General features: G+C 34.9%; 1 protein-coding gene across 1 annotated transcript; it reads left to right on the top strand.

The window, feature by feature from the left end:
• Window positions 1-22096: 22096 nt before the first annotated feature.
• Window positions 22097-47861, top strand: LOC140452729 (uncharacterized). The gene is made up of 2 exons (XM_072547054.1): window positions 22097-22813; window positions 47757-47861. The coding sequence occupies exons 1-2, from the start codon at window positions 22097-22099 to the stop codon at window positions 47859-47861; spliced, it is 822 nt and encodes a 273-aa protein (XP_072403155.1).
• The last annotated feature ends 24228 nt before the right edge of the window (window positions 47862-72089 follow it).

Genomic DNA, 72089 nt, shown 5'->3' with positions numbered 1-72089 from the left:
GATACATTGCACAACCAAAACTTTTGTTGCTGAAGTGAAAAAAAATCTAAATGATTGCCTTAAATATAATAAAATAAACTACGAATTAATTTTAAACCAAACCCCGAAAAATCTTAGGAGCGCTCCTTCAATTTGTCTAAGACAGGCGCTTTCACAAAACTGAATATCTAATCTAATATAAATCTAATATAATCTATAGTCTAATATAAATATTTTTTTTTAAACGCATCTACCACGCAGAGGCATTAGCGTATTTAGATTAATGTTACAGTTGATAAAAATAGTGTATATACTGTGATGGGTAGCTCTTTCGGGGCGACAGACTCAGTAAAACACAGGTTTGAAATAAAAATAAATCTATTAAGTATATATATACAATAAAAACTAAAAAAAAGGAATTCTACGTTATATACTTATAAAACAAAAATAAAATGAATTCTACGTTTCCGTCTGGGTCCCGCGATGAATGAATATTCCCCGGCAAACGTCTATAAAAGAAAAGAAACTAATTAGTACTACTAATATACTCGCTTTCGCTTCAATTCAGAGAAAGCTCCGTATATGCTCGCAAACAAAATATTTAGCTGTGCAGACCCACGGCAATGTTCAATACACAATGCCGACGGGTTCCGCTTGGCTAAGGACAGAGTATGACCTCAATACGGAAAATCTCTGTCCCGGTTGGTTCTGTGCAGATCCACGGTAATGCTCAATACGCAATACCGATGGGTTCCGCTTGGTTAGGGACAGAGTATGATCCTCAATACGGAACTATCTCTGTCCAGAATGTCTCGCTGGTTCAGTACACCGGCGAGTCAGGGAGCCTAGAGCGCTAGCTGCAAGACTGTCTAATTCCGCTATTCACACGCCTTAAATAGCCGTTTGAATCCCACTATGCCTTCACGTTGTAGAAGTGGATGCGCAAATACTGACACTCCCACGGTTCGAACTGTTAAACGATCATCGCATCGTTACACCCCCTTCTCTTTGAGAAAAAAAAAAAGTAACATACCTTTTTTTTTGTGTAGATGGTGTCTACAGCCTCGTGATGCCATCTATCCCTCTCGGTATCTTTATTATGTCTTCCATGTTTGATGTTGACGAACTGAATTCTGCTTGCTAGCATTGCCACTTAAATACCGTTTGGTTGTGGTGGGGATTGGATTTCTGTAGTAACATTTCCCCCCTCCCATGGTTTTAAATCTTTTACATGCGCCGTCATCTGCTTGCGGCTACTACTATCGGCCAATTTCAGTTTTACTATTACTGGTGATATCACTGACGTTACTATGTATGGTCCTGAGTACTTCGGCGCTAGTTTGCTGGTGAAAGCTGCACTAGCCGATGATAGATGGTGTTCCTTTTTCATGACTCGATCTCCTGGATGTGGCCGCCAGTCTCTTCGTCTTAGATCGTAATATTTCTTTTGGTCCTCGAAAGCGTGTTCCATGTGCACTTTCGCCAGTTCTCTCAACGCTTCTAACTTGTTTAAGTTTTCTGCATACCCCTGTATATCTTGTCCATTTGTCGCCTCTGTTGTGTCTAATTCTCTTCCGAAATTAAGAAGCGCTGGTGAAAATCCTGTTGAATCGTGTCTTGACGAATTTATGGCGTAGCAGAATTCTGGTATGAATTTGTCCCAGTCTTTATGGTTATTCTCCACGTAAGTAGCTATCATCGTTTTCAGTACTTTGTTCATTCGTTCTACTGGATTGCATTGAGGTGAGTACGGCGGTGTTAGAATGTGATTTATGTTATAGGATTTTAGGAACGCCTTAAAATTTCCGCTTGTGAACTGCGCGCCGTTGTCCGAGATGATTTTCTTCGGGATACCGAATTGCATGACTACCTTTGATCGTAGAGTGTCGATGATTGAGTTCGTAGATGCTGCTCTTATTGGCTGAGCGACGACCCATTTGGTAAACCGGTCTTGCACGACTATTAAGAAAATGTTTCCTTTTGCAGATCTTGGGAATGGTCCCATTAAATCAACTGAGACAGTATGCCAAGGCTTTTCTACAGTGGACGGTTGCATTTTCCCGGCTGGTTGCATTTGAGACGGTTTATATTGGAGGCACTTCGTACAGGTTCTAACGTAGTCTGCAATTTGTTTAAACATCTTAGGCCAATAGTACTTTTGCGCTATTCGGCAAATTGTTTTTGCAATTCCTAAGTGGCCTGCTGTGGTCGAGTCATGATTTTCCTCCAAAATATCTTTCCTTTTATATCTTGGTACGCATAATTTCCATGGGTTATTAAACTCTGGGTCGGCTAAATTACGGCTGCTCCAAACGTGTTTATATAATTTCCCGTTTGATATTTGTAAATCCGGGAAATCGTCTGGGTTCTGGAGTACATTCCTATATAAATTATCGTACCAACTGCATGATTCCAGTTCTGATGCTAATAATTCCGACTCTGGTTCTTCGCTCTGGTTTTCTTGTGGTTGTCGTGACAAAGCATCTGCTACCTTGTTGAGGACTCCCTTTCTATATATTACCTCGAAATCGTACTGTTGCAGTTCTAAACTCCACCTGGCTAACCGACCTGACGGGTTTTTAAGGTTCTTCAGCCATTTGAGGGACTGATGGTCTGATATGACCTTAAAATTGTATCCTTCTATATACGGCCTCATTTGCTTTATCCCGTACACGATGGATAGACATTCTTTTTCCGTTGTGGAATATTTTGTCTCGGCTGGTGTGAGGGTTCGACTAGCATATGCAATTACTTTATCCTGGCCGTCGTATTTCTGTGTTAGTGCAACTCCAAGTCCACAGTTCGATGCATCTGTTTGCAGGTAAAATGTTTTCGAAAAATCGGGGCATGCTAATACTGGGGCCGATGTAAGTTTTGATTTTAGCTCTTCAAACGCGTTTTCCTGCTTATCGGTCCATTTCCATCTTATCTTCTTCTTCAGAAGCATGTTTAGCGGTCCTGCTATTGTCGAATAGTTCTCTATGAATCGGCGGTACCATGATGTTATTCCTAGGAACCGGCGGAGTTGACGTACATTTCTCGGTGCTGAAAGTCCGGTTATAGCGTTGGTTTTCTCCGGGTCAGTTTTTATTCCTTCTGCTCCAACCACATGTCCTAAGTATCTGAGTTCTGACTGGCAAAACGTGCATTTCTCGAAGTTCAGCTGTAATCTGGCTTCTTTCAGTCTTCGGAAAACTTCATGTAGGTGATTTAAATGCTCTTGGAGCGTTTTAGATATTACTACGATATCATCCAAGTAGGCAAACGCGAATTCCATATCGGGAGGTATTACCTTATCCAGTAGTCGTTGAAAAGTGGCTCCTGCGGAATGCAGTCCGAATGGGGTGGTTTTGAACTGAAAATGGCCTTTTCCGGGTACGCTGAATGCTGTCACTGGGCGGCTTGTTTCTTCTAGGGGTATTTGAAAATATCCCTGTTTCAAATCGAGGGTCGATATAAAATTTGCTTCCTTAAGTCTATCCAGAATTTCCGATATTCTGGGTAACGGATATGCGTCTTTATCTGATAGTTCGTTGACTTTTCTAAAGTCAATGCAAAATCTGTACGAGTTATCCTTTTTCCTAACTAGTACAATCGGTGAACTCCAACCACTTGTGGAGGGTTCGATGGTTCCTTCTTTTAACATCTTGTCCACTTCTTGGTTGATGATCTGTAGCATTGCGGGATTGTGCCGCCTATAAGGCTGCTTGACTGGATCGCACTTTTTCTTCAATTTTATTTCGTGTCTTATTAAGTTGGTGGGTCCTGTTATGTTCTCAAACTCCCTTAGTTCTTTTCTTAGGAACCTTTCTAACTCCGTATTTTGAGTGGAGTCTTTTAACGTGTTACAAGTCTCTTCCTGATGTTGTATGTATTGTTTGGTCGTATGTTTATCGAATTTAAGTTCGATAGAATGGTTCCTGAGGAATTCCACTCCTATTAATGCATCTTCCGTCAACCCTGGCATTACTATGAATGTTTGTCGGGTTTGTAACTTATCGATCTCGCATTCAATTGTCAACTTCTGGTTAAGCTCCATTGACGCTCCATTTGCTAGTCTTGTTCTCCCGCTGTAGCTATCTAGAGAGTCCTTGTATATCTGAGCTATTCTATCCCCGACGTAATTTTTAGTAGTTCCTGTGTCGATGAGCGCTCTGTATGTTCTTTGCCCTATTTTTAGTGATGCGAACAGTCGAATGTCATTGCTTGCTGGCTGTGTAACGGCGAAAACGAATGGAGTCGAATCTTGTTTTACAGACTGGGACGACTCCTTGTTTCTCCAGTCTGTAATTCGTTTCCCTGACGCCTGAAACAGCAGTCGCTGCTGTAAACCCCTTCTCTGCCGCAACGCGAACAAAACTTTTTCCATGGGTTTTTGCAGTTTTTACGGCTGTGACCTGGCATCTTGCATCTAAAGCATGCCGTTTTCGCATCGTACTCTGCTTGGTCCATGCGTCTCCAGTTTCCACGGCAAATCTGATTTGCTCGGGTCTTTTCGTCTTCTAGAGCTTCGTATTCTTGGGCTAAATCCTGTAATTCGGCTAAGTTTTCGAAATCCCGGCGGCGAGCATAAAGCTTATATTCTGGTAACAAATTTTTGTATATCCTTTCGAGTTCTTGGTTTTTAGAAAAAGATCCTTCTCGTCTGATTAATGTTTGAATCTCCGTGATATATCTATCTACTGGTTCGTTCTGTCTCTGTCTTCTGTTTCGGATTTCCTCTTCTAGTTGTAGCAAATATCCCCTGGGATAGAAAGCTTTTTTAAAATCTTCGCTGAAATCTGTCCATGACTTCCAATTTTTGTTATTGTTTCTGTACCATAACAAAGCGTGGTCTCCTAATAATTCAGGTAATGCTCTTAGTAGATCTTGTTTATCGATCTCGTAGGCCAAGCTTAATTCGTCTATCCTCTCTAAGAATTCTATTGCATCCGAATGTTTCTTGTCGAAGTGTGTGTTCCACTTTCGTACTTGATTTAGCAATTCCGGTTGCCCCATTTGTTTCGTTATTGTTAATTCCTGTAATTGTCTTCGGATGCCCGAAATTTCCTGGGCCAGTGTGTCGGATTCTGTTCCCTTGGAAGTTTTCTCTTTTGGGATTGTTCCTGTAGCTTCCTCGCGATTTTTAAAATAGGTTCTGAGTCGTGCTCTCAATTCGTCGACGGTTCCCTTGGGATCTAGGCCGTATTTTTCGGCCTCGCTCTGCAATTCCTCTTTGCAAAGTCGGTTTATCCACGACGTACCTGTTACTGAGTCTGTGTTTTTATCTGTCGGCATGTTATTAATTTTTGCTCGGGCGCCAGTTTGTGATGGGTAGCTCTTTCGGGGCGACAGACTCAGTAAAACACAGGTTTGAAATAAAAATAAATCTATTAAGTATATATATACAATAAAAACTAAAAAAAAAGGAATTCTACGTTATATACTTATAAAACAAAAATAAAATGAATTCTACGTTTCCGTCTGGGTCCCGCGATGAATGAATATTCCCCGGCAAACGTCTATAAAAGAAAAGAAACTAATTAGTACTACTAATATACTCGCTTTCGCTTCAATTCAGAGAAAGCTCCGTATATGCTCGCAAACAAAATATTTAGCTGTGCAGACCCACGGCAATGTTCAATACACAATGCCGACGGGTTCCGCTTGGCTAAGGACAGAGTATGACCTCAATACGGAAAATCTCTGTCCCGGTTGGTTCTGTGCAGATCCACGGTAATGCTCAATACGCAATACCGATGGGTTCCGCTTGGTTAGGGACAGAGTATGATCCTCAATACGGAACTATCTCTGTCCAGAATGTCTCGCTGGTTCAGTACACCGGCGAGTCAGGGAGCCTAGAGCGCTAGCTGCAAGACTGTCTAATTCCGCTATTCACACGCCTTAAATAGCCGTTTGAATCCCACTATGCCTTCACGTTGTAGAAGTGGATGCGCAAATACTGACACTCCCACGGTTCGAACTGTTAAACGATCATCGCATCGTTACAATACATTGGTTCATAATTAATAATAATAATATGTATGTGTATTACAATGTATGTTTTAAATTATATGAAGAAGTTGACAATCTTTAAGATAAGAAATTATTGTTTTAGTATCTGTATTTTCTTCTAGGGCAGTCTTCTGTCTTTTATTTTTGGTTTCCAAAGATGCGGATGTTTGTTGACTTCATATAGACTTGATGAAGTGTTGTTCCAAGTTTGTTGCCATTTTTGAATTATTTTTTGTAGTATAAGTTTATAGTTTAAATCGTTTTGTACCAATATGTTACTTTCTTCGGACATTAGGTTATTTGGTGCGTTTTTAGCTAGTTTATCTACAACTTCGTTACCTTCAATTCTGACATGAGAAGGTACCCATAAAAAATGAACTTGGATTTTCTTATTTGAAATGTTTTTATGTTCTTTTTTACTAAGAAGTAGAAGGGGGTTGTCACAGTATAATTAAGTCAGTGAGGAAAATGAATTTAGAGAATCTGTGATTATTATACATATTTCTTGGTTTTTGTTTTGTATTAACGATAGTGCTTTTAGAATTGCAAATAATTCAGCCGAAAAGATGGTTGTAATTGACGACAATTGGAAACTAACTGAGATGTCTTCCGAATAAATTGCTGCTCCAACACTGTCTTCATTTTTTGATGCATCGGTGTATACGCTGTAGGTATTGCCATATCTGTTTAATAGTGTACGAAACTTTTGTTTAATGACGGTTGACGATATCTCTGATTTCTTAGGTTTTTTTGATGTCGATAGCCGGAACAGATATTGTCCATGGCGCAGGGTTGTGGATTGAGGAGGTATCATAAGTTTTTAAAAATTGAAAATTTAATTTGGATAAGTATGATCGTATACGAAAGTAAAAAGGATGATCAATTTGAGGTGTTTGTTAAAATTTACTTGTAAATCGATCAGCAAAAACGTAATGCACAACTGGATTATTTTGGTTTGATGACACTGCTGCTTCTTATGTTAGGCTTAGTGGAAAATATGAATTTTACTATAACGAAATATAAACAAACCATGAAAATTTGATGATTTGAAGAAAGAAAATGTCAAATTAGGCTAGAGCAATAACTGAAACAAAAGAATCAAGTGGGAATAATGTCAGTCAACATATATTTACTCTAAAAATAACTAACAAAAGATAGACATTAAATCAGAAGTAAAAATTAAAAGAATAATATGTCACTAAAAGACTTGATTTGTAACGATTATCAAAATTTAATAAAAGTCACAAATGTCATCCGATTAATAACAACATTAAATCGTCTGTCAATAAAAAATGTGACGAACAATTGGACAACACATAGTTTGGATTTAGAAGTGGATTGGGAACAAAAGAGGAATTGTGCGCAATGGTGGTACTATTACAAAAATGCAGAGATTATAATGAAAACGTAGTCATATCTAATATAGATTTTCAAAAGTATTTGACATAGTTCAACCTGGTAAGCCATACATGCATTAAAATACATACACCTAGATACCAAGATATTAATTTACTAAAAAATCTACTAAAATCAAACAGCGGTCATGCGGGTGAAAGATAGAGAGACAAATCAAGCAGAAATTCAAAAAGGAGTCAGCCAGAGATGTGTGTTGTCAACTAATATTTTAGGAGACACTATGGGAAAGAAGTAAGGAATGGAGTGAGCATCATTAATAACATAAAATTTGCAGACTAAACCCCAATTATGACAGAAAATATAGAGGATTTACAAATTCTTATAGAAATCATTAACAGATAAAACAAAATGATAGGACTAAACTAAACAGATAAAAGTCAATGTTTACAAATAAGAAATTGAGTGTGGTTATTAGACTGAGATCGTCGAATGTTATGTATGGTCGCAACTGCTATATGGGGTAGAAGCTTGAATCCTGACAGCCAAATCTGTAAAAAAATTAAAGGCATTCGAAATGTGGCTATATAGGCGTATTCTTAAAATTCCTTGGACTGTAAAAGTCTCAAACGAAGAAGCGTTAAGACGAATTGTCTATCTGGACATCGTATCTGGGCTACAGTTCGAAACGATAAATACTCTATTCTATGCGTCATCATGCAAGGAAGAGTAGAGGGAAGAAAAGTCTTGGGAAGAAAGACAAAATCTGGCAGAGAAATATCAGAGATTGGACTAACTTCAGTGTTGAAGAAATAATATATCTAAAAAATCTAAAAGAATATCTAATATATCTATACCGGATCCTGTAAAATTTTAAATACATTAAATTAAATCTCTCGTAAATTATAAAGCCTATTCTTAGATTAAAATAACAAATTTCTTAGGATTATGATATGTAGTATTGTGATAATGTGTAGGTGTCAGTATTCTTTTAAAAGAGATTTATAGGTTGGTATATAAATTTCACGGTTATGTGTCATACGGTTTCATCTTTCATACAAACATTAAAAACCTTAAAAAGTTTCATTTTACATACAATTAGCACGTTGGCTCTGGAAATGCGCTATAAATATGCATTGTTAAAAATGGTATACATTTATATAGATTATTATATATTATATAGATTTTCCTTTGTCGTCTTCTGATTATGTATCTCAATTCGTTCCTAATTAAGCACATGTTGTCCACAAGGTACCTCTTGTATGTATGTAAAACATACATACATAACATGTAAAACATTAACCATTTATTATGGAGTTCAAAAGAGAAGCCTTTACGAAAATTTAAGTACTAATAAGACCACCGCAATCGGACGTACCCTGGGTAATGAACAATTAATTAATCGGCTAATCACCCGTTCAATATGATTTTTGTCAAATCGGCCTTTTTAGGACCAACTATTCTAATTAGGTCTATAAATATTAAGGGTGCTTAGCACAAATGTGACGTATTTCTAGTGCAGGAAACATATAGAGGGCCAAACCTAGGGTATTTGGTATTAATATGATTCCTGAAAAACACATAATAAATGTAAAAGTGCTATCTCTGCTGGCAAATAAGTAAAGAAAAACTTAAATGAGAGAGGACAAAACCAGTCAGCTGAGGGAACCTTTCAACTATGTTGAGCTTGGATCCACTATCTACCTATATAATGAACAATATTACGGTTACTGACTGAAGATCTGAGCACAAAGCTTATAAAATTTGTACCAAAAACACAACAATAATTACTGATATCCAAAGTCTGCAGACAAGCAAAGCAAAGACAAAGTTGTTACCTTGCTTAAACCTTCAAAAACTCCAACGACCACAAAAGCTATCGGTCAATATATTTATTTTGTCAGCTATATAAAATACTTCTGCACATAATCCTTAATATAATTTTACCGATAATAGAACATTAACACACCCCGTACCAGTAAATACTAGGACTTTTATTACGTAGACAATACATCTCCTGTTGCACAACCAAAAACTTTTGTTGCTGAAGTGGAAAAAAATCTAAATCATATCTTAAACACAATAAAAAAAAATAGATACAAGGTTGAATGCTCGAATAAATGAACTTTGATAAAATAAAGGCAGATATCGAGCACAGTTTTATTAATTAAATCTTGCCCAAGTACTTTCGCTCCCTAGAGCATCTTCAGGTGTATCTGAAATAAGCCAAAAAACGTTTTTTTAAAGGAAGAAATTGATTAACCGCGATAAAGACTCGAAGTTATTGGATAATAAAAGTTTTTTGTGATTAACGTTTTAGACTTACTTCGTCAATTTTGGGCTATCCAACAATAATTGCAGAATGTCATAAGTGAAGAATATCAATTTACTATCCGGATTTAATCCATAAATTAAATAATGGGATGCTATAAAATAATGATATTAGCTAAAAAAAACGGTCTAATAGTCAGTAATAAAGCATATAAATGTTCTTTAACATACAAAAGAGATGACGTAGAGAAGGGCATAACGTAACAATAAACCCATATAATTTTAAAGAATTGAAACGTTTTAGATATCGTAGATAACTTTGTAACATAAGAAATAAAAGGGAATATTCAGGTAGCTAACTGATGTATACATAACTCTTATAATACTTTTAAATTCAGAAGTCTAATACGACTCTCTTAAATCAGGATATATAAAACAGTGATTAAACCAGTGCTAATGTGTGGATATGTGACGAGAATGCTGACAAAACAATGTACGTGAAACTCAGGTATTAATTAGATCAGGATTGCTAGAAAAGCCATCAGAAGTATTTTCCGACTTACAAAGGTCCGCGTACTAACCATTAACGAACGGAAATAATGCCAAGGTCAAACACGTATATAAAGACAGCAACGTCGTACAAGAAGCTAAATCTCAATGCTAAAGTTGCGCTGGCTATATCCAAAGGCTTTATAATAACTGCATTGCCAAGTTAAATTGGGAGGATGCCCCAAGAGAAAAAATGTCATTAGGACTTCCACAAATGAAGGGGGAAGGTAACATAAGGTCAGATTTAGGAATCATGAGACTATCTACCGACCCATCATATTTATCAACACATGCCTGTTCAACTACCTGCTATCCTACCTATAGTCAATACTCATCTGTTGGGGACTATCAAATCAATTACATGTAATTAAACAAACCAGAATAAAAAAAGTTATCCCAGGAAAGGCACTTCAGAAATATTGACATAAATTTTTAAAACGTTATTTACGTGGCTTATTAAAATTTAAATTTTTAATGAAAAGTAAAAGATTAGCCATTTGTTATGGGGTTCAAAGAAGAACCTTCACGATGTTAATTTTTTGAGATATGATTGGATGTTTTCTCTTCATTGCATACTGAGACGCCCAAGTGGCATTCTTCTGTGCTAACTTCCTTCCATACCAGTTTTACAAGTTTGACATCTTGGCGTCTATGCATGTGTCCGATCTACGTTAAGCAATTTATTTTCCTAAACAATATCGTTATAAGAGCTTTCTTTATTCAGTATGTGTTCTTCTTCTATACGGATTTGTAGCGATATGATAATGAGGTTAAAACAATTTTCCTATTATTTTCCTTTCAAATATTCGTAGTTCTTCTTTATCTGTTTTAGTCATTGTCCATGATTCGCATCTATGTATTAAAATAGGTAAAAAGTTTAAATTATGATCTGTATTTCTTTAGTGGCATTATTATTAACCGTGATTATTTATCTAAAATATTTAAAGTGTTCCATATTAATGAAATTGTAGCTGTTAACTTTAATATTTTATCAAGATTTATTAAATTGGCCTCTTCTGTTGATTCGCTTGTATTTGGTTTTCATTTCGTTGATTTTAAGTAAAACGTTTTTTGTGCTCTCTTCACTTTATTGAAGATTTTTGCGGACGGGAGAGTTTCTTATGAGATCTATATCATTAGCACATGCTAGGAGTGCTTTGTGCGTTGGCCCGTTAATGGATTACATCTTAAATAGGCCTCATTTCTATTTTAGTAAGATGTTCATCAATTTTTTGAATATTTGAATCGAGAATTTATATTTTATTCGACTGTTTTATAACTCAGTGTTTCTTGGTGCATATTTTCATCTTTGGTTTTTTGTTTCCCGTATGATGAGTATAAGGATTTTGCTGGATATCCACATAGGGAACCCGGTGGTATGTACATGATATTTCCATAACCAACAATCGAAAATTTGTCTTATTGTAAAGTCATGATGATTTTACTAGGAAATATAGTGTTATTTAATAATGTGTTTAATTAAACACATATACCAAAACGCAATAGCTAGTGTTAGAGTGGGTGATCGTCAAACCCAGAAATTCCCGATACAACGTGGAGTACGCCAGAGGGACACCATATCACCGAAACTGTTCACTACGCTTTTGGAATATATATGTAAAAGGGCAAAACTGACCGACAAGGGCATAAATATGAACGGAGAAAAGCTTAGCCATCTGAGGTTTGCAGATGATATTGTACTAATAGCTGATAGGATAGATGAGGCCAAAGAACTTTTAAATCAGCTCTACCTTTCCTCGCTAGAAGGGGGATTGAAAATAAATATATCTAAAACCCAGATGATGACAAATCTTGTAGTCAGCGAAGATATATGCGTAGGAACAAGATCCATAGACCAGGTAATGGCCTTTTAAAAAAAGTCTCTTTTTTGCCTGTTTTCTCTGTATCCTGAGTAAGCTGAAGAAGCTTTGAATAAATTTCACATATTTTTAAAGATTTACACAAAGATGCTACCAGCATAACTGATTCAACTGAAGATGAAGAAACCACACACACACAATCACGCTAAGCGATCAACCCAACCTCTAGGAACATGTGTATACCATACTAAGCATGGGATCCACATGTCCGAAGATCAAACCGGTCACACTTCGCTAGTCGAAGTGGTACCTATCTGACCCCCAGGTTTTTCCACCACCCCTCCTCATCGTGTGACATACGTGAGGAGGCTTATGATCTTGAAAGTTACTAGAGTTGCCTTGGGTAATGAGACAACTTCCGTTTTTAATTATTGTGGTTATGCCACCTAACTGTAGGGGTAGCCACATCTAGGCTTTTCTCCCTAATTACTTTACTGACTCTATAGATTTAACTCTAACTGCACTTCGGGACTTGAGTCCATAAAACAAAAAAGAAAAAGTAGCGTGTGTTCCGTCCATGGAGTCGACAGCCTGAGCTGTCGACTTCATGTTCGGAAAGAGTGTGTGCTCGATCACTCAGCCGCCGATTTGGCAAAAATAAATTTTGTTCTCCTCGCCGGCTGGGTGTCCGATGTGGGTCCGGCCACTGAGCCCATGTTTGCCGCACATGACCTCAGTGCTCGGGTGTCGCGAGAGGATCAGTATCACTTGATCCGCCTTAAGGGCCTATTCCGCATCAGCGGTATATAGAAGGCCTGAAGGGTCTTCTATATGGAGAATTAAATTTTTTTTTTTTTTTTTTGTGGGGGGTCTTCCTTGGCGTTGGGACTTTAAAATGCCGGCACAATTCTTACCCTTTTATTTCTTACATGCTAAATTGTGTGGGTGTGTTGGGGTGTGCATTGCAGGGTGTATACGGCCTCCACACACCCCGGTGTATAGTGTCCTTATCTAAGTGCCTTGGCACCTGTATCCTCTTGCCAGAGTCCTAAAAGAGAAGGATTTTTTTGGTGGTTGTTTTCTGATGTCTGCATTCTTTTGTTTAGACGCCTTTGCGACCATCTCATTCTTCATTTATTAGTTTGGGACCCTATATCCGGCTATTTGCTGTTTAGGTCTTCTGTGTACCGTCCTGGTGTTTGCGTTGTAGTTTGTCAGCTCTCTCAACATGCTACTTGGGTGGTTATTTAGTCCATTGAAAAGTTCGTATGCCTTTTTGTCCATTGTGTGTAGGATCCTTGTTTGTCCTGAGTCTCTGTATAAATTTCTCAGAGGTACATATCTTGGCAGATTCAGTGCGTCTCTTATTAATTGATTTTGCGCTGTTTGTATTTTCTTCCTGTTAGTTTTACAGGTGTGTCCCCACGCAGCGGAGGCATACGAGAGGACTGGTAGGATAATGCTATTCGCCATCCTGATTTTGGTTTTGAACCTTAACTTGCTTCTTCTGCCAATTAGCGATGAGAGCTGACTTTTCAGCGCTTTGGCTCTATACGTTTGCTGATTTATGTGCTGCGTAAATGTAAGCTTTTTGTCGAGTAACACTCCTAGGTATTTGGCCTCATTTGTCCATTGTATTGGGGTGTTTCCAATTGTTAGTTCTTGATTCGGTACACTTTTTCTGTGACTAAACATTACAGCCTGTGTTTTATCTGGGTTTATGGCTATTTTCCATTTAATGCACCATCTTATGAATCTGTTGAGTGCTCTCTGCAGATGATTAGCTGCATGGTTTGGATTTCTCCAGCTAACAGCTATTGCTGTATCGTCAGCGTAAAGACTTAACAGGGATCCTGGTTCTTTTGGCGTGTCGGCCGTATAGATGGTGTACAAGTAAGGCGACAAAACAGCTCCCTGAGGCACACCCGCCTCCAGGGTCCCGACCTCGGACAGGGTTGCCCCTGTCCGAACTCTGAACCTTCTGTTGGCTAGGTATGATCCAAGGAGGCATGTCATCGCCTCGCTGTATCCCATGGTGTTCATTTTATAGATGAGTCCATCATGCCAGACCCTGTCAAATGCTTTACTGACGTCCAGAAATGCTGTTGCCGTGTACATTTTTTCGTTGTATCCTTTAGTTGTGAATTCTGTGAAACGTAGAACTTGTAGTTCGCATGAATGTTCGCTTCTGAATCCAAATTGAGCTTCTGGTATGGTGCCTAATGCTTCCGATTCTTCATTGAGTCTTTTTAATATAACTCTTTCCGCTATCTTGCTTATTGATGATAATAAGCTGATAGGTCTATAGTTTTGCGGAAAAGTGCCATCTTTCCCTGGTTTTTTGATCATAATTATATGTGCCTCCTTCCATCTGTCTGGAAAATATCTTAATTTGAGCATGTTGTTTACTATGTTCGTTATGTAGACAATAGCTTTGTTGGGTAGGTTTTTGAGTGCCCTGTTTGTGATGTTGTCGGGTCCTGGGGCTTTTTTGGCATTTGATAATTTTATCAGCTCTTTGATTTCATCGGGAGATGTGTGAGTTATACCAATTCTACCCTTTCTTCTCTTTATCCTTCTAGCTGTTCTTTCTACCTCTTCTTCGAAGTCTATGTCTTCATTGGGATTTTCGTTGTTTCTGCATGCCCTTTCTAATTCGTCCTTTAGGACTTCAGCTTTGTCTCTCTCCGTATGAACAATCCCGTTTTCTCCGTGCAAGGGAGGTATGGGTTTCTTGTCCTGTCGGAGTATTTTCGATAATTTCCAGAAGGCGGATTTGTTTGGGTCTAATTCTTGGATATAGTTGTCCCAGCTTTCGCTTCTATGTTCTCGTAGTTGTCTTTTAACTTCCCTATCTAGCTCATTTGCAATCCTTTTATCTTCTATAGTTCTAGTGCGATAGGCTCTTCTTCTTTTTCTGTTTTTTTCTTTTATTAGGTTTTGTAGTTCGGGACTTATATCTCCGAATCTTCCTTTTTGTCGGGTAGTATTTTCGGTTTTTGAGCTGGCATCGATAGCATTGTTTATTGTTATTTCTAGTTTAGCTACACTGTCTTCTAATTCTGCGATGTTGTTAATTGTTGGAATGTTACCGATGTTTTCGCTAAAAACCCTTCTGAAGTTTGACCAGTTTGTAATCTTCTTTTGGTGGGGCTGCAAATAGTTTAGTTCTATTGCACCCAGGGTCAGGACGATTAGATTGTGCGTTGAATCGCCTTCATTTAGAGATTGTATCTCGTATTGTTGACCCACGTTGTGTAGGATTGCAATGTCTAGATGTGTTGGGAGTTGTCCGTGAAAACAGGTCGGTCCTGTTGGTCCGATCACGTAGGTGTTTGGTCTGTTTTCGAGATGGCCGCAAAGTCGTCTTCCGTTGTTGTTGGTTGCTCTGTCGAACCATAGGTGAGATCTCGCATTAAGGTCTCCTATAATCACTGTGGGCTCTTCTGTATCGAGGATTAGGCTCAAGTCTTCATCGAATATCAAATCGTTTGGTCTGACATAAGCTGACACTATTTTTAGTGTTTCGTTGTTGGCCTTTAATCTGACTAGCGTGGCTTCCATTGTCACCAGTCCATCTGGTATTGGTATGTGTTCATGTTCTAAGCCTTTTTTAACTAGTATGGCTGTTCCTCCTGATATCGCTCTATGGTCAGTTCTATAGATATCGTAGCCTGGGAATTTGGTTTTCTTCCTTGCCACTAATTTGGTTTCTTGAAGGGCTACGATATCGAGCTCTAATCTGTTGATCATCTCATCCAAAAGGTTGAGTTTTTTGAAAATTCCACCGGAATTCCAGGACCCTATGCGTAGATCCTCCGTACGGTTCGCTAGCATTGTCGATTTATTTCACCGAATGCAGTCATCATCTTTGTAGCTCTGTCCATCATGGACATCATCTCCATCATTTTTTTGTTATACTCCGTGTGGAATGTAGCAATAAGAGTGGCTGCGTCATTCATTGTGGGAGCTGCTTCTTCTGGGGTTGTTTTAGCTGCTTGAGCGTAGCTAAAGCTCGTGGATGTTGTTGCTGGTTTTATTGGCCTGCTCGCCGGTTTTACGGGGGCAGGGGTCTTCTTTTTAGGAGCTTTTGAGCATCCTCTGTAGTTAGCCGTGTGCGCTTGATCGCAGTTGGCACATTTTGGAGCTGTTTCTTTACTCTTCTCGCAGTCGTTGCTGAGATGGTTTTCACCACACTTCACACATCTGGAGTCGCAGTGGCAAGCCTTAGAACTGTGGTAATATCCCTGGCAGTTAAAACACTGTAGGGTGTCCTTCGTTATTTTAAGTTCGTCTTCGAAACGAACCCTCATATAGCACAAGTTTGTAACTTTTCGTATTTTCTGTACGTCATCCTCCTTGAGGGTGATCATGAAGAAAGGCAGTATTTGTTTACCTTCTTTTTTTGAGAACATGTTGCTGACTCTTGTTACGTCAACATCTTTTTGTCTTAATTCATTTAGAATTAATTCTGTATTTGTGCTTGCAGATAGCCCTTTTAGTATTACCCTCTTTAGTTTCTCACTGTCTATTGGGTAGGCAATATACTCTACCTTCGGTGTATGTTCTTCTAGTATTTTAACTACTCCTAGGTAGTCTTCCCTGGTTTTAGTGTTTATTACTATTGATCTGCCGGATCTGGCAAATTTATTGTCGGAGAATATACCTTTTTTGGCCGCTTTTTGCAGGATCGCTTGATGTTCTGCGACCGTCTTTAGGATGATCGCAGGAGGTTTAGGTCTTCTGACGTTAACCTCTGCAGGTATCTGAGGGGCATCGTTGATTTCTTTGTCAACTTGGGTTTCTTTTTGTGTCTCCAAGTTTTTCTGGGCTTTTCTTTGCTCACTTCTTTTTTGGGTGTCTTTAGCGGCTTTAGTGAGCGCTTCGTCGTTCCTTTCTTGGATCTTTTGAGTTTGTTTTTCAACAACATTAAAAGATTTTTTAGGTTTCTCGCTACTGTTTGTTGGTTTCTCAGTAACGGTGCCTTTTTTTGCTTTTTCTTTTTTTTGGACTTTTGTCCATCCTGCATCGTTTTTCTCCGTTTCTTTTTGTTCTTTCGGCTTTACTGCGCCTCCAGACGTAGAAGGAGTGGCTTTTTCCATCTTGCGTGGAGTTTCGTCTCTAGGCTTGTGAGTTTCCCACAAGGCCTTATCCCTTTCTTTTTCGTCTTGTATTAGCTTTTCATTTCGCTCGGTCAGAGCCAATATATGGCCGACCAGTTTCTTAATTTCTTTATCCTTTTCTTGGTTCTCCTTCCTTAACTCAGTCATCTGAGTTAGGAGATCCTGGATTTGGGCCTGTGCCTGTTTTTCGCGCTGACGACTCTCTTTCTGCAGTTGTCTTATCTGCTCTGTTCATAGGTCTACCGATTTGTAAAGACCGCTTTCGTCTTTATCCTTGGATTTTTTGGACACTTCTTCTTCGTCGGAGTGTTCTGCAGTTGGCCTTTGCCTTTTTTGTTTTTTGCCTACCTCCGGCTCGGCATCGTAGACGGTGGAGATGATGTCCACCGTGGGAGCTTTCATTTCGATGTTGCTTTCATCTAGTGGGGGCGGGGCTTCGGCGCTTAATGTTACGTCCGTCTGGGCGTTCAGGTGGTCGTCCGACTGGACGTTCAGGTGGTCGTCCGACTGGACGTTCTGGGGTTCGTCCGACTGGACGTTCTGGGGTTCGTCCGACTGGGCGTCCATGGTGGTTGAGACGCTATCGTCTGTTTCCACCTCGCTGTATGCTTCTTCTTCGTTCGGGACGAACGATTCATCATCGGAGGTATCTTCGATTAACTCGGATTCAGGGGATAATTTAGATGTAAAGTTGTTATAAAGCTTAATCGCTGAAGCAACCGTAGGGGTGAGTGACTCGGGATAGTCACCTTCTTCTTTTTCTTGTGATGTCACCTGCGTGACATCACTTTTTTGGGGGGAATTTCACTCATCTTGCCGTAAGGCAGTGAACATAAATGTTCAAAACTAAAATTGGAGTTTACTACTCAGACGACTCTGTTTTTGTCTTCCCGCCAAGCCGCTGCCTGACGGTTTTCCTGGGTGTCGTCCCAGCAACCTCTCGGAAGTTCACTCCCTGATTTCTCAGGGAGGGATCCTCTTGACGTTTCACTCACCTCAGAGGCAGGGGCCGTTTCTGTCCGACTTAGATTCTAAATACTAAGCCTTACAGTGTCATCCCTGTCGACCCACTGAGATGAACCCGTATTTTTCGTAAACACGAAGCTATCAAAAGCCTCCTACGAGGAGCCTATAAAGGCAACCCCTCGAGGTTTAACTTAATGACAGCCTCGCATCCAATCTTCGCTTATTTGAAAAACAAGTGCCTGTGCCACGCACGGTGTCTTACACACCGGGAGCTGAGAAGCTCCGTTGACAACAGGTCAGTTGTCCCCACCTAAGCACACTTCGCTGACTCGCGTCCGTATCGTCCGATTGCTAGAGCCGAACTGAGAAGACTACTCAAGATGAAGAAAATGTTCTCACGACACAATTTTTAAGAGGCAAATTTATATAACATCTCCCAATAGATGTCTACATCAGGATGTCCTGTTTTGGCAAGCTTATAGTGACGCATTTCCAAATAAATCTTAACGAAAAGTCTATTAGTTAAAATCAAAGAAAGAAAATCTTTGTATAGATACAAGAAGGCTGGTAAAGGTTTTAAAATTAGCAAATATACACCAAAATCCGATAAAACAATGTATAGAAATCCCTACGACTACGACCCTACGATGGCAAAAAACTCATCACCTAAAGACGATTCGTTGTTTTCAAAAACAGATCAATGTACATACAGACTGCTGTCCATTTAAGCCCCGATTCATAGAACAACAAGGCGATTGTCTAGGTCTTGCATACCCAGGTAGATAAATTATACCTCCATATCCTGGCGTTTTTCCATTCGACATCGAAGTGGCTGCATTGCATACAATTCACTTCTTTCAGGAATATTCAGGGAAGAAATTACAGTCTAGGTGTAAAAATGTGTACATATGGTATAGTTTTATCAGAAAACGTGGTACTCATTGTAGTGAATGCAATAATAAACCAAATCCCCCATAAAAAACAATACATGGTAAAGGATTTACTAAATTTAGTGATTTGCCCGGATATCCTACAGGTATACCAATGCAAATCGATATGCTTATATGCAGGCTTATATGGACCCTTTGCAAACGAACTATTATATGCCACACTGGCCAAGATCCTGAAAGAAGTCCAGAATAAAACCAGACTTGTTATGAGTATTTTCTAGTCCGTATGATAAAGAAAAACTACTTAAAGTAGATGGTCCTCAAAAGGCTATTGACAACATTGTTAAGCTTATGTGGTAGTATCGACATCTCCAGGGATTAACAGATAGTTAGAAAAATAAAACGAAGATTTCCAAATAGAAGTTTGAAGTGTTGAAATCCAAGAAGCAATGGTAGCGAGAAAATTAGGTCAAAATGAGATAATCATCTTGGGCTATAAAATAACCTCGCCGTGGTAGAAAAGGCTAGTCATCAGTCTTGGTCCCTCTATTGTGGGATATATCCCGGGGAGCACGACCGATAAAGCTAAGTACAATCCAACTAACGTCCAGCGTCTGTGTACCGGGTGCACAAGACACTACATTTTTTTCCAAATTATCCAAACACATTTCTTTAATAAAAATCTTCATTTCTTCCTATATAATAAAACCCATCCTACAGTAGGATGAGCGCAGATGAGCCTGGATTGGTCACCGTGGCTCATCTCCGGCCATCCACCAAATTTCAAGTCAATTTTATTAATTAACACTTTTATTAATTTAGATTCTTAACATCCATACAAACGGATATGCATAGGGCAGGCGGCTATGCATAATCCTAATATACCGCCTCCCTAACCTCAAGGTGTAACACCATCGTGCCAAAGAGGTGCATTGCCCAGGGGTAATAAAGTGGGCTACAAGCGATGCCCAAGGGAGGTGGCGAACCTGAGGGGAAAACAGCCTTGGTGGGGTAAGGGCGCACTGCCCCACTGGAACGATCAGTACGACCCAACTCGTGGGAAGAAAGATGAGAAAGAAAAAGAAAAATAAAAGAGACGGAAAAGGGAACAGTGGAGATGAAGAAGAAAGTAGAAGAGGAGGAGTGAAAGAAAGGGATGAAACTCAAGGGAAGAAAAACTGGAGAAGAGAAGTGGAAGAAATTGTAGATAGAAATAAAACAAACAGAAATAGCGGGAAGGATAGGGAAGAAAGGGAAAATCAGCAAACCAAGAGAGAGGAAGAAATAAAGGGAGGAGAAAAAGAGAAAGGCGAAAACAGGCAGAAGGAAGAAAAAAATAAAATGAGGGAGGAGATTTTAAGGAAAGAAAACGAAAGAAAGGAAGACGAAGCAGCAAGCAGCTCAGACAGCAGATGCAGCTTTGACGATGAATGGAAAAAAAGGAGGTCAAGAAAAAGAAAACCAAGCAACAGGACAGAAACGTCCAGTTTAGAGGAAGAGGGGAAGCCACTGAACTACAAAACTAGATCAAAGTTGGAGCGTCTCCAGGACAGCGTAGCGGAACTCGGGAAACTTATGAGAAAGGTGCCAAATACAAGGCTATCCATAAAGAGGGAGGTCGACATCTTGAGAAATCGGATGCTCGATTATATCGAGGAAGTGGAGGAAAATAATGAAGAAGAGGCTCCAAGAAAGTCTGTATGCATGACATCCAGAGGTGTGCAGATCAACATGGAACCCTTGAAAGTTAAGAAGTTGGCGACAATGGGGGTTCAAGTGGATCTAGAGAATCCAGAAGCCATTAAACGAAGGGTAGACGCTATCACAAATAAGATGACAACATGTAAGGAAGAGAAGGAAACAATAGAATTTCTAAATGAAGACTGGCCAGAGGAGGTCTTCACTAGGACTATAGTGAAAGAAGGTAACATCTCAGAATTAACAGGACACGTGGCAGTCTTTGTCACCAACAATGACGAGGACAACAAAGCCATGGAAAAGGCCAAAGCTATGTTTCCGCAGCTACCAGGTGCTCCAGCGGAGGTGGATGAGGAGGGCGGCCTGGGAACTACGAAAGTCACGATGTCTGTTCATAAAGATGGAACGTGGATCCACAAGGAGAAGTATGGATTTAAACTTCTCCCAAACAAAAAGGAAGAACCTGTGCCGGTGAAGTTCCTGAAAACATGCAGGAAACTGGTACAGAAGATGGAGGAGCTGGGAAGAGAAAACCTATGAATCCACACACCGGCAGCACTGGGAGTTGAGACATCGAGAAAAATTATGGAATGGGCTGTAAGAGGAAGAGATGTAACGATCACGCTCCTAGGTAAAAAAACAACAAGAAGGTGGACCAATATCAACACCAAGTCCAAAGAACAAAATGGAGTCGTAATCATCAATAAAACCAAAGAAAAATCCTTTGTGGATTTAATGACAGAGGTAAAAAACAAGCTGACAGGAAGAAAGGACATTGACATTAAAAGGATCAGACAGACTAGAGACCAAGGAATATCACTGGAGTTGGTCGGAGGACGGGAAAAGGCAGAGGAAGTGAAGAAACTTTTCTCTGATAATACATGCGTGTCGAGAGCAGTGGCAAAAAGAGGCATCGTGAAGAAAAGACTCTTAATACAGGAAATCCCACCCAATACAACAAAGGAAGAGATCCAAAAGGCCACAGAGGAAGCAGCTGGAAAAGAGCGGGTCTGTGACATTATAAAAATTTGAACCTAAACACGAGGCGCAGTAAGAGGGATGATGAGTGCCGTGATCGATGTGGATGAAGATGTTGCCGAAAAGATCTTGCAAATAAAAAGAATAAAAGTAGACTACACATCCTGCCGAGTGATAAAATCAAGGTTAGAAATACCGAGATGCTTGAGATGTCTTGCCTTTGGACACAAACAATGGCACTGCAAGGGGCAGAACAGAAGAGGATGTTGCTTCCGATGTGGCAAAGAGGGTCACATAGCGCTGGAATGCAAGGAAGAAACAACCAGATTCCTCAACTGCGACGTGAATGGGCATGTGGCAAATTCAAGAATATGCCCAAAGTTCAACCGACTGGTTGAAAATAGAAATAACTGAGGACTAGTCCCAAGAGTATGAGAGTGTAAAAGAGAGCGCGAAAGAAATCCAAGGTTTAGAAATGGCAAACAAAGAAAACATGACTCGAGAGCTGAGAGTGCTCCAAACTAATGTGGGAACGGCAAGACTAGCACATGATCTTGCTGAGACTGCCGCAGTAGAAAAGAACATCGATGTGCTGGTGACGGCGGAACCAAATCCAACAGCGGTGAAAAGAAGAGGATGGTTTGTAGATACGACCGGGAGAGCTGCTGTACGAATCTACAATAGGAAACTGCGAGTGTATGAAATTAAGCCGAAAGAAGGATATGTGATTGTTCGGATGGAGGGGGTGCGACTGGTCTGCTGTTATATTTCTCCAAACGTGACGGTGGGCGAGTACGAGATGAAGATAGACGAAATCATGCAGGAAGTGGGAAACACAGGAGGAGAATACGTAGTGCTGGGAGATTTTAACGCAAAAGCAGCGGACTGGGGATCTCCCATCACCGATGCTCGCGGCAGGATACTAACTGACTGGGTGGGTGCTCTAGACCTAGTGGTTCTGAACACAGGTCTGGAACCTACGTTTGTTAGGAGAGGTACAGGTACGTACATCGACGTGACCATGGCGACACAAGAAATAGCGGCGAAAGCAGTAGGTTGGAAGGTTTTGCCAGACTACACTGGAACTGAACATCAATACATTGAGTTCTCGATAACTGGAAAGGGGACCACTAACACGGTCCGTGCATCCGGGACGTCGATGGGCAGATGCGGCGATGGGAATGACTGGAAAGTATACGAGGAACTAATTAAATGGAGAGTGAGCATAATGCAGGGTCAATCACCGACAGTGGAAAGCCTGGAGAGAGTCATTAAAGAAGCGATGGAGGGAAGCAAGATTGGTCGCCAAGATGTCAACAGGATGCCATATTGGTGGAATGCGGACATCGAGGCACTAAGAAATGTGTGTATAGCGATGAGAAGAAGGTTAACAAGAGCAAGAGGTAGAGCAGGAATCAACCCTGAGATCATCGAGGAGATCGAGGAAGAGTACCGCACAAGGAAGAGGGAACTGTACAGGAAAATCCGTACAGAAAAAAGAAGGCACTGGAAAGAGTTGTGTGAACAGCTGGATGAGGACATCTGGGGCCAGGGATACAAGATCGTCATGAAGAAGTTCCATGCGTATTCTCCTTACGAAATGCCTATGGATAAGAAGCTTGAGGTAACAAGAGAGCTCTTTCCGGACGGCAGATGTCATGGTGTATGGAGGGATGAAGGAGCTGAGCGAGCTGTACCCTTTACCATGGATGAACTTATCGAGGCATTGGGTTCACTGAAGACTCGTCGGTCCCCAGGACTAGATCAGATACCACCTGAGGCGGTGAAGGGTCTAAGACGGGTGGAACCTGCGTGGCTTCTGGAACATATGAATGCACTGCTGGAAGCACAAACTTTTCCTAAGCCTTGGAGGACATCGAGGTTAATACTGCTTCCCAAAGCTAGGGAAAAGTATCGCCCCATCTGTCTGCTTCCATGCATCAGTAAGCTGTATGAAAGGATGCTGCGAGTACGCATAGACGACATGATTGAGAGGTCAGGTGGTTTATCAAGGAGGCAATTTGGTTTTTGTAAAGGGAAAAGCACGATTGATGCAATCATGAGTGTACTCGAAGCATTGCGCAACAGAGGGGATGAACATCGCTGGGCGGCTCTGCTGTTGTTTGATGTTAAGAATGCATTCAATACGTTGCAGTGGAACGAGGTAATGAAGGCAATGGAGGAGAGAGAATGTCCTGGTTACCTGATGAATGTGGTGGCGGAGTATCTGTCCGAAAGAAGGATTATGGTGGAAAAGGGCACGATCGTGGACGTGACGGCCGGGGTACCCCAGGGATCTGTCTTGGGCCCGACGCTATGGAATCTGGCATATGACGGGGTTATGCACTGTGAATACGGAGAGGGTACAACCCCCTTCGCATTCGCGGATGACCTCGCTGTACTGGTAGTGGCTCGGGATGAGCCAGATCTCAAGTACCGGGTTAGAAACGCAGGCAGCGTCGTAAAGAAATGGATGACGCAGCACGGACTGAAACTTGCGACAGAGAAAACCGAAGCCATCATTCTGAAGGGGACAAGGAATAGGCAAAATATTGAATTAAAATGTGCGGGAGCATGTCTAACACCTAAGAAACATGTAAAGTATCTAGGAGTGACATTGCACCAGAATGGAAAATGGGGAGAGCACGTACGGGAGGTGGTCCGGAAGGCTGCGAATAGTACGGCTGCGTTGGGGAGGGTGATGCCGAACATTGGAGGACCCAAATCCGAAAGGAGGAGGGTCTTACACGGTGTTGTACAATCGATCGTCCTCTACGCGGCACCAGTCTGGAGCGAGGCCGTTGAGATAACTGCCTGTAGGAGTCTCATGACACGAGTAGACAGAACAAGTCTGTTGCGAGTGGCATGCGCCTACAGGACTGTGTCTGCGGCAGCCTTATGGACCATCACTGGATGTGTTCCGTTGCATGTTTTGGCGGTGGAAAGAAAAGAGCTGTATGAGAGAAGAGGTCCAAACCTTACTGTGGCCGAGAAAAGACAGGAAAGGGAAAGGTCAGTTGAAAGATGGCAAGAAGAATGGAACAACACGGAAGATGTGGCACAGTGGACGAAAATGCTGATCCCAAACATAAGAGATTGGGTGGACTGTGGCCACAGGTGACTGGATTATTTCCTGACGCAGGTGCTCACAGGACACGGGTGTTTTAGGGCCTACCTCTATAGGATCGGAAAGGCTGATACAGATGAATGCCTATACTGTGGATACTCGGACACTGTGACACATACGATGTTAGATTGCAGCAGATGGATAGTGGAAAGGAACAGAATGGAGAGAGAGACAGGTGTGAATTTTGTTACAGTGAGAGAAATGATTGAGAGAATGATTGAAAATAAATTAGTTTGGACTAATATACACAGCTATATCCGTGCAGTAATCAAGAAAAAGGAAGAGGAAGAAAGACTGCTAAACCAACGCTAAAGGTAAGAGTGAATGATGCTGAAAGGTGAAGCTAGAAAAGTGGGTCACACTGTGTGAGTTGGAATGCGTGAGTCAGACTGTGGGGAAGGAGGAAATGCCCATCTGGAAATAATGCCGAACTAGGAGCGATGAGTGTCTTCTACGCGCTACCTGGAACGAGACAGGGAACCTCCTTTCTGATGAATAGAGTGTGGATGTGTATGAATGGAGAATGAATGAATAAAGGTAGTGATTCGGAAGTGATGCCGGCCTTACAGCGGCCATTCCGCTTCCGGATCGCTGGATGACAGAGGAGGGTCTGGTTTAGCAGGTAGGCGTTCGGCGTAGACTCGGCGACGAGAGGGCATTTTAAAGTACCTCGGGAACTATCGCCGGGAGTACGAAGAACGAATCCTGCACTAAAGTTAGTCAGGCGGCGCCCTGGACTAAGATGTCTTTTGAAGATTCCAGACCCCCCCTCTATAAAGACGAAAAAAAAAAGGTAATGGGCTATAAATACCTAGGTCATGAGATTCGCATAGGAAAAGATAACCAAACCGTTGAGCTTCTCCATCATATAAGACTGACTTGGGCAGCCTTCGGCAAGCTGAACCATATTTTCAAATCGTCTGATATACCAATATGCCTTAAAAGAAAAACGTTTAATCAGTGTGTTTTGCCAGTGTTAACTTACGGTGCGGAAACGTTGACCATGACAAGGAGAACAGTTCAAAAGATCCGTGTGTGTCAAAGGGCGATGGAGCGTGCTATGTTGGGCATTTCACTACGAGACAAGATCCCAAATCGCCAGCTACGACAAAGAACCGGAGTGGCTGATGCAGTAGAGAGAGCAGCAACACTGAAATGGAACTGGGCAGGTCACGTGGCTCGAATGACAGATAATAGATGGACAAGCGGATACTGGAATGGAGACCAAGAGATGATGCCTACCGAAGCAGAGATGATGTCCACCAACACGTTGGACTGACGATCTAAAACGTTGTCATAGGAATTGGATGCAAGAGGCACAAGATCGAAATAGATGGAAAATTATGAGGGAGATCTATGCCCAGCAGTGGATAAGCGAAGATTAAATGATGTTAATATTAATAAAGTTCGAGCAACAATTCCTATATGCATTAACTTGGTAATGATATTTCTGCTCCCCGATACCTGGTGCAGTCCCGAAAGCAATAAAACTGCTAGACTCATGCTTCCTATTATCCAACAATTAGCCAGTCCAGGACTATACGCCTTATTTTGATACTGATATTGCTGCCCCTGATAAGTGAACAGAATATGCAAGGAAGGTTTTGGCAATTTATTAATTTTGTGTGTTAGAATAATATTTCTTCGCGAAAGTGAAGAATATCTATTTGCTATCTGGATTTAATCCATAAATTAAATATTAGAATGCTATAAAATAATGCTATTAGCAGCAAAAAAACGGTCTAATAGTCACTTAATAAAAAAATAAAATAAATGTTCTTTAACATACAAAAGAGAGGATGTAGAGTGGGACATAACGTAACGCCATACGATAAAGCCATATTATTTTGAAACATTGCAGCGTTTTAGATATCGTAGATAACGTTGTCACATAAGAAATAAAAGGGAATATTCAGGAATTGATGTATATATAACCCTTATAACACTTTTAAATCCAGAAGTCTAATACGAATCTCTAAAAGCAGGATATATAAAACAGTGATTAAACCAGTGCTAATGTGTGGATATGTGACAAGAACGTATTAATTAGATCAGGAATCAGGATTGCTAGAAAAGCCATCAGAGGTATTTTCCGACTTACAAAGGTCCGAGTACTAACCAATACGAACGGAACTAATGCCAATGTCAAACACATATATAAAGATAGCAATGTCGTACAAGAAACTCAATCTCAACTCCAACGTTCAGCTAGCTATATCCAAAGGCTCTCTCAATAACTGCATTACCAAGTTAAATTGGGAGAATGCCACGAGACGATGTCTACAAATGAAGGGTGGAGGTAACATATGATCAGATTTAGGAATAATGAGACTACCTACCGACCCATCATATTTATCAACACTTGCTATTCTACCTACAATCAATACTTCTCTGTTGGAAGCTATCAAATCAATTACTTGTAATCAAACGAACTAGGCTTAAAAAAATTATCCCAGGAAAGGCACTTCAGAAATATTGACATAAATTTTTAAAACGTCATTTACGTGGCTTAGTTTACAATAGAAATGAGGAGACAAAAAGAAGAAAAGGCAATAGAATCTTGCTGTGTTTTGACTATGCGATGACGATGATCTTTATATAACATAGAGGGAGATAGAGAGAAGAATGTCTATGTTTAATCTAGAAACCGCTGGTTTTCTCCCTTTCGAATTGGGTATGTATATGTATTACCATAGATAATAAAAGCAAGAGGACTATAATTATGAAACTTTATCTAAAAAGTAAAATCAATAAACAAATTATATATACAAAAAGATTATATAAGTAAATCCCTAATATTTACACAGACTGCTTTACAAAAAGTGAACGGATGAGCATAAAAACACAACTGTTTTAAAAACATAATATTATTAGACGAATTGTGGATTCATTTCACGCAAAATAAACCGGTTTAGTTAACATACTACAAAATAAATCAGAAGACTATGCTAAATATGATACGGCAAAAAAAAGGTAATGACTTTTACAGCTGATTGTCGTATACATATCAATATAACGCAAATATGACGATTTGTCCACAGCATATGAATATTGTCTCGTAATTTTATATGGACGGCGTAATTCATCACTTGACCAAGCGCCAAAATATGATTTTGTGATATTTGACTTTAAAGTTTTCACTCTATTAAAATTCACTATATGTTACAATTGTCGTAATTTTTTGTTTTCGAATACAGTTTTTTATGTTTCTTATAAGTGCGAAATAGTAACTTGTCCAATATTAAAGAAAAACAAAAAAAAAGTCTTTTGGTCGACTTACGATTTTCGCCACATTGTGTAATTGTGTTATACATCAGTAGACCAAGCGACATGGAGGTCGTTTGGTCTAGTGATGAGTAACTAAAATATCACTTTTAGTGAATTATTGGTAGGCCACAAGCTATTATTTCTTTTTGGGTATGACAAAAATAGTCGTTGTTTTTGAATATTTTATATTACTTAAGAAATTAATCAAAAATATAAAATCTTTTAATGTCGTCTTCTATTGTATTGTTTCTGAAAAGAGAGCAATACAAAGGTTTTGCATCATTTGGTATTAGGTGCGTTAAAGAATGTCGTTAAGCTTAGGCACAAAAAGTGGCTTGCCTGTGGGCCAAAGAGGAATCAAGTGGTTACTTACGGATTGCATTGCAACAGGCTGTCCTTTTTAAAAATCCTTGTAAAGATTTACTTCAACTTCACTAGTGTTAAGTTTTCATAAAAATAATGAGTGGTATATCCTTTCTTATTTAAATTTCTCTTGTTTTAAACCAGCCTTACTCTTTTCTGTCTGACTTACGGTTTGTAATCATCGTTTCTAACTTCTTTGTTCCAACGAATTCTTTTTTTTTTTTCATTCTGTGAACTACTAGTGGTTTCTTTTTACGAGATTTTTTGATCACGTTTATTTAATCATCAACGATATATAAACGTTGTTGAAATTTTAGGGCATTTTCAAAATCTCCAAAATCACTACCATTGGGTAAAAGCTATGACTAGGAAGGAAATAGCGTAATGTAATTTTTTCAATGGTAGGATGAGTTTCCAAAATCGTTTTCAGAATCAAAATTATTTTGATGTTGCGGTTTTGGCCGCCACAAGAGTCTGACCAAAAAATTACATGTCTTGCAGAAGTAACATTTTCTTCAATATGTTTCTTAAGACAAATGCCTACGTCCTGGGCTCCCCGACCAGCTTCACCTTCTATCCAAATATAACAATGACCTTTGTTATCCTTGGCGCTATGGATACCAAGATTGTATATACATAATTGACGCTTATACTATACAATATTTATTAGAATTCTCGGAAGGGGAAGAGTTTTTCTTTAAATCAAATCAAAAGGTTTCCACTTCTGGTTGATAGTTGCTTATCTTCATGTCTAGTTTTCTTCTAGATTGTGCATTTTCAGCTTCTTCTAATTGCACATTTTTTCTTTTTTTAACTTGTTTAATTGTTCGTTATCTGCGCAATTTTTAATTTCTAATTCGAAACAATCACATCTACTACAAGTAACTTTTTTCAACTTTTTTCTTTGAAGATTAAATCGTGTTAAAAACATTTTTTTGTAAAACGAAAATTTAACAAGGTCATTATCTGCTTCTTTAATATACAATTCATACATTTTACTTAGTGTTATGTCTTTTGTTAGGTATTCTCTTTCTGTGTTAGCTCTTCTGTAATGTGACTATTATAGAAAAATTTAAGCAATAACTGCCACTACTTCTTAATCTAAACGCCTCAACAAGTTGCCAACGTCACCATTGTTAACAACGTTTATGTACATAATATGTTGCCAAATATTCGATTTACAATCATTAAAACGCTCGCAAGAGGCGCTTGGTCTACTGATGCAAAACTAATACACGAAAATTAGTCGCTTGCTCTAGTTATGCAAAATTCAAAATCCAAAATAAAAAGAAAGGCACTTAATCTTTTTTAATATATCTGGTTATCCATTACTAACAGGTTAATGGGATTTATTACGTAGATAGTTTATGCTATTTTCCACCTTCTTCTTTAAGTTCCATCTTCTATCGAAGGCTGGAAATCACCATGGCTATACGGACTCTGTTGACTGCCGCTCTAAAAAGTTCCGCACTACTGCTTTCAAACCATTCCCTTAGGTTTTTAAGCCAGGATATTTTTGGTCTATAACTATTCTAATTATGTGTATAAATATTAAGAGTATATCTAGAGATAAAGACACTCCACTTTACATATGCACTTAACAAAATGCAGGAAGCACATAGATGGCCAATTCTATGGTATTTGGTATTAAGCTGATCGCTGAAAATTACATATTAAATGCAGGCAAAGAAGCAAAGAAAAACTTATAATGAAAGAAAACAAAACCAGTCAGCTGAGAGAACCTTTCAACGATGTTGAGCTTGGATCCGCTATCCACGTATATAATGAACAATATTACGGCTCCTGGCTGAGGATCTGAGCACAAAACTAACTCTAAAATTTGAACCAAAAATACAACAATGGCTAATATCCAAAGTCTTTAGACAAGCAAAGCAAAGACAAAGTTGTTGCCTTGCTTAAACCTGGCAAAAACTCCAACGACCACAAAAGCTATCGGCCAATATATCTATTTATTTTGTCAGCTATACAAAATACTTCTGCACATGATCCTTAATATAAATCGATAATAGAAGAAAAACTCAAATTAAAAAAAAAGTGGCTATATATGACAGGTTAAATCATATACGTCACAAATACTAAATCTTGCCCAACACAGCAAAGAGAAGTACGAAAGATATCAGGTATGAGGAGTGGTATTAGTTAATCTTAATGCCGCTTACGACACCTTAAATTATAGGGTATTTCTCCAAAATCTATGTAATATCCCCTGAGGTAATAAACTCACTTGTATTATCCGCGTATGCCTACACAACAGAAAATTTTTCGTATCACTCAATGGTAAGAATAGCAGATGGAGAACGTAGAATAACTGTCTCTTTGGGGTCCTGTAATGGCACCTACTCTGTATAACATTTACACAACTCATACCAGTAAATACTAGGACTTTTATTATGTAGAAGATACATTATCTATTGTTGCACAGCCAAAAACTTTTGTTGGTGAAGTGGAGAAAAATCTAAATCATACCTAAAAATAGATTATAACTCAATTTTAAGCCAAACCCCGAAAAAAGTCAGGTGTGCTCCTTCAATGTCCCTAACAGAGACACTTTCACAAATCTGAATATATACCTGAACCAATAGTGTCATGAAATCCTTAAACTCTGGACTTGCTATAAATAGCTTGAAGATAGTTTCTATCACACTTTGTCATTCACAGTACTTTTTTTAAAATCAAATGCCAAACTAGAACCAGAAAATAATATTCTCTGCAAACTTGTCAGCTAAAAATGTGAAGCACATCCTTCCACCCTTAAAACGTAGACGCTTGAACTCTATGCTTCTGCTGCCTAATATACCTTGATAGTATAAGTGACACCAACACATACTTAACACGTAGATTTAGTTATAAATTAGTCAGCCAAATTCAGCAAATATTAAGACTCACATCCATACATAAGCTCTATAATATCGTAGCTATCAATCCACCTAATATCCGAAGATAATTAGCTAGAGAGCAAAAGAAACAAAGTCCAGATTCGTAACATCCACTCCACGAATATCAGGCCCATTTTATGACTAAAATCAAGAAAAAAATAGCTATATCAACAAATCTGCAAGATATACAAACAAAAATAAGCTGCTCCTCGCCATCTGATCCCTCGAAAGGAACTTCCTTATGGTAGTTATCTTTCTTAAATCTGCCAGGAGGACTCTGGCCTGCAAACACCGGTTAACTTGTGTGCATGTGGGGTGGTACAAGACTTATTACACTTTCTTAGTAAACTTTACCATTCGAATCGCTCTTTTCTGAAGGGACAAGGTTTATTTATGTGAACTGAACATGTAAAGTACAGTCAGTAAGCTATTACTTATAAAGATCATTGCAAATTTGACACTAACTCCACTTATATTGATTACATATTACCCCTAAATAGGAGATAAAACATTCAGAAATATGTACTATTGGTGAAGTTGTATAATTCGTGTTAGATAAATTAATCAGTCTTCCCTTTTTTGTGCACTACTACCCATTTTAACAAAAAATATCTATTTTAGCACTTAAATATTTATTTTGAGATAACCTTCTATCCAGAATTATACAGTAGTACACAGATAAAAAAATAAAATAATAAAATAAAAGAAATAAAATAATAAAAAGCTGTATATAAGATATCATGAAACAATGGATGAAATAAAAGAAGTTCTTATTAACCGGATTCTTAAATAAAACGTATAAAGACATACTCACGTTAACAAAATACATTAGATAATTTTCGCATATGAAAAAACACATCCAACTTGGTAATGAAATCCTTTTGTATCTATAAATCTATTTTTAGAAAAGCACGTACCTACTAAAAACAGGTATTTGGTAGTACACATATCTGTTACATACTGTAATGCGTATGAATGATAACAAAAGTAAGGAGTCCATATGAACCGTTTAGAATATCCGCTGGAAATAAACGGCTTAATCCCATAGTTGCCAAACTATCACAGCTTACTTAAACCGATATACTTATGGTTCCAATATACACGGAAAAAGATCTGAACGACCCCTATACTATATACACGTGAACTAAGCGATATACATTCATGATACAGGGGTAATTAGGGGCTCCACAAAATTTTTAAAAATTATGAAACTATACATGTTGACGAATCGACAGAGCCAATATTATGGAATGGTCAAGTGAGCTCCGTATATCGGTGGCCACTTGACCATGGAGCTCACTTGAACCTGAATTTTAACACGGGCGGAGTCCACTTTATGCCGTAGATATATATATATATATATATATATATATATATATATATATATATATATATATATATATATATATATTGTTATGATGTACTGTTTGTTTGAATGATTAGCAATGAGTATTTTTAATAATATAGGGTTTTTATCGCGGTTCTCAAAGAATTAGTTTGTAAGTACTTTTTTAAATTATCTTTATTATAACTATTATGAAACTCACATATATATCTAACCTAGCCAATGTAAATTTAAAATAAACTATCTTTAAATTGATATTCTTATAAAACTAATTAAATTCTATAGACAATGTAAAATTTAAACAAACTATCTTCAAAATTGAAATTGTTATGACACTAACTAAATTATATTAACAAAATTTTGTACCTTTCTTTCACTGAATGCCTAAATGAACTGTTTTCCACTATATAGATTCTAATCACCACTGAATGTCTTCGTACTTCGGTTATCCTTGTTTTTGTGAAATTACTTTTTCCAATTATCAGCTTCTACCAATTTAAGATATATTTTTCTTCACCAGCATTTATAAACCACCAAGCAAACCAGCAACCAGCATTTATATTTATTCTTCTTTTCAATATACCAATATCCAATTATTATAAGTTGATTTATACTAATCTCCAATCATAATATAATTTTAATTCCTTCCAATATCCATCCAATATTCTTCTAATATACTTTTATAATCTTCAATAATTATTTGTGTATAATTATAAATGTGCATTAAAATATATGCATAATTTTTAATCTTCATTTAACTCACTATATTAAACAATTGGACTATTTGTAACTGATTGACTGACTCCAACTAACTTTCATATTTCTTACTAAACTTTCTGACTGACTTAACTTAAACTTTCTGACTGACTTGAATCCAAATCACCGGGTATTTATATCTTTTTGGATGTTCCAGAACCATCTGGTAAGAAATCATGTTCCATTTGTTCTATTAAATACATGTCTGAATTTTCTGGAACAAACCATTTCGCAAACAAAGCCATCTCCGGTGATCTAGAGAATTCCTTACTTATCTATCGAGAATTTTGTTGGCATTTAGGCTTTTCAGATCAGAGTATACATTTAAATCAGTAACTTATATAAATTAAACATTTTAATTTAATAAATTACACATTTTAAACAACATATTATCATTATAACCCCACTTTATATTCGTAATTATTCTTAAACGTCACTTCAGAGTATGTATATCTGGTTGCCTAGTCACATGGCTCACTTAAATATATCTACAACATCATAATTACTAAAAAAATACTTTTTATATGCTAATTTCTTAAAAATGCCCTCACATAAATATATTTTTATTAAATTCTCTAGTATATAACTTCTTAAAATAACCAAATACTTGTTATATCTAAAATTATCTAGTATATAACTTATAAATTATTTTCTTTAAACACCCATTATATCAATACCCCAAAATAATATTTAAAATAAATAATTTACTTATTATTTTTTTAAATATTCATTTTCTTATCTACATACCTTAGTAAATTAATAATTCAATTTTTTTTTATTTAAAATGTGTTCTATTAGATACATCCCTGTTCACTGTCTATGTCAAACTGTCATGTTAAATGGAAGTTTTTGTGTTTATATTTTTGTGTTAACTACATTTTACCATGGATGTTAGGATACAAATCTAGGAATTATTTCCATTCAAAAGGCTTTCATCCATATAAATTGGTAAGTTTTACACTTTATTATATTAGAAAGACATTTATAAAATCAATTTTGTATCTAACCCCAAATTATGATTTTTAGGGTACAAAATAATTTCCATATGTACAAGACTACAAGTATGATGTCAAATTGATTCACAATAATGAAATCTACCATTTATTTAACAAATCAAGTCTATTGAATAAAATGGATATATCAGTAACAGTTGTTATTATTAATGTTAAAAGTATAGAAAACATTATTCATTCTCTTCATAATACTTAAAAATGTCGTTGATATGGAACATGCCTCGTAGTCTGTTCTCTGCATCTATTAACACATAACTATTTAGTCCATTCTGATTTTCAATTCAGTATGGACCTTCAAACATTGGTTGTAATTTCTTACAACGATTTTCTTTAACATTACTTTTTCTAAGTAAACGAATTAACACTTTATCTCCCTTTTGAAATGTGATTGGTTTTTTTATTTTTCGATTTTGTCTTCTGATATATTTTTCAGCTTTCCTCCTAATTCGGTTATTCACTTTCTGCATTACTTGTTCTAACATATCCTGATTATATTCACTAATCCATTTTCTGTTTCCTATATGGCCAAACATTAAATATTCTGGTACTTCCTCTGTATTTAAATTATGTGTATTATTTAAAAATATTCTACTTGTGGTATATGTTGCTGCCACGTTTCATGTTGATCTTGGCACACTATTCTTAAATATTTTATAACTTCTTTAATATATCTTTCTGCAGGATTTGCCTGAGGATGTCTGATACTTGTAAAATGAATGTTGATTCCCTTTTTCTTACAAAATTTTATCTTCATCTAGAGAAATAAATTCAGAAGGTTTTTCATAAGAGCAATGGCCTAACTTGTAATTCAGAAAGTTTACTGAACAAAATTTTGATTATTAGAATTGTCAGATTGTATCTGACCACTTGGATCTGATGTCCTATGTCTTTCCCTACTATGACTTCTACTCACATTTTCCTGCCTTGTACTACTTCGTTCCCTGTCTTCGCAGCTTCTATTCCTTCGAACACAATTTACCTGTCTGTTATAGTTAGGTCGCTCTGTATTTCTTCTATTGTTAAAATCTTGTCTATTATTATTAGTACTGTTATTAAAATGTTGTCTATTATAATTAGTATTATTATTAAAATTTTGTCTATTATAACTAGTATTGTTATTAAAGTTCTGTCTATTTTGATTACTGTTATTATTATTAAAATTTTGTAAACTATCACCATACCTAGTATTATTGTTATATGATTGTCTATATTGTTGATTATCATTTTTATTATATTGAAAGTTATTATTGTTTTTTTTTGTTGTTATTATTATTACTTGTCATATTACCTCTTTGTATTCTTTGAATAAAATTAATAAAACTATCTATTGTTTGAATATTTTGTACAGTTACTGTTTGCACAACATCAGCATCAAAATGTCTAGATACATTTAAGACCGTTTCATCCTCTCTAAGCGGTGGTTCTAAATATTTTGCAACTGTTATCAGTTTCAATGCATAATCTACCATATTTGATTTTAAATTTTGATTATACTTTCCAAAATATAGAATTTCTCTAAACTTAGCTTGCTCTAGTTCACCCCAATAATAATTTAAAAATTTATTTTCAAATGTTTGAAAATTATCTAAATCATTTTCAATACTAGCAAACCAAGTTGCTGCATTGTCATTTAATGTCATTCTAATATAATCTTTAATATCATTAATATTATTCACAAATCTTAATTTATGTTTTAAACTATTTATGTATACTCTAGGATGCAAATTTTTTTTTATTACCAGAGAATTTAATCCCAGTCTCATTTGTTAAATTTAAGTAAGGTCTCCCTATGTCTCTCATTTGTGAAATATCATCTATTCTCTGTTCCACATTTCTTATTTGATTACTATTTATTTGGATATTTTGTTGTATATCCTCTAATTTTTCTTCTGCGTTTCTCCTGTCTTCGTTAATTTTTACTTCTAAGTTACATTTCTGCAACTCTATTTTCTGTTCTATATCTATCTTATTATCTTGAATAATCCTCTTTACTTCTGTCCTCTCATTGTCTATCCTTTTCTTGTAGTCATTCCGTAAACTTTTTATTTCATTTGCTACTTTTTTCTCTGCAGCTTCAAGTTTTTTATCCATTTGTTTTTCCATTTGGTTTACAATTTTATTATTATTATCTTCTATTTTCTTTTCTAATTTTCTATGATTCTCTTCCAATTTCTGTTCCATTTTTTTCATTTCTTCTTTGACTTCTTTTGAATTCTGTTCCATTTTTTGTTCTATTTTTCTCATGTCTTCTTTGATTTCTTTTGAATTCTCTTCCATTGTCTTGTTCATCTGCATCATTAATGACATCAAAGCTGCCATATTGACATTTTCCTCTCTTTCTGGATTCATTTCTGCAGTATCTTGTGGAACTTGAACTAAATTCTCCTCTTGTATAGGTTGTGTTTCTACTTCCACATCTTCTTCATTCTTTTTGCTTCTTGTACCTTTCTTTCCTTGAGACATTTTGAGACTTTACTTGTTCAAATATAATTAAAAATAAAATCTATAATTTTTTCTTTCTACTGATAATTAATTTAATTATATGAGAGCACTTATCTTCCCAAACTAATTCTTTTAAATAGAGAGCCCCACGTTGGGCGCCAAATTGTTATGATGTATTGTTTGTTTGAATGATTAGCAATGAGTATTTTTAATAATATAGGGTTTTTATCGCGGTTCTCAAAGAATTAGTTTGTAAGTACTTTTTTAAATTATCTTTATTATAACTATTATAAAACTCACATATATATCTAACCTAGATAATGTAAATTTAAAATAAACTATCTTTAAATTGATATTCTTATAAAACTAATTAAATTCTATAGACAATGTAAAATTTAAACAAACTATCTTCAAAATTGAAATTGTTATGACACTAACTAAATTATATTAACAAAATTTTGTATCTTTCTTTCACTGAATGCCTAAATGAACTGTTTTCCACTATATAGATTCTAATCACCACTGAATGTCTTCGTACTTCGGTTATCCTTGTTTTTGTGAAATTACTTTTTCCAATTATCAGCTTCTACCAATTTAAGATATATTTTTCTTCACCAGCATTTATAAACCACCAAGCAAACCAGCAAACAGCATTTATATTTATTCTTCTTTTCAATATACCAATATCCAATTATTATAAGTTGATTTATACTAATCTCCAATCATAATATAATTTTAATTCCTTCCAATATCCATCCAATATTCTTCTAATATACTTTTATAATCTTCAATAATTATTTGTGTATAATTATAAATGTGCATTAAAATATATGCATAATTTTTAATCTTCATTTAACTCACTATATTAAACAATTGGACTATTTGTAACTGATTGACTGACTCCAACTAACTTTCATATTTCTTACTAAACTTTCTGACTGACTTAACTTAAACTTTCTGACTGACTTGAATCCAAATCACCGGGTATTTATATCTTTTTGGATGTTCCAGAACCATCTGGTAAGAAATCATGTTCCATTTGTTCTATTAAATACATGTCTGAATTTTCTGGAACAAACCATTTCGCAAACAAAGCCATCTCCGGTGATCTAGAGAATTCCTTACTTATCTATCGAGAATTTTGTTGGCATTTAGGCTTTTCAGATCAGAGTATACATTTAAATCAGTAACTTATATAAATTAAACTTTTTAATTTAATAAATTACACATTTTAAACAACATATTATCATTATAACCCCACTTTATATTCGTAATTATTCTTAAACGTCACTTCAGAGTATGTATATCTGGTTGCCTAGTCACGTGGCTCACTTAAATATATCTACATCATCATAATTACTAAAAAAATACTTTTTATATGCTAATTTCTTAAAAATGCCCTCACATAAATATATTTTTATTAAATTCTCTAGTATATAACTTCTTAAAATAACCAAATACTTGTTATATCTAAAATTATCTAGTATATAACTTATAAATTATTTTCTTTAAACACCCATCATATCAATATATATATATATATATATATATATATATAGAAGATTACCGTACTATAAGCCTCATGAGTCATCTCCTAAAATTATTCCTAAATATAATTCATAAGAGAATCTACAAGCTCTGTGAAAGTCAAAATTCCCCCAACCAGTTTTTCTTCACAAATGTTGTGGGTACTAAAGAGGCTTTGTTCTCAGTACAAGTCTTATTCCAGAGATGCAGAGACGTCAACTGGACAAGATGATGCAAATACTAAAAGAAGCAGGAATTAACAACCAAGATCTGAAAATAATTAGAAATCTTTACTGGAATCAGACAGCAAATCTCAAAGTTGAAGGTGAACACACTGACTATGTGAAAATCATGCGTGGAGTGAGGCAAGGCTGTATTTTGTCTCCTCTTCTTTTTCAATCTTCAATCTGTACTCTGAAAGCATATTTATCGAAGCTTTGCACGAAACTCAAAAAGGTATTCTACTAAATGGTTACCGGCTAAACAACATCAGATATGCAAATGACACAATAGTATTTGAGGACAACTTAGAAGACCTACAAGTTCTTATGAACAAAATCTCGTATTACAGTCAACAATATAGACTCAATATAAACGTTAAGAAGACAAAGCTTATGATAATTAGCAAGAAAAGGATAACAGAACTCTACGTCAAACAATTCCCGGTAGAAAGAGTGACGCACTACAACTACCTCGCCACCACAATAAATGAAGAATGGACCAACAACCAGGAGATTAGAGCACGCATCGGAAAAGCTACCACTATCCACCTTCAATCGGAGTCACAACCTCTCTTGATACAAAAGTAAGAATGCTGCGACACTACGTCTTCTCTGTCCTTTTTTACGATGTTGAATCGTGGACTCAAGGTCCAGGGCGAAGATATGTGCAGAAAACTGAAAGCATTTGAGATGTGGCTATATCGGAGAATACTTAAGATTGCGTTGATTGACCGAGTCACAAATGAGGAGGACCTCAGAAGAATGAATAAGAACCGAGAGGTACTCACCACCATCAAATCTCGAAAGGAAATGTTCTTCGGACATATTATGCGAAATGAATCTAGATATACTCTCCTTCAAGCCATCCTGCAAGAAGAAATATTTGGAAAACGAGGTCCAGGAAGAAAAAGAACATCTTGGTTAAAGAACCTCAGGATCTGGTTCAATACAACATCTGTGCAACTTTTCTGCTGCAGATAAGATATAGATTCCGTAACATACAACATCCGTAACGGATAGGCACATCAAGAAGAAGATATATATATATATATATTTATAGTGCCATGTAAGTTGTAAGATCAGCAATTTTGTTGCCTTGAATTCCAATATAGGAAGGTCTCCCTATGATGATAGTCAAGCAAACTCCTTCGAAGTAGGGTTATGGATAATTGCGTAATTGGGGACAACAGAGACTCAATACAGATATCTGATATCTGGAGAAGCACGTGTCGTTGATATTGAGTTCATGACGTAAACTATTTCCATTAACTGGGGTGTCTAAATACTACCAATTGATGAAAGTGTCGAGATCTTGATGATATTTTTAGAAGACGTGACAGCGCAATTAACTTTGTTCTTAGAATCGTCAGTATACATTATTCCAACAAAGAAGAATTCGTTAACAAAATTAAAATTAAAATTAAGAAAAGACTGTTGCAGAGTAAGGCACTAAAGTAGCAGTTAAGTATATGTTTAACAAGAAAAGTGAGAGCAGTTGCCAAATAGTGTGTAGCTAGGTGGAAGTGAGAGAGATTTCTTGGAAATTATTGCAATATACATATATATTCTTAGCAAAATTTTTGCCCTCTATTGATAATGTGCCAATATTTCATGATTAGTTACTAGTACAGTTGTTCTTTAAAGTTTTAATATGCAATTTCCATCTTAATTCTTGATCGTACTGTATAATTAAATACCGCAACTTGAATTATAAATCCTAATTATCAAGGTCGTTCCCGCGATCCACCTACAAGCAAACTTGTAAATAAACATCTCGTAACCTGTTTATTTATGCATTTAGTCTGGGATTTAGAGTTACATACAAAGATTCGAAATAATTTAGTATGTGCCAGTTGCCCTTAAATTTACCCACGATCTTTATTTTTCGGTAGCAAAGTAGTCAAAATGTAAATAAAGTCATTAGAGGACGGCGCCTGAAACTTCTCAATTACTTGCTTCTACTATGTGATTAGTTCTGGAACACATTTCTAACTTACTGTTTTCATCGTCGATTTATCTCGAGATACCTAACATTATAACCTAATTAACTAAAACCTCCCTTAATCATTCGACAACCACTAATGAATGGGTTTAATATATTTTGGTGAATTCCCATTTTCTACGGGTTGTAGAGTTGACGATGATAAACTTGATTGGTTTTTTAAAGTTTGTCCTTGTTATTAAGTTATTAGTCATAGAACTTAAAATGGAATAATTCCCAGTAGTTGGCTGTATACCATAGCTAAAAAAGTTTTACAATGAAATAAAAAAACCTTAAATGTAATTGTAACAATAAAACACTGAAAACTTTGTTTTCAAAACTTCCACAAAATTTATTTTAAATTTTTATCACTACAGCTGTTTCGGCTGATTGCCTTACTTGAGAACCTGCCGCACTTGAGAAAGGCAATCAGCCGAAACAGCTGTAGTGATAAGAATTTAAAATAAATTTTGTGGAAGTTTTGAAAACAAAGTTTTCAGTGTTTTATTGTTACATAAAATGAATTTCCATCAAGTAACGGTCGAATCCATCAATTATTTAAATGTAATTGGTATATTTATTAAAAAACATTAAAATAATGAAAACATCCAAACGGATTACAATTATTCAGAAAGTTTTTGGTCCTATAAGACCATCATCAGTGAAAACTTTATTAAGACCATCATCAGTGAAAAATTGTGTGAATTACATTTTAGTGGTTGAAAAGCCCCCATTTCTCTTTCAATCCCCGACGAAATTATAATTTGTTGACCTTTAAGTCCCACCAGTACACGTAAGTACTTTTTTTTTTTTTTGTACCACTTAATTTATTTTACATTAAAACTACTCTGACTAAGGGATTATTTCCCAGTAGTACATCTAAGTCTAACCTTGAACAACGCGATTTTGTTGGTTGTAGTTATTTATCCGGCCAGGGCCGGTCCGACAGTATTTTAAAATGAACGCATCTTGCTTGCTTTTCTGGGGTGGAGTAAAAGGCTTTGTGGAACTCTATGACATCATGCATTGTTAAAAGCTGGCACTGGTATCCAACTAGGTGATGACAGGTGTGGTACAGAGGAAGACCTCTGGCTGAGTACCTGCATGAACATACAAAAGGAGGAATTAATTAAACTTTAGTTAATTCAATGAATACTCTATTCATTCAAGTCAATAGTCATAATTTTCATTAGGAATCTCTCAATTTTATGAAAAACTTAAGCAAGTGGTACTAAGGTGATCATGTTTTTACAGCCAACTTTCAAGCTACATATTTTAAAATCAGACATTATCATCACTTAAAATGACTTAAAAACTATTCATAACTCGGATGAACATATACAGTAACTTGTAACATATCAAATTTCCCCCCACCTATTGACAATTTGTTACAGCAATCAAATGTTAAGTACATACATGATTGAGTTCAATGATTAGACTTACCTGTGTCGTTTCTGAATGTTTTTTTCCATTTTTCGGGATCGCTCTTCATTTTACGCGTCGTCCCTGGATTGACATATATGTTTGACTCCATGACTCTACTTTGTAAACTAATAATATGCGAAAACAAAAAAAAAACAGTTTAAACTAGCGATTGTAGCGATAAACGCAAATAAAACGATTAGCATCAGACAAGTTGAAAGCAATGGCGGGCATTGTTGATTTTTCAGTCATGTGATCACAATACAGCATTCTCATTGGCTGTTGGGGAGATGTCCGTTTTTGAAATAAATCTTTATAGCAGGAGTCCGTTTTTGAAACAGACCTTTAACTGTGAAGTTGAAAATAACGTATTTGTGTCTGTGTTAAAAGGAAATTATTATCACCGTTGAAAAGAACAGGAACAATTCTATAAGAAACCACTACTAATCAAATGTTTATTTTTTTGACACATGTCCGTCTTTGATCTGAAGCCACTTATATGTACATTATATTATTTTAATAAACCCAACATATTTTCGAGGTGATATATTATTTTATAGTACATTACAATAAGTAATAATTAATCAAAAGAATATAAAAATAAGCTTTCTGATGTGTTTATTTTTTGGAACAAAAACAACGAAATTCTTTCAAACGAAAAATATAATTCAAGAAATATAAAATAAATAAATATAAATAATTAATACAAAAAAAAAATTGTATGGAAAAACAATTTTGTCTCAGCAGAAATATGTAAGTCACAAATTTGTCGGTAACTTGGATAACTTTCATCTCCTTCTAGAGAGAGAGAGAAGGCTCGTTAACCGCTCTATCCATTGCTGTGTGTGACCTAAGTGAGTAGGGCTCTCGGTCAGTGGCCATAGACACGGGCTATGGACACTTAGCTAGGATTAAATTGCCTTTTTGAAAGAAGAGACACAATAAATGTTTATTAAGCAATAAATAAAGTAATTAGAACAGTTAGAAAAGATATGTTGTAACTTATACTAAGAATCTGAAAGAAAGTTATAATTATCTCCTGATCCGGAAATCTGGAAGATAATTATATTAATTATTCTTAAATTAAGAATCTGAAAGGTAAACTATGTTAGTTACTAACAATAGACATAATATGAACAAAATTCAAATTAATAAATAGGGGAAATGTCACTTGTCAAAAATGCTTAAAGTGGGAAGGAGTTGAGCTGGAGACTCGGGATAAAGACAGGAATGTTGGTTGTTATGCCATTCGGGATAATCAACAATAAAAAGGGAACAAAGTACACAGTAAAAATAATTAGAGACAAAATTCGAATTATTTTTATAAGTCGCTGAGACCTATGAAAAATAGTATAAGTTATTTTAAATGGTGTCAAATAGGCATAAATAATATAAGTCAATTTAAACACTGTAAATAAAATAGCAAATATCAAAGTCAGAAAATAATTCTCAATTTTTAACAGTGTACCTGAAATAAAATAAATATCAAATTCAAAGATGGAATTAAATTATATAAGTTTTAACAATGTACCTGAAAGAGAAAAGAAATAGGATACAAGATATAAGTATATGTTAAAAATATCAGAGTCAAAGTTAAATATATAAGTTTTAACAGTGTACCTGAAAGAGAAAAGAAATAGGAAATAAAAACACAGTTTATAAAGTTTATTTGCAAGTATCAAATATATATGTTGGCAATATATCTGTAAGAGAAAATAAAACAAACACACAGGGAGTCTTTATTTAGTCTCAATTTGTCTAAAAGGATATATGCACCGTCCGGCGGCTAAGTCCCGTGAAGTAGGGACTTAGCAGAATCCTGAAAGAGAATTTTCTTACACGACCTGTAAGCCTACCGAAATAATCAGATTTTGGACTAAGTCCAAAAACACAGATTAAATCATTGAAAAATAGCGACGCTTTTAAGGGAATTATTAGCAAATTCGACTAAGTCGAAAACCACAGATAAATCCCTCAAAAATGGCCGCCGTTGGTTTGCAAACAAACCGTAGTTAAAGATGGGAACGTTAGGTTCCGGGTTTAAAGGTGAGCTGTGGAAAGAAAACAAGAAGCTCTGAGAACTTAATCGATCAGAGGATCTTAACTTGCCTAGAAGGCTGGATCTGCGGACCAAACCTGACAAGATCTGATTTCCTGGCCGTCGTGCACTTCTTTTATGCCAAAAAAAGTAGGTCAATCGTAACGGTCGTTTTGGACTTTTTTACGATTGGACCTGCACCACGACCAATGCCCAATTTTCAGAATTATCATTGGCTGCAGCTCAGATGCCGTTCGACCAACGATAATTCAGAAAATGAGCAACAGACTTCTGAATTATGATTGGCTGCAATTACTGTTGCCATTTGACCAATCACAATTCAGTAGGCTGGGCGACAAATTAAACACCATGCGCTGGCATCTGTAAGCGACGCGACGGCTGAAAGTCAAACGTGAGAATCGCCGGATTAGCCCAGTACTTCAAATTAGTCTATTTGGTGACCTATAAGAATACTACATTGTTATTTATCGATATATTAAAACTTAAAAGTTTTCTCAATTTTATACAATTTCGATGTCAATATCGATCTCGAAAATAAAATTCATTAAAATGCACATTTCAAATAAAAAGCCTGAAATGAATTCGAATTATATTTTCGCATCAGCACAATGAAAATATCTTTTGCGAATCAGACCTTTCAAATCTGTTAATGCACCGTTAATCAATTATGATGAGGGTAAATATAAAATTTAAATATTAAGGCGACTTAGGGATTCAATTAATTTTAATATTTCATCCTTATGTTTCCATGTATCAGGAAATGAGGTTACAATTAGCTAATTTAATAATTTGAACAAATAATAACTGGCAGATTTGGTCCTATCTGTGGTCCTAAAAATATTTTTTTAAGTTAACAGGTCACAAGTAATAATAGTAATAACATAATTGTTAGTTTTATCACTTCTTCAACACCTTATCACAGAGATACCACGTGTTGTCACGTCCAGCGCCGGTTCCAGACGTGACCAGGAGAATCCTGGGCAGCGACTTTATACATGTATGTACTTGTTTACGCTATGTTCATGGGTGTGCATTTTATCCCTACTGTCAGATATACAATTTTAATCCACTTAAATATCATTTTTTCTTTTGTATTCTTTCATTTGTGATAAGCGTGTACAAAAGTCTTTTTATTTTTAACCTACTGAAAGCCTAAAGTAATTTGGGTTGTAACATATCTCTTAAAATCCTTTTTCTTGGTTCGTAAAGAGTCTTTTCCTACAAAATCTAAGAGACTTTAGTGATGAACATGGAAAGCGTTTCCATCAAGATACTTTAACTATGGAAAACGATATCAATGAAAATGAAGTTCGAGAATGGTGGCGGAACAATTAAAGCAGATGTTACAGAAGCAAAATAATCGACAACATTTGTCACAGCCACCTTTTAATGTAGTAAACCATATCCGTATAGATGTAAATAGGTAAAAAGTCTGTTATTTGTTTTTTGATTGTTACAAGAAAACCATACCTGATAAAAAAAAACAACAAAACAACTTTTGTTGAAGTATATTACTGAGAAATCACTAGTATAACAGACCAGCATATCTGTGTCTGATTGACTTAAAGAAAGCATTTGAAGCATACTGGGAAAAAAGGAGGTCTGTCAAATGACGGGCGAAAATGAGATAATTAGACCATATAGTGGCACAACCTGGATACTATTTCATTTAAAAAATTCACATTGATGAAAGAGGTGAGTCAGAATGTAACACATATTTTTATATTTGTTATACAAAGTAAAAAAGGAGGCATGTCCGAGCGCTACAGGGAAAAAAGGTACATATGTCAATGTCAATGTGATCGACGCCGACGAAGCGGTTAATAATTTATTTAGTTTGTACGTGGTTCAGAGGTGTTTAGAGGCTATGTATGTTTATTTACTGAACCTGAAAGGAGAGTTATCAAGTTGTAAATATGTCTAGTGAGGGTGACGATTTTATGAAATGTGATGTTATGGACAAAAGAGAAAATAATTCAAAGAAACGTAGAAAATAAGGATGGATTCATGAAGTAAATAAGAAATTAAATAGAAAAAGCCAGGTAATAGAACCGGATTTTAAGAACGTTAGGTTTAAGTGTTTTCTACAAATACCGGAACAAGCAAGAATTCAAATTATTAAAAAGTTCAACCTCGTGAAGTCGACAGATGCCGAAAATATATACTTATGCGGATTAATTACTGTACAAACTGTACAGCAAGGAATACCACGAGTATCAAAGGACTCTGCACGTCTTCATGATGCCGCCTTTAGTTATAGAATCCATTAGAATGTAAATGACGAAAACAAGAAGTTCCTTCTTCTTCTTCAGTGCCTTATCCGGTCCGGATGTTGGCGATCATCAAGGCTATCATGGTTTTGTTGACTGCTCTGCGAAACAGCTCCGCTGAGGTCATCCCAAACCATTGTCGGAGATTTTTCAACCACGAGATACGACGGCGTCCCGGTCCTCTTCTGCCAAATACTTTACCCTGCATAACAAGTTGAAGAATTCGATATTTTTCTTCGTTCCGCATCACGTGGCCGAGGTACTCAAGCTTGCGTTGTTTAATTAAATTAAGCACTTCTTTTTCTTTTGTCATGCGCTGTAGGACCTCAACGTTGGTGACATGGTCCACATAAGATATTTTTAGTATCCTTCTGTATATCCACATCTCGAAGGCTTCGATTCGTTTTTCAGTGGCTTGCGTCAGTGTCCAGGCTTCAACTCCATACAGTAACACTGGAAGAACGTAGCACCTCACTATTCGCATCTTGGTTCCTAAACTGAGATCACTGCAGCACAGCAAGGATCTCAACTTAATAAATGTAGACCGTGCCATTTCAATTCTGGATCTAATCTCTTGACCGTAGTCCCATTGTACGTTGAGGGTAGTTCCGAGGTAAGTGAATCTGTCGACTCTCTGGATCTCTTCGCTACCTGCCATTAGTGCCCCGGGATCTAAATTTGTACGGCTGACAACCATGAATTTAGTTTTCTTAATATTAAGGTTCAGTCCGTATGTTACGCTCACAGTTCGCACTCGGTCTAGTAAGGCCTGCAGAAGAAGAAGAAGTTCCAGTATACAAGAATTCCTTTTTGGCATTCCATAGAATTGCGAAAAAAAGTTAGAAGTTCTACAAAAATCACTAAAATTGACAGGTCACGCTCAAAAAGATACTAGAGGAAGACATGAAAACCATCGTTATCAAGTTTTTATGGAAACAAAAAATATAGGGTCTTTCAGGGGCAGAAAAAGTCATTATAGTTTGAAATACTCGTCGAATTTATACTTATCTGAGGATTTAACTATTAACAAAATGTACACAATGTAAGTAGAAACATTTCCAGAAATATATAGAAATACTTTTTGAACTAAATTTAATATTTTCTTTGGTTTTCCAAGGTCCGATACGTGTAGTTCTTGTGATGAATATTTAGCATAAAGTAAAGATCTTGAGAACTAGTGTCTACGAGTGAAATCTTAGGAGGAAACAAATAAATTAGATGTTAATATTAAGCAACTAGATACAGAAAATAAGCTACATAAACTTAAAGCCCATTTTATATAAAAAAACAAGCTGCGAGAATAGCTAGTAGAAAAAATGTACATACAGAGGCTATATGCATGGATTTTGCAAAAGATCTGCAAATACCCAATATTAGTACAAATGATGTTTACTATAAGAGACAATTGAGTTTATACTCGTTCATTATACACGTTTTGTCTACAGCTTACTCCATACCCCAAGACTGTTGCCAAAAAGGTAGCGTTGGTGTTTGTTCACTGCGTCATCACTATATCTACTATTATCTTGGTCGAAAAGTACGAAACTTGAATATTTTCTGCGACTAGTTTGGAAGACGGAAAAAAAACTACACTATTCTTCGGTTTATTTATGACATAGTTATGAATTATTATATAGAATTTGAGCTACCTCCATATGGTTATACAGATAAATCCCCCCAATTAAATAGTTTTATAAAGCTTGCTTTTGTTATTTTTTTAGCACTTCAGCAGATCTGTCAAGCAAAATATACAGACCTGCAGCATCTAAAAAAATTTATGGTTCAGATGCCTAACGTTATTTTGACGAACTTCCGCATCAATAATTTAGAGACCCATTATACCCAAATCTCGTGTAAACGCTATAAAATTATTGAAAAAAAAAACTATTTTTAAGTTCTTTTACATAAACATTATTTTTATAATAACCGTTGTTTTTTTTCTGAAATAAAATGCATTTTTGTATCAACGTTGTTACTACTTTTCTTGACACACCTCCTTTTTTACTTTAATATTTTGCATTAATGTGTAAAATTTCTAAATGTTTGGCAAAATAAGGAAAATAGAATAATTTATGATTTTGCAATTTAACTGAAACCTTATATTTAACCTCTGGTAATACCTTGATCTATGTAAATGACAAGACTATAATCTTTGTGCCGTTTTGAAGTATTAAAATCACCTTATTTCAGAATGTCGTATTTCTGACATATCTCCTTTTTTCCCTGTACCCTACATTTGACAGAGTAAGACTCAAAGATGTAATCCATCTTCTGTACAATAGAGAAGTTCCCCTAAATAGTATAAAAACTATTGAAAACATCTACCAAAACAACAAAGTGAAAGTCAGAATTGATGGACAACTTAAAAAACCTATAGAAATAGGCGGCTCTTCAATTTAATTATGGATGAAATCATCAAAACCGTTAAAAAAGGAAGAGGATATTGAATGGGAAACAAAGAAGTAAAAATACTTTGTTACTCGGACTACGCAATATTGATAGCCCAGGATAAAGATCGTCTGCAAAGACTGGTCCACAGATTTAACATAGAGCAAAAGAATTTAATACGACAATCTCATTTCAGAAAACTAAAACAATAGTAATTAACAAAGAACCAACCCTGTCGTACGCCCATGGTAGTGAACGTATATTTAACATAAGCTATTAGAAGATAAAGTACTTACACTACCTGCCAAGTTTGACAAGGATATGTCAAACAGTTTTAAAGTACTGAGTATAAATAGTTTTTAAATTTTTAAATAAAGCACCCTGTAACTCAGTAAGGAGATACATTTTAAATAAGTGGTTTGGGTTAAACCCTAATATTTTGAGCCCAGGGATCTATATTAAAATTATTTATTAATGAAATACTATATAATATATACATGACAAAAAAACTTTTTTTAATTAAAAAAACAAAAACTTTTTAAGAGAGATTATGCAAGATAACAATAACTTGATTAATGAAACTGACAGATTAAGATAAATATAAATGAACTTTGTATATTACAGTGAATAAATATTGCACTTGTATAAGTTTCTGGAACTCCAGCCTGTGTTTGTCCGCAAACTAATGGAGTAAATTTGTTAAAATTCTGAAGCATATACAATTTCCCCGGGGAGGCAAGCAAATTTAAACTTTCTTTTGATGTTGCTTAGATTTATAGCCCTGTTCCAGAAATAAACATATCATTTTAAAATATAAAATAAAAATATAGTTCTTTACACTTTTCTTAGTGTAGAATAAGTAAAATAGTCACTTTATGAAGTTTGCTCGGGATAGCCGACTTGTTGGCGCCACCACAGCCTCTTAAATAGTTTTCACACCTAAATACAAGAGGGGTAATCTACACTTTTACGCACCAAGTATTATTTTTATTAGTTCGTTCTCACAGATCGCCCTTGAGGAATCGCATTTTAAATTCACTCTCAATTCATATATAAATATTTCTCTACGCCGAAACGCAGGCATTTTTCTCATAAATACGGTTTTCTCTTTTACGTGTGATAAAGAAAGAATTATTTGATACTGTATAGTCAGCTAGAGCCGTGTTGAGGCTTGTCTACTCTAAAAATAAGTTAATTATAAATCGATAAACTAAAGGTGATTTTATTTCTCTGGAGCTATATTTGCTCACATTAACAATCCTTATCCTTCAACGGTCACTGAAGAACCAAACCTATGGAGATACATCCATTCACAAGTCCTTTGAAGTAAGGCTTGGAATCAAAAGGTTTCCAACCCTTGAATATAGGGAGCCAGTTACAAGGCTCCCACTCATTCGTGGTCCTATCGAGCACAGATTATTTGATGAAACAGGACTGAAGAAAGAAAAGGATTACACACGCCGGAGAGCAACAGGAAGAAAGAATAATGGTTTCTCGTCCCTAGAAGAAAGATTGCACAAGTTGACCTTCGTTCAAGATTAGACACGTGTGTTTTGTGAAAAGTGCGTTATGTGCTGGTAAGCGACAGCGGTAATTAAATTGGATACTTGAAAAACATTTGGTGAGGTTAAAACTCTTTCTATATTTTCTATAGTTACTGCATGCACGTAATTTATATTGATAGACATTTGTCTCGACTTTTATTTGTTTATTAATATTTATATTAACTAATGGCTTTGATTTGACAACAGATCTTTCTTCTCAATATCGCTAAAGATAGCTGACAATTGTTTATTATACAGATTGTCTCACAGCCCGCTCTCACGAATAATATTTGTTTATCACTCTAGTAAAAATACTCTATTAAAATTAAAATCGCGTCTTAGTTAAAAAAGACATTTACACTAAACAAAATCATTCACTCTTATTTCTCGCTCAGCATATATTTGCAAATAAATTCACTTTAAATAAAAAATGGAAGCTTTAAAGAAAAAGCGCAAATCACTTAAAGCATCAATTACACGTATCTCAGAATGGTTTATAGCTAATAAAGACACAGAAAACGAAATACTTGATTTTGAAAATAGGAAAGAAAAACTTTTTAATTTTTTCACACAATATGAAATCGAACAGACTGATGACAGCGACCAACAATCAGCTGATCGAGCAAATGTTGAAGAAAAATACTTCAACACACTCAAAGGTTTGCAAAGAAAAATAATAGAATTAAATTTAACAGAAAATAAAGTACCTAGCTCAAATAATAATGCTGTTTCCAGTGCGAGGCTGCCTGAAATTAGCATGAAAACCTTTACCGGCAATTTCTCAGAATTCAATGAATTTTTTCAACTATTTGAAACTCTGATCACAAACAATTCAAATTTAAATAATGTACAAAAGTTTATATATTTAAAATCCTTCCTCAAAGGAGAACCTTTAAACTTAATTAGCAGTATCGAAGTAGTAGATGCAAATTTTGCTATCGATATAAAAACCCTAAAAGAAAGATATGATGACAAATCACGAGTCATTAGTACTCTTATAAAAAAGCTGTTAAAGTCTCAATCTCTAGTTAAATGCACTCCTCAGGTACTAAGAGATTTTCTTGTACACACCAAGCAAACGCTTCAAGCTCTTAGTAATCTCGAAGTTCCAATTGAACATTGGGACCTCCTTTTAATAGAAATATTTTTAGAAAAAATAGATTTTGCTTCTCACAAGGCTTTTGAATATGAAGTAGGTTCTAAGAATGTTCCAACACTCAAACAATTTTTTGAATTTCTAGAAAAAAGATGTGATGTTTTAGAGAAACTTAATTACACTGAAACTCAGTCAAAGTTTAATAATAAAGTCACTCAAAATACTGCTCATATTTCCACTATAAATAATAATAAATCTAGCTATGAAAATTGCATATTTTGTAAACAAACTGGTCATAAAATATATCAGTGCAACTTATTTAAAGACACAAATTCCCAGAAAGGTTTAATTTTGTAAAGCAAGCACAGCTTTGCAGAAACTGTTTTGGCACTAAGCATTTTACTGATAAATGCATCTTTAAATACACATGTAAAATTTGCAATAAAAAGCACAATACACTTCTGCATGAAGAAAATAATTTTTCTCACACTCATGAAAATAATTTATTTTCTCCCACTCGAAGCAATCAAAGTGCTTCAAATTCACATGATGGTAATCAAAGTCACGCCAATAGGCAACAATCACGCTTTAATGCACCACAAACCTCTCAATCCTCCGCAAGTATACAGGGTGATTCACAAACTCGCCATAGTGCACCACATATCTCTCAAAGTCATTTTCATGCTCATCAAAGGAGTAATAATGCCCAAGTTACTCAAAGAATTAATTCTCCACATTCATATAATGAATCACCAAACACTTCTACTCACTTAAGCACTCAGACAAATGAATGTTGTCTACTCTCAGACACGCAAAGTCAAAATTCATCTTGCATCTCTTCTCTCTCCACTTTCAATCCAAAAAACGAAGTTTTGCTAGCCACAGCGCTGGTAACAATTTACTCTAAAAGTGGACAACCTGTACACGCAAGATGTCTTCTCGATAATGGATCTCAATCGAGCTTTGCAACAAAAGATTTAGTAAATAAACTAAATTACTCTACCACTAATAAAAAATTACAAATTTCCACAATCTCTCAAAATTGTTCCATCTCAAATGAAATGGTAAACATTGAATTTTTCGCATATAAAAACAATGATATGAAATTTGAAGTATCATGTGCAGTTTTGGATAATATTACGTGTAAAATACCTCAGGTACCTCTAGATCGTAGCAAAATAAAAATACCAGATGGCATAAAGCTCAGTGATCCCTCTTACTCCTCCCCAGGGAGAATCGATCTCTTATTAGGTGCAGAAATTTACTGTGATCTATTAAAGGATGGTTTAATTCATATTGGAGCAGGTCTTCCAGTGCTTCAAAACACTCATTTAGGATATGTCATGTTCGGTAACCTATCTCCACAAGTTTCATCTAAGAAAAAGATGCACTCTCACTCAAACTGTAACTATTCACACTCGAATCATATTTCTTTATTTGTTCAATCTCACACTGAAGAAGAAAATATAAATAATCTTCTCCAAAGGTTTTGGGACATTGAAGAAGTTCCCGAAATAAAGCATTTAAGTCCTGATGATGAAAAGGCTGAAAAAATATTTAAAGCCACAACACAAATCCTACCGAATGGACAGTTCCAAGTAGATTTACCCCTATGCACGCCTAATGAAAATAATAAATTGGGTGACTCTTTCCAAATGGCGCGAAGGCGATTTCTAAATTTGGAAAACAAATTCTCAAAAAATGATTCTCTTTACAAACAATATAAATCTTTTATAGATGAGTATGTTGAATTAGGACATGCAAAATATGTTCCGTTGTCTCTGCAGAATGTACACTCAGAAAACAAATATTTCTTGCCTCACCACAGTGTAGAAAAAGACACTTCTCTCACAACTCGTTTGCGCGTAGTTTTTGACGCATCCATGAAAACCACTTCTGGTTTTAGCCTTAATGATATTATGTTAAAGGGTTATACCACACAACCAGAACTATTTGACACTTTGGTCAACTTTAGACTCTTCAAGTATGTATTCACATCTGATATAAAAATGATGTTTAGACAAATCAGAATAAACCCCAACCAAACTTTCTTATTAAATATTTTGTGGCGCAACTCTCCCTCGGAGCCGTTAAAATGTATACAATTGGAAACGGTTACCTATGGAACGAAACCAGCTACCTTCCTTAGCACACGATGTTTAATTGAACTCGCAAACATGCATAAGGAAGAATATCCTCTCGCTCATGATATGCTCATTAATTTTTGCTATATTGATGACATACTATATGGTACAAATAATATTGAAACACTCACACTTGCGCATGAGCAAATCACTGCACTGCTACAAAAGGCAGGCATATCTCTTCACAAATGGTGTTCAAATTCACCACAATTTTTAGAAAATATTTCACAATTTTCAACTGACTCTACGTATGTTATATCTTCAGAAAATCATTCCAATAAAATATTAGGTCTTTGTTGGGACTCTAAATTAGATAGTTTCTCTATTTCAGTGCCAGAAATCGAAATAAAAGATTTCTACACTAAGAGACAAGTGCTCTCGATAATCGCAAGTTTTTTCGACCCCAAGGGATTAATTAATCCTGTAATAGTAACTGCAAAAATAATAATGCAAAAAATTTGGCTTTCAAAAATTGAGTGGAATGAAAGTTTAGACTCTACACTCTTAAATGAATGGTTAAATTTTCTCAAACATATTTCAGCACTAAAACATTTAAAAATTCACAGACCTTTTTTTATTGAAAATTATATATGTACTATACAAATACACGCATTTTCCGACGCTAGTGAAAAGGCATACGCCAGCTGCATATATATTAGAGTTATTTATAGCTCAAGGAATGTCTCTTCCACACTCATCACCTCTAAAAGTAGGGTAGCTCCAATAAAAACATTAACTTTACCTAAGTTAGAACTTATGGGTGCTGTTTTATGCAGCAAACTCACTAAAAGAATAGTTGAAATTCTAAATAATAAATTAACTCAAATAGACTCAATAAACTGCTGGACGGACTCAGAAATCGTACTTGCTTGGTTAGGCTCACATAGCTCGAGATGGTCACAGTTTGTTGCAAATAGAGTTTCTGAAATACAAGGAAACCCACAATTTAAGTGGCGATATATAAAGTCAAAACAAAACCCCGCAGATATTGCGTCAAGAGGCATGTCTGCTCCTGAACTTCTAAACTCAAAATTTTGGTTTCAAGGTCCCTCATTTCTACTTAATTATGACTTAGATTTAACTTCTTATGATTTAAAACCAAATGTAAGTAAAATACCCGAGGAAAAGAAAATAGTTCATCTAGCACAAGAAAGCCCAATAAGTTTCATTGAAAATTTATCTCTCAAATTTTCAAACTTCTCAAAACTACAACGCAGTATCACACTTATTCTCAGGTATATTCACAATTTCAAGTTTCCAAATGAAAAATATGTTGGACCCTTCTCTGTTTCAGAATTAAAAAATGCTGAAAATTTAATAATAAAACTTTTGCAAAAGGCACACTTTTTTCGAGAATTTTCTTGTCTTAACAATAAGGAGATAATTTCAAATAGAACAATTTTAAAACTCAACCCATTCATAGATAATCAGCAAATGATTCGTGTAGGTGGTCGTCTAAGGTACTCAGACGTCCCATATGAACAGAAGTACCCATTACTTCTACCCTCTCATAATCACATAGTAAAATTAATGCTGCATAGAGAACATATAAGATTATGTCATGCAGGCCCTCAAAATACTCTTTCCAATTTTCGTTTAAGATATTGGTGTCTAAATGGTCTCAAAGAAACTAAAAGAATAATTAATAAATGTCACGATTGTTTTAAATTTAAAGCAAAGGCAGCCACACAGTTAATGGCTGATTTACCACGGGAACGTTCATGTTTCTCCCCTCCATTTACCAATGTTGGTCTAGACTTTGGTGGTCCATTTCTTATAAAAAGCTCCAATTTAAGAAAGGCTCCAAAAATAAAATCCTACATAGCGTTGTTCGTATGTATGGTTACTCGTGCAGTGCACATCGAATTAGTCACAGGTCTCTCCACCGAAAGTTTCTTACTTGCTTTAAAAAGATTCATCAGTAGGAGAGGCTGTCCACAAATTATCTACTCAGATAACGCCATTAATTTTCTAGGAGCTAGAAATCAGTTGAGGGAAGTTGCACTATTTCTTAAACAAAAGGAAACCTCTAAGTCCATATTCAATTTTCTCTCCTCTTCTGAAATCCAATGGAAATTTATTGTAGCCCATTCTCCGCATCATGGTGGAATTTGGGAGGCAGCCATAAAAAGTGCCAAATATCACATTTTAAGGCTTTTAGGCAATACCACTTTAACTTTTGAAGCCTTTGGCACAGTTCTCGCACAAATAGAAGCAGTACTAAACTCACGCCCTCTTTGTGCTATGTCAAATGATCCAAATGACTTTAACACATTGTCTCCAGGACATTTCCTAATAGGAAAACCAATTACGTCATTTCCTGAAGAGATAGTGACGGAAATACCTGACAATAAATTAACAATTTGGCAAAACTACATGAAGATTCAGCAATCATTTGCCAAACGCTGGAAAATTGATTACCTTAATCAACTTCAGAATCGCCCCAAGTGGTTAACACCACAGAAGAATCTTGAAGTTAACGACTTAGTTCTATTAAAGGAAGATAAAGTTCCACCCCTACACTGGCCATTGGCAAGAATTGTTGAATTGTTTACTGGTAAGGACTATAAGGTCCGTAGTGTTAAAATAAAGACTAGAGATGGATATTTTAACAGACCCATTACAAAACTCTGTCCTCTTCCTGTGGACAAAGTAGAAAATTAAAATTTTAAATTTTGTCACATTTATATGTATTACTCTAGTTTAGGAATAGTTATTTCTTAAATTACATTTAAGTTAAGTTTGCTTACTTTCTCAAATCACTCTTTCTTTCGTTTTGAAGTAAATACTTCAACGCGGGTAGTCTATGTTCCAGAAATGAACATATCATTTTAAAATATAAAATAAAAATATAGTTCTTTACACTTTTCTTAGTGTAGAATAAGTAAAATAGTCACTTTATGAAGTTTGCTCGGGATAGCCGACTTGTTGGCGCCACCACAGCCTCTTAAATAGTTTTCACACCTAAATACAAGAGGGGTAATCTACACTTTTACGCACCAAGTATTATTTTTTTATTAGTTCGTTCTCACAGATCGCCCTTGAGGCATCGCATTTTAAATTCACTCTCAATTCATATATAAATATTTCTCTACGCCGAAACGCGGGCATTTTTCTCATAAATACGGTTTTCTCTTTTACGTGTGATAAAGAAAGAATTATTTGATACTGTATAGTCAGCTAGAGCCGTGTTGAGGCTTGTCTACTCTAAAAATAAGTTAATTATAAATCGATAAACTAAAGGTGATTTTATTTCTCTGGAGCTATATTTGCTCACATTAACAATCCTTATCCTTCAACGGTCACTGAAGAACCAAACCTATGGAGATACATCCATTCACAAGTCCTTTGAAGTAAGGCTTGGAATCAAAAGATTTCCAACCCTCGAATATAGGGAGCCAGTTACAAGGCTTCCACTCAAGCCCAATGTAGGCGTCAAGGTAAACTAAATATTATTTCCTAAAAATTGCACAGCTAGTATGATTTTTACACCAATTTTGATTAAATGCCCAATGAAAAATTTAATTTTTGATATCTGATAGTAGCATGAATGAATTCTGTCACTAATACTGTAAACATAACCTTTCTCCAATCTTCCATTTTCAATCTACATGAGCACGACATAATTCCAAGCGTTGTCTTATCTTCGATGAGCTGCGTCTAATAAAGTGCCTGTAGTAGGTCCATAAGATGATAAATATTTTTCGCTTAATTTTCGACGTATGCTGTCAGGTAAAACTACGGCACCATGAACAAAAAAGTATGGATGTTATGTTCTCCAAATAATGGACTCGAGTGAGTTTAACAGAGACTGTCGATAAGTGTTTTCGTCCCTCTGCAGAATTCGATTTTCTGGAAATTAAATGAAGATAGTTCAACTTTGATTAATGTCAAATCCTATTTAACGTAATTCTTGTATGAGTTTAAGAGTTTTTGTACTGAAAATATATTATTTATTTATTTATTTAGTGCACTGCACTAATAAACGACAAAAAAGTCCTTAAAAATACAGCTAAATCCATGTGATCAAAGTATATTACGGAGACAAATATATGATTTTCATCTTTGCGATAAACAAGTTTCAACAATTAAAACAATTCACCAAAAATTTGTAAATGAATTGAATTATGCAGGAAGTAGAGAAAGTATGAGGATGAAATTCCACAAATTTAGGTTTCGCTGGAAAAAACAGAAACATGTTGATAGAGAAACACGAAACTAGATATTCAAGGCTGCAATATCTGAGAAAAATCAGGAAAGCAAGAGATACAAATACATTTATAGTGTATACTGACGAAACCTATTTACCAACGAGCCATATTGCAAAAAACAATTTGTTTGATATCGGTAATAATGGACTTAAAAAAAGTGTCAAAAGGGCAACGTTTAATTATTGTTGGGGCAGGAAATGAACAAAGTTTTGTTCCTGGTTCTTATTTAAGGTAGAAGTCGAAGTCAAAATCTGAAGACTATTATAATACCATGAACTATGTAATTGTTAAAAAATGGTTGGAAGAACATCGTTTGTGTAACTTCCCTCCGAATAGTGTAATAGTATTAGATAATGCGCCATACTATAATACTGTTATATTTTTATTAATTCTAATTTATTTATTATTTATTTGTTAAAGGTTCTATTTATAACACTCATAAATTCATTAAAGTCTTTATTACTAATTCATATTAATTACATAATTTATTATAATTCGTGCGTTACAATCTAAAACACGGCGCGAATCTTCAGAATTAACTGTTCCCTTCCCAACAAAATTCCTCTTTAAATATAAAACTCCGTTAGTTTCGGAATCCCCTAGAGCAGACATGAATTGACTCGAATAACGGGAACTCAGGCTGGTTTTTCGGAGAAGGGACTAGAGGTTTCTATCGGCCGGTAAACAAGTCTCACCGAAATGACCAGAACAGAAAAGATATTAGTCATAATATATTTACAGTTTTATAGGACATGATATTTATTGTCGTATCAATACACAGGGAGATAAATGTCCCACATCTGCATCGCACACTTATCAACGATACGTGTGTTATGCAAGAATGACTTCGGGAAAGAAATATTGCATGTACTGCCTCTATTTTAAAGCCTGATCTCTATAACATAATAAAATTGCATAAACCTCGTTAGAATTCAATCGATAGAATTATACGAGCACAAGGACATGATGTATTTAGACTCCCACCATACTATCCAGATTTAAATTCTATTGAAATGGTTTGAAATCATGTGGGAGCCGGAAATGTAAACTTTACATTTACGTCAATCCGGCAGCTGTCGGACGAATTTTTTCAAACCTTTCTTGTAGAGGAGTCGAAAAAATAACAGACAAAGTCATCGCAACTGAACGTGAATTGATATCAAAGGAGCCACTAATTGATGTAGTCGTAGATAGTATTGTTATTAATCCAGAGGAAGATTTAGATAGCGACGATTTACAATTAAATTCCGACAGCGAAAATAGCGACCTTGATGATATTTGAAAATAAAAACAGGTAAATCTATTTTTATAAGCTTATTTCCACAACCGTTGGAAACAATTTATTTTAACTAAATGTCGCAATTTTAATTGGGAAGTTGTCTTGGTAAGAAAAAAATACTTGGATAAAACTATGCCTTGTTGGGTGTCTACAGGTTCCTCTTAGTTTCATTTTTCAACCGTCAACCGTCCTTATTGCAACTTTCTACTTATTTGCATTTCCAAGCGACCGATTTCTTAATTTTGATAAATGGTAAAAAGCATACAATTTAAAAAAATATTCAGAGTGAATAAAACTGTACCGTGTTGGGTATCGATTTTTTTGTTTTATTTTTCACTTTCCAACTGTCTTTATTAAAACTTTGTATCTATTCGGGTTCCAACCGAGCACTGTCTAAAGTTTACACAAAATTTGATAAATGGTCAAAAACATAAAATATTAAAAAATACTTAGAGAGGATAAAACTCTGCCTTGTTGGGTGTCTATAGGCTCGTCTTTTTTTCCTATTTCCAACCGTCTTTATTTCAATTTTCTATCTCAACGCCTTTCAAAGCGAAAGTGCAAAAACCAAGACCAAAAAATATAATTTTAACAACCTGACAAATAAATTTTAATTGTGATAAGAAGTTTATAGAACAATTTCCGGTAGTAGAAACATCAAATATGTGGTTCAGTAATCCAAGTCTTTGACTTGTCAAGTAAATAATAGTACAAATTAAAATAGTTGTCATGAAAATCAGTTTAGAAAGAGTTTTATTTGGAACGTTATTTCAATTTAAATATTTAATTTTCCTGTAAGCCGTTGCTTTTGTTATTGTGTAGCTGTGTAATGATGCAGATTCCATAGGGTGACGAGTAATAAGAAACATTGTTTTAAAGTCATTTTTAAGATCTTAAATAGTATCTAAGCTTTTAGTGTCAATTAAGGTTTTGGCTTTAGGCTTTGGTTAACTGTTACTTTGGCTACATTTTGAAAGCGATTAAGGTGGTTTCATAGAAGAAGCCATTGCAGTTGTAAAAGCAGAAATTGATTTCGTTTGAATTTTCTTTGATTGCATGCACATTTTAGCTCAATGTCCAATTTTATGACAGTTTTGACAAGTAGCAGTCCTTGCTGGACATAGAGATCGAGAATGTCTTGTATGTCCTCAAAAATAATAAGTCTAACCAGGTTTTGTGGAACACAAGCTAAAGTTGTTTGTTAAGAGACCATTAATAAAAACATCACGAATATAGTCATTTTTATTTTCTTCCATAGAAACTCCTTCAAAATTACAATTTGTAGCCAACAGTTTTAACTGTGGTGCATACTGATCTATAGATTCGTTTATTTGTTGTTTTCTTGTAGCTAAAATATGTCTCGGGTAAATCTTATTTGTAGGATTAACATAAAATTCTTTCAAAACTTTTATAGCAGAAATGTATGTTTTTGCTTCTGTTATGTAATCATACACTGTATGCGAGATTTATTAAAAGCATGTAACTTAATTTTATCTTTAGATTTATTACTCTTCCAAAAATTCTTGAATGTTTCATACCAATGTTTGAATTCTTTGGCTATAGTTTGAGAGTTTGGATCAGCCTCTAGTTTATCTGGTCTAAAGTACTTCTCCAGTGTATATTTATGCGAATAAAATTGTAGTAAAATACCTTTTTGCAGAATTAGGCTGTACTTAATGATTTTAAAAAAATTACTTTCGACCATATGGGTGTGCACCCTATGTCCAACAATACTTTCTACAACAATGACAGTAAAGAGAATTATCAGAAAAGTAGTCTGACTTTGTGGTTCTGCAGTGTTTTTATGTCTAAAAATTGTCATTTAATTTATAATCAATCGGTACATTATATACTACCATTGTAACGAAATATTTTGCCTACCACACGGGGCATTAATACAAGGGGTAGAAAATTGGGGGAAGAAACTACTGGGGGTGGAGAAGGGCAAGCAAAATAATCGAAACATATGCGAACGGGCACTCAGGGGTTAGTTGGAGAGCTGGGGTCGTGGATAAGTAAAAAACAGGGTGTCGGATTGGTGAAACTGCAGAAAAATGAAATAAAAGGTCATAAATCTCTTGGGACAAACAGAATGAAAATAAACCGGAAACACCTCAAGAAATTTAATATAGGGCGCACTTGGGGTACCTAATTATACCTATTACAACCAGCTAGTTGTAACTGGAGATATAACTATTAAACATAAAAAACATATCTTTTTCAAATAAAACTCAAAAAAAAGGGTTAGTTAAAAAAAATAAACAAATGTTAAGAAACAAAATTTAACATTTATTTTTGTGTCACCACAAACAGTTACAAAACATCGAGAACACAAAAATGCTCAAAAAAGACAATACAAAAATATAATAATAGCTGAAAAATACAAAAATACAAAAAAAACTTACATGTGTCATCTTTTTACAAACTCCAGGAGTTGGAGATACTACATAAACTTACAAGTGTTATCGCACAGAGATTAACCTTTCTTTAAAACAAACAAAACAAATAAATATCGAAAAAAATAAAGTAAGCTGTCATATGTTAACATTAAATTTAAAACAAAACTAATCAAATAAAATGACAGCTAAAGTCAAACCATAAAATTTACTACTTTAAAGATTACAATTTTTTTTTATATGAAAGCAATTATTAGGTTTATTTAAAAAATGTCTATTTTGCTATAGAAATTAAACACAAAAAAATGTTACCTGGATTTCACAATAATACAAAAACAAGTTCCTGAGGTTGGAAACTGGAGTTGAATCCTGGACACGAACACACGAACAAAAGGGACTGGATCTCACACTGCAAATTGGATCGACCATTTGAGGCCGAAGCCGGCACTGAGCACAAAACTTATGACTCTGCCTCTTAAACAACGGGAACAGGTAGAATTAGACGATTAACTGCTACTAAAATTGATTTCCATAACGTAAGACGAAGATTTCCCTGAACAGGGACAAAAACAGAAAACTACAAATTCAACGTGAATTTGGACATGACGCTGAACCACTGGAGATCACCGCTCTTCACCGCGGCTCCAACGAAAGTGACAAAATTATCTTTAAAAATTGCTGGCATAAGTTAGAACAAACAAAGCACTTAGGGTATAAACTAAACACAACGGAAATTAAGACGTAAATTAATTTGAAAATGCAATATCGGGCGGTTTGAACAAAGAAATATCGAAGAATTTGCGCCTGTGACATAAAAAAACATCAAATGTGCACATAGTGTGCATATCATTTAATAATAGCATATAACAGATATCAATCAATTATTTTATATGTAGAAGTACTGAAACCTATTTATTAATGGCAACGGTGTTTACATTTCTCTGTCTTATGGCTCTACGTCAAACTTCAAATGCTGTTCCATGTCATGTCCATGTTTTGTTTACTTTTTACCCAAGATGAGGAAAAGTTGTTTTTCGATATTTTGGCTGTATTTTAAGTGATATTTGTAAATAGTGAAATAAACAAATTATAATAATGGTGCTACAGTTTTACATTTGCAAAAAAAACGAAATATTTACATCCCAATGACTCATTTAATTTGTAAGTACTGTTTGTTTACATTATTTAAGATGAGGAACTGAGGAAGCCTGTGTGTTTATATTTTAAAATATGTCTTTCATAGGCGTACCATTGGGTTTATTAATTAATGTATTGAACAAGATATTAGTTCATGAAATTAGGATAGATATTTTTAAATTGTAAGTAGACATCATCTGATTAAAAAGATCTGTTTAGTACCTTTTTAATTTAATATTACTCATGAATTAACAATAAATTAGTGAAATGAATAAAACTCATTTATTTTTCTATGTAGGTTTCCAAATAATATTGATTAATGATGAAACTTACTCTTAACTTCAACAGAGAAAACAGTATAAAAAAACCTTTCAAAAGCATCCTTTTTGGTTATTTAAACTTGTAAGGAAGCTGAAAAATATTTCAGATTTTTTAATAAAACTATAAATATCTACAACAGACTAGTTAAAAACCTTATGAATATTTTGATTAATAAAACCATACAAAATGTCCCAAAATCAATCTATGAGCATTTTGGTGACCATATGTATGATGAAAATGCAATCGATGGTCACTCTATGCAACTTTTAAAATTGGTTCTTGAGAAATATTTTAAAATTGGAATTCATCATGAAACGAGGACTACTTTAGATGCTAACACCGTGCGCATAAGAAGCGTTCTTACTAAGACTGTTTTATTTCGCAATCAATAAAAATTTATTTTTATACCAACGTCTTATTATGTCTATTTACCATTTTTACTTTAATATTTCTGTTCGGTAAATAGCTTTCCAATAATTTATACATTTTCACGCCTACTTTTTAATACGTAGGTATATTTGCAAGTAATTTTATGTCAAATGCTAGCAAGAGCTTTGGAATGATCAATAAATAATTTTGTAGCAGAAACCCTTACTACGTGGAATCTATTGATATTGTATTAAAACAAATGTGTCACAATTTGAAAAAATATGTTTTAATACATTATCAATAAATATAGGTATGTACTTAAATTTGACAAATGTATATTTTTTAATTGTTTTTTTTTATCGTAGGATTATTTGATACCTATTAAAAAATTAACTTGAGCTCAACTATATTTTATTGTATTAATTTTAAAGCAAATAAAATTGTATTTTATTTTTTCTATAAAAACGTGTTTTTATACATTATTACTACTTCCAATTATTAACTTCTGAATAATTATCCCCGCGAGTAAAAATTCAAGCACGCTTATGCTCATTGAGGAAGTATCACAGTCTATCGATACCCGTTTTACTCCCCTTTACCCTCTTGTCCAGGAATATCGAAGCTTCAAAACAGTGTGTGTTTAAGGTATCTTATTGCTGGGTCCATCTATGTTTATATATTCTATGTTCGTCCATGATACGAACTAAGAAACATTGAAAAAATTCTTCGTTATTATAATGCATATATAAGGGGATTTCAATTAACACATATACGAGGGGATTCCAATAAATTTCAAATGCTACACCATCATTCACTACAATGTACATTTGAAAAAAATGTTAAGTGTCAACTCTTTATATAATATATAAAATATATAAAAGGATATTTTTATGGAGGGTACAAAAGGGTATTTTGGAATCGACTGTTTTTGTTACTTATTCTGCGATTGTTCGGAGATACCGAAAGAGAATCTTGTTGATAAAGAAAATTCTATTCTCTAGACAATAAGGAAAGAATCCGTCCTTATTTATTATGCGATCGAGAAAAAACTTTAGGACAAAAAATAATCGGTGCAAATTTGTTGAAAAACTCGACTATTTTGGTATATTTGAAAATGTCTACTTCTCATCATTGACATCACGTTAAAATTGAAACGTTTTTTACATTAAGTCAGTTACTTTCATTCTTGTCGCATGACGGATTATTTTCTTAGTTCTTTCTTTGACCTTTCGGCACTCATAAAATATTTTATTAGCTGACTGAAATCTTGAATCGAAAATTGATATTTTAAAACTTTTAGTAGATTATTTCTTTTATTTCTTTAGTGATAAGCTTTTGGAGAGATATAATGTACATTATAAAGCATCGAGAAAAATCATAATTAGACTAAGTTGCGGACATATTTAGCATTAAAATGACAATGTAATATGATGCCACATTATCGCCACATAATAAAATCGACAATTAGTTGTTTGGCAAATGGGTACTGTTCCCGTAGTTATCACAAAGGAAGGAAAAAATATTTAAATATCATTGTCGATATTATCTTTCGTTGTTTATAAACATTGTTGCAGTTTCGCAATTTATATAAATATTCTTTGTTTCCCTATAAGTTTATAATGACTAGTTCACTATACTACAATAGTTTACTATAGTTTACTTTTTTTATAGTATCGTTAGCCAAGATTTCGCCTATAAAAACCTAGACACTATTGAACAGTAAATGGTTGTTGATACAATGTTGCAAAGTAATATATTTTTGACTGTTAAGTAATACATTGTTGTGAACAATGAACCATAGAAAACTGAGTGTCTTTCGTTCAAATTGCAGATCGCTTGGGAAATTATATACCCACCTCTCGAGTGATCTTATAAAAAAAAAACATTTTTTCAACAACCGCCATCAAACTAGTTCCATCGACGTCATTTTCTATTTCCGTTGCTATTCATAATTGTACAAAATGTGAGGCACACCTATTTTGGGATACGGAGATTCCATATTTAATATTTGCAATGTTGTCAGATTTGCCGTTTCTCTTATATTATTAGTAACTTTGGTTTTTCAAATTCATCACCCTGTATATTCAGTAGGTATTGGAATCTCCTATTCAATACGAATTCAACCATATGTAATACTTATGATTTTATGTAGTCTGGAAGGTCTTAAATACATAAATCAGAAGTCTGGCAACGTCTAATTGTCTCAATAAATTTTTTAATACTAACTATTTTCAACTACATTAAAACGTAACAATTAATAGATTACAACATTTTTTAACATAATGGTGACTTTATCAAGTGTTCAAAATGTGCTCCATTTGTTAGTTGACTACCCTAATCGATGGTAGAATGCGTCTACCATATTTCTCCATGACTGTCTAGAAATTATTCGAGATTCATCGATAATTCGTTACCTTAGCTCTGCCAGACTTGCTAGTTTAGTTTTGTAAACCGAATTTTTCAAGTATTCCAAATAAAAATAATCTTTTGAATTGAAATTAGGTGAACGTGGAGGCCATTCAATTTTACCTCGTCTACCAATCCATCGTCCGGTCCAAATCGCCGGACCATTTATTTCATCCAAATAACGCCGAACATTTACACCAAAATGAGCTGGGGTTCCATCTTGCTGAAACCATATCTGATTAAAATTGGCCCCAAACAAGTTTCTCAGTGTAGATACAATTTCATTTCTAAGTAACATTTCCTAACTATCTGACGTTAAATTTCCTTCTATAAAAAATGGCCCAATTAACTGAGTACCTACTATACCTGACCATACATTTAATTTTCGTGGTCTTTGAGTATGGTATTCACGCATCCAGTGTGGATTTACGTCACTCCAGTACCTTTAAGGCCGTTCCTCGCGATTCTGGGCATAGCTAAATTCCAATGTAAAAGTTTATATCAAATAACGCAAAAACTATGGCAGATATTGAGATGATTCTTTTTTTATATGAAAGGTCTGAAAAAGTTCTAGTGCACTATTTGGTTGTAAATTAATTAATTGTTTAAACAATATTTTTTTTTCAAATATTTTTGGTTAAAATAAACGTAAAAATTTTTTTTTTGAAATAGGGCACTACAGAATTGGACCCACTTTCCGAATCTGTTTTTATTTTTAACATAAAGTGTAACACAAAGCAGTTATTTGATATAAGCTTTTTAAAAAATCTCAAAGTTCTGCTAAATGTTACTCTCTCTCGGTCAGTACAGGCTGTCTTTGTCGATAGCTTCTGGATTCTCTCCGACAGGTAGGTAAGAAATTTACACTCTCTCATAAATAATGTTGAATAACATTATTAGGGCTTATTAAACAGTAATACCCAAATATTTTGCAGTATTTGAATATGGAATTTGATTATTTATATTTATTGGACAATACCCAAATATTTTGCAGTATTTGAATATGGAATTTTGATTATTTGTAGTTATTGGAATATTTATTTTAAACGTTTTTGTTAGTAAAGTTTACATAATTTATGAAGTTTGTTTCGTCACTTGCTTGTCCAGTCATATTAGTCCAGGGTTTTAAGGATTTTCTCGTGACACTCAATAATCCAGGTAGCTGACAACTTTTTTAGTTTTTGTAGACCTATAAGAAGAAAACCTATCTGTTTCCTGCCTAAAGTTCGGAGCCGTTTTTTAATGATTAACAATTTAATGCAAAAAACGCGATTTTTTCTATTTTTTGCACTCCATTAGAAAGCTAAATAATTGACATAAAATTACAAAATTTTATTTTTTAGAATATTGACAAAGCTTCAAAATGCCGATTTTTGAAAGTTGAAAAGTCAATTTGTTGCTTCGCAAACTGCAAAATAAGTGACAATTGATATTTGTTAAAAACTTTTAGTAAACTTAAACTTTAAACTTTAGAGTTCCACCCAAAGTTGGGTATTGGGGTACTTAACAAACCCTCAAAATTTGGGACCGATATATTAATTAGTTTAAAAGTTATTGTATATTTGTTTATCTCAGAGACCTTTTTTTTACAATAACAACAGAGATAGAAAATAATAAAAATATGGTAATTCTGTGGGTGGCAAATGAAAGCAAAAGACATACTATCAATATGAATTAAAAAAAATAAAAGAGTAACTTATTATAGTCAAAAATCCTGATGTCAAATTTTTGAAATTATGTAGTTTATAAACATTTAGAATAACTTTAAAAAGTCTTTTACATTCGAAAAGCTAGTATTTTCACCCGAATTTTCAAATAAAAAAATTTGGCCTAGGTTAATTTGGGCCAAAGTTGGTCATGTTTTTTTGTTAATTCACAGCTAATTTGATTATAATAATGAAGGAACCTTTGTTAAAGAATGGGATTTGTATTTTTTGTTAAAAAATTTGCACAAACATTGTACCTTCACAGGACCCTCTACGAATTTTCAAAAATGTAGTTCAAATAGTGACTAGGAAGAACCCACAAATCCATGGCGTTTAAATACCGAACAAACAATTTTAAACTAATAAAATTTTCTATATCTCCGGATCTACTCAATGGATTTTGATTACTCTTTTTTTAATTTGTATGTAATTTCTACGTACATTACAAATATGTAATTTGTTTATATATTAATTAATTAATAAATGGTCTAGTTTGTTTAAACAATTCGTGAAAAAATAATTTTCTTCCAAAAATCTATTTTTTTAATACCTAGTATCATTAATAATCATAGAAAAAATCGCGTTTTTTTGCATTAAATTGTTAATAATTAAAAAACGGCTCCAAATTCAAGGCAGGAAACAAGTACGTTTTCTTCCTATAAGGTCTACAATAACTAAAAAAGTTGTCAACGACCTGGATTATTGAGTGTCACGAACATGGTCTATTTTTTGCTTATTTCCCTGGAGTATATATTTGATTAACATCTGTGTAATTTTTCTGTAGCTTCCTCGCTGGTTTTGCATATTGCTATGATAGCAGTATCATCGGTAAATGTTGCAATTTTCTAGAAAAATAATATAACACGTATACAAAAGGTAAAGACACTTCTTTGTGGCAGCCCTGCTGTAATTTCTTTCAATTCCGTGTATGTATCTTTCTGTTTAATTCTGAAATATCTTTGGTAAATATAGTCTTAGTTTATAGTTATGGCGTCTTTGCCATACTTTCTTATATACCTGAGTCACAACCTAAATTGTCCATCATATTATCCTTCATGATCCATGTTTCACATCCATATAGTAATACAGTATATTTACATGTAACAAATTAAATCCTTAGTTGTAAATTTTTGAAATAATTACTCAGTATACATCCAAGTTTCATAAATGCTCCTCATAAATCTCATAAGACATGGTGTAGACTCATAAGACATTGCTCCGCAAGCCTTGTAAAACACTACACCATGTTTCTCATGGTTCTATTAAAAATAGTAACATTCATTCTAATATTTAATTTTCTGGTTGCCTTTTCCAAGGCAACATTAAAGAGGAGACACGCCAGAGCCTCCCCCTGTATTTGACCATCATTAACGTCAAAGCATGTAGAGTTTTCTCCTTCAATTCTAACGCACGGGCTTACGTTTTGCATTGATAGGTGGGTCAACTTAACCAACTTCGATGTGATCCCAAACAAAGTCTATCATTGCATTATATAATGCAGTTCTTTTAACACTGTCATAGGCTCCTTTGAAGTCGACGAAGAGATAGTGTGTATCTATGTTATATTCTAGTGACTTTTCTAGAATCTGATCATGTGCTTGAATTTGATATATAGTTGACTTTTCAGCAGTAGATCCTCATTGATATTGACCAACAATATCCTTTATAAAATGTTTAAGTCTTTCAAACAATACATTGCCGAAGATTTTATACGCAGAGTAATACCTCTGCGTATAAAATAATTAATCTAATAATTTTTATGCAACGCATATTATTTCATTTAGCCACTTTTCTGGTACCAATCCATCCTGCCATATAAGTACTAGGTATTAGTTTATGGATTACTGCAAAAAGTTGATCACCACCTTTTCATACATTTCCCAACAGATTTAATCGATTCCTGTGGCTTTATTGTCTTTAAGTTGTAGGACGGCATTTGACACTTCTATTATTGTTGGGCCTTCACTGTGTAGTTGACAATGTAGATTTTGTTGATTTTCTATGTTGTAGCCTTCTTCAATATCGTGTATATAATATATTATATAAATATATATAATATGATATAATAATAATGTACCTATAATATGATATAATCCGTATAAAACGTCTTGCGACGTCAATTTTTCATTCAATTCGTTTGTTCCATTCTTCTTTAAGTTCTTTCGAGCTCATTGAGTTTTTTATTCCTTCCATCCGTGTTTTCTACGGTAGTCCTTTCTTCTGGATTCCTGTATTTGTTCATACAGGTACTTGTTTCGGGAGTCTACTGTCTTTCATTCATTGGACATGTCCGTACCATTTGAGCACCACTAATAGACGTAAATCCTTTAATTTTAATTTCATGAATGTTTTTATTCGTCACATCTCAACATTTTCCATTTCAGAATATTTATCATCAAACTGTAATCTACGTTAAAAACCAATTTGTCAGTAAAAAAAAAGTAACAAAAATAAACAAAAGAAAATATAAGACATAAAAAAATATCTTGTTATACATTATTTTGTAATAAAATTTTATAAAAGTTTGTCTTCGATTTGATTGTTATGAATCATTTACAGGACGATTATTTGTTACCTGTATGTACCCTTGCTAAGTTGTGAATTAACTATTTAATAAATAATATTACTTTGGTATACTCGTATTATTCTAATTACACCATAACCGCATTGAATAGAAGACCGCCCGATCGCTTTATTGTATAGGCCCAAGACTTTTCACCACAGGGGGTTTTAAGTAGGTATAAATATAAAATCTAGTACAAGGGATGACGTTTAGAATATTCTTCGTGAATGGATTTGGTTTATGTAAAGAAAGATATTTTTGAAATAGATATCTCACTGAATTTTACCGTTAGGATTTTCGAGGATAAGCCTTAGTTGTGTTGATTTACACTTCCACACAGTGTAAAGGTTGCTTCATCGGAAAAACATATTTTGTTAACGAAATTTTCGTCATTTTCAATTTTATCCATCATTACCTCAGTAAACTCTAATCTACGATCGAAATCATCTTCACTTAATTCTTGCAAAAAGTTAATTTTGTGTGGTTTAAATTTATTCTTACGTAATACACGTAAGACTGAAGAACGACCTACATTATGTACTTGTGCAACTCTGCGTGAGGATGTATGTAGATCTTCAACAAAACTTTGCATTATATCCAAAGTTTTGTTGTCATTCATGGCTCTTTTCGGTCTACCTGATCGGTATATCTTTTACTTCTCCAGATTCCTCAAATCGCTTTACAGTTTTTTGTACCGTCGCCTTATGAACAGGAGAACGGTTTGGGAAAAACTGCTACTTCACAATAAGATCTTTTTCTGTCACCGTACCCTCTCATAATTAGAATAGTAATTCGTATTTTTCGTTGGGAGCCATTTTAGAGAAGCAATTTATCTTGCAAAACTTTTAGAAACACAACTATTGTCAGTTTTAGTTAATATTGTAAATGGTAAACAATGTCAAAATCACAGCATTCTACATTTAAATATTTAAATTTATTAAAATCTACATATTTTGCACTATTTTATGTATTTTAGACCTTCCAGACTACATTAAATCATAAGTGTTTTATATGCTTGAACTCGTATTGAATAGGAGATTGCAATAATGACTGAATATACAGGGTGATGAATTTGAAAAACCTAAGTTTCTCATAATATAAGAGAAACAGCAAATCTGGCAACATTGCAAATATCAAATATGAAATCTCCGTATCCCAAAATAGGTGTACCTCAAATTTTGTAAATTGTTACTAGCAATTTACGAGATAATTGGTCGTTTCCAGACTTTTGGGCCACTCAGTATATCGAGTACCGTTTACTGGTATATACGATTTATTGCGAATTTATATTGTAATCTGATTACATAAAAGTATGTTCTACTGATGAAGGTGGTTATTGTCAGGTTTGTATCTTCTAACAATGGTTTTATTAATTATGAAAGAGAATGCACAGATCTGTCTGTATTTTTAGGAACTTGACGGGAAAAATTGATGAGTTTGGTTACTGTATTTTTTCGATTGGCGCACTCTCTGTTGAAACAAAAAGATAGTATAAGTTAACGTCATATAAAAAGGGGAGGTTCAAAAGATTCAACGCACATGGTTACAACTGAGCTAAATCTAAATGCACCTAGACATATAGTAAGGATGTCGTTTTTATTAAATTTATACATTTGAGATAAGTATTGTACGCGGTCATGTAGACCATGCTTCCATAATCTAATCTGGAGTGACTACGAGCTCTATAGATTCTCAAAGGGATTTTTTGATGATAAATAAGATGCTTTAAGTGTTTTCAATGTGATATCTCTATGTAAATCGCGTGTGAAAAGTAGCTCCTAAAAATTTGTGTTGATCAACAACTTTGAGTGGGACTCTGTTTAGATAAATAACAGGAGAATGACAACTATATTTTCCACTAAATTGGATAACTCTGGATGTAGAGGGGGAAAATTTGAAACCAATTTCTGCCGACCACTTATAAATCCTATCTAATACGTTCTGAAGTAAAGAACATGCAGTTTTTGTGACTTTTGCTTGACAAAATATGATAAGGTCGTCCGCATTTATCACATATTTTACTGGGAGAGGAACGAAGGAACCCATGTAATTTATATTGAGAAGAAACAAGGTAGTGCTCAAAACTGAGAGTTACGATACACCGTTTTGAAGAGTGAGTGATGCTGATGTTTTTCGATTTCTAGAAACTTAAAAAAATCTATTAGTCAAAAAATTACATATAAATGATAAAATATTTACCGAAAGATTAAATTCTTTT

This window comes from Diabrotica undecimpunctata, chromosome 11 (assembly GCF_040954645.1).
Source record: "Diabrotica undecimpunctata isolate CICGRU chromosome 11, icDiaUnde3, whole genome shotgun sequence".
NCBI classification, from domain to species: Eukaryota; Metazoa; Arthropoda; class Insecta; order Coleoptera; family Chrysomelidae; genus Diabrotica; species Diabrotica undecimpunctata.
This window is presented reverse-complemented; position numbering and strand designations above follow the sequence as displayed.

Bases quoted from the DNA above. Each gene is read 5' to 3' on its own strand.
- LOC140452729 (XM_072547054.1), top strand. From the start codon at position 22,097: ATGGCAAACAAAGAAAACATGACTCGAGAGCTGAGAGTGCTCCAAACT. The intron at 22,814-47,756 runs GTATACGAGGAA...TTTTGTCTACAG, and splicing joins GCGATGGGAATGACTGGAAA to CTTACTCCATACCCCAAGAC.